The sequence below is a fragment of the Prosopis cineraria genome, unplaced genomic scaffold (assembly GCF_029017545.1).
Source record: "Prosopis cineraria cultivar Desert tree isolate PC_DT_omini unplaced genomic scaffold, ASM2901754v1 PC5, whole genome shotgun sequence".
NCBI lineage: Eukaryota > Viridiplantae > Streptophyta > Magnoliopsida > Fabales > Fabaceae > Prosopis > Prosopis cineraria.
In genome coordinates, this window is record NW_026555336.1 from 30,626,564 (window position 1) to 30,688,400 (window position 61,837).

Genomic DNA, 61,837 nt, shown 5'->3' on the forward strand with positions numbered 1-61,837 from the left:
ACACTTGAAATTAATATTTTTGTGAAACAATCTCTCGAGTCTTGAGTACACTCTTTCGTATAAGAATAAGATGACATTCATTTATATCTATTTTCTTATACAAATTTAGAAACGTATAGCCTTAAGTGTTTGATTTTTAGGGGGAAAATGAAAAGTACCATAAAATGCAGGTTGGATTATTTTACCAATGCAAATGGGTTGACCTCAACGTCTTTTTTTATTGGCCAAATAACATGTAAGCCCAACCCATGTTGTGTTTATGGATTGCTCCTGAATGTATTTTTGAGACCCAAACATACTTGAGATAGGAATGGGGGAGTGGGCTATAAATTATCATGTATTGCTTAATTATTTGTTGACAAACGAATTGTGATCTTGTGCATAACAGGATTTCATTTTACCAAAAAAAAAAAAGAAAAAAAAAGAAAGGATTTTTGTTTTGTGCACACTGTTATGTGTGTGTGTGTGTTGATAAATAAAGAAAGCTAAAAAAAAAAAAAACCAACAGAACAGAAAGAAAAGAGCCTTCTTTCTCTAAAGGTAGAAATTGGAGATCAACAAGCAACATAACAGCATGTTTTGCAATCCGATCAGCTTTAATACTACCTTCTCTTCTAACATATATGAGATCAACAGTTCACTTATGTTGAAGTAAGATTATGGCATTTTGGGATCAAAGCCCAGTAACATGAATTCATTATTTGCCTCCTTAATTAGATTTAGAGCCTCCATTGAATCACTTCTTAAACTCACTTTCCTATGCCCACTATCTCAAGCTTTATGAAGACTAAGATGACATGCCCAAAGCTCAATCGTAAGAGAATTTTTATAATGTTCGTCTTGATATTATTAGAACAACCATAAATAAAAATTAAATAAATACTTTTAAACCTTTTTTCTAAAGTTGTTGAGCTTAACATTTCAAAATTAGAGGATTGAAACATAGGGAAGCATTACAACTAAATTAAAAATTCAATCAAGGGAAAAAATAATTTATTTTTCTTAGCACATTTGTCGCGATCAACGTGTCATTCATCACAACAAATTAAATAAAAGACATATGCCACCATTACTGTCATGGTAGCATCCAAAGGCAAACTTTCGAAGTACACTGTTACTCTCTTTGACATCCAACTAAAGTGCTTAAATCACCTATAAAAAGTTATTAAGTTATCTAGCTAATGGTATTAGTTTCATTCCAAATAACATTTGATTTTAAAACCAAACACTCGTTTGCAAAATGGTCATTTTTTTAAAAGTAAAATGCAATCAAATGTCCCATAACCTAATCATTTTCCATTAGCCTCAAACAAGGTTTGACCAGGTCCAGTGGACCATCAAACATTTAATTAAGTAGTCATACATACAATGACACAATTCACAAGTTTTGGTCATTCAAAAACCCCAACTACTCAAAATGGGTCAAATGCCTAAGGCATTACATATTGTACAAATTGACCATTTCACCACATAACCAAAGCAATTATCTATCAACATGTACTTGCACTAGCATTTCAACCTACAACATAACAATAACTCATAATGCAATCCCAACCGAAATGCAATCTCATAATGCAAGTACATTTAAAACTGCATGCAAATATTAGTTGGAAACATATGTACACACACACTCTCTCTCTCTACACCTAATCAAGGCATTTGGTAATGCAATATGGGAGTATTCCTTTCCCAACTCTTGCCCCTAGCTTTATTAGTGCTATCACTTGTAAAATAGTAACCATGAGGTGAGACAAGGTCTCAGTAGCCAAATAATTTAAATTATCTATCCATAAATCAAATGTACTTAAGCATGCAAAGTGGGACAGCCATAAAGCATATGTTCACAGTAAACAAGAATTATCAATAATATATAATATGCATGATCACATATCCATCTAAACTTGCACAACTATGTCTGGTTGAATCCGTAGGCTAATAACACACTGGACCAAGTTTATGTGACTAGATTGATCCTAACTTACCTAATATAGATGGCAACTCAGCCAAAGGTGCCACTACCACTTTCAGATTATGGATTCCCCATTTTTGGAATATTTAAGGCGTTATATTGCTTCAGCCCATACCCTTATAGGTGATAATGGAGCTGCTAGAATAATAACTAAACATCGGGGCCACCTATGGTATCAGTGGTATCATCTAGATATCTATCTACTCCCTTTAGGATAAACTCCTACCCTTTCAATAATCATGTAGAATTATATAATAATGCATTCTTATATACAATCGGTTATTCAATTTAGATCAATTATATAACATAGTTTATAAGATTTCATAAATTAGATCTATATATATATATATAAATATTTGTATAATACTGTTTTCAAAATCCCTTTACCACTTCAGGTTTTCAAAACTATATTTATATACACGTAAATCAACCATTTCACAAACTTATAAATAATTCAATGTGCAAATAAATAGATTAGATTATTTAATTACCTCAACCCTTTTGTTACTGAAAAGGTTACTTGTGAAAATTAAGCCATGTCAATCATAAGATTAAGCACTATATGTTAGTTTGTCAATTTAACATAAGTACTTAATAGCATAATTCAGTTAAACTAAATTCCCAACTTCTATCGTTGGACAATTATAAGCCCTAATCAACCTCTATAACTTTCATACAACTCCCACTAGACCAATTAACACTGATATAGGATTCACAACTTCAAACCTTCCATTTGAAGTCAAGGCGTAACCAAAACTCCAAAGCTTGATCAATAAATATTAATCTTAGATGCAAAGACTCAATTTAACTTCCAAAAACCCTATACAAGTCATTGAGGCCAAATGAAAAATCTTCATCAACTCAGACTTTATTCCTTCACATTTCAAACAAACAAAAAATAGGGTAGATAGGGAGAGAAAGGACATACGAAGCTTACCTGTAAGATGATAAGTCAAAATCAACTTTCAAGTACTCAAAATCCTTTACCCTAATAGAGAGATCTCTTTTCTCACATTTTGTTGTTTCCTCCCCCTTTTCCCCTTTGTCTCACTTCTTTGATTCACAATCTATTTAATTAAATTTGGCACCATTCATTGTGGTGCATTGATCCATTCGACACAACGAATGTCTCAATTGAGCCACATGAAACCTTGAGCCACCAATTGGGCCTGGTTGATCCAATTACCATCCTTGCTTCATTTCAAAGCTATCTAAACATCCTAATAAGTTTATTAGCAAATTCAAAAACACCATGTAATTAAAATTATAGTCCACCAATTATCCTTCACCAGTTCATAATTTTTTGGATTAGAAATTTTGAATGTTACAATCATTCTTAGGTAATTTAAGCATGAAAGCTTCCAATAGTGAATAATGATTGTCCTTAATAATACCTCAATAGCTTGTAGTATAATTAAAATGTGAATAAGCTCCATCAACATAAACGCACTAACCTAACCTTCTTGTAAAAAAGAGAAGGTTTCCATATCCTTTACGGCATCTATATACTCACACCTTATAGGCTTAGATGTGCTTTATTATAGCTAGAAACAATAGTCTTGGCCTTATAAAAAACTTGTTGGGGGGGAAGTGATGGTATTTTGAAAAAATTCTATCATTCCTTCACTTTTAAAGGAGCTAACAAACAACAACATAACTCCTTCCAACGCCCTTCAACTTGCCACGGCTATGGTAACATTACCCCACTCCCACAGACTACAATTGAAATATCAAGGTAAAAGACTTGGTTTGTTGATGGAGTTCCCTAAATCTTTAATTACATCACAGTTATGAAAAATATGAATCGCATTTTCCACTTTATAATGACACTAGATATAAGAATATGCAATACTAATGTTTCTACTTTTTGTAGCTACATTTTCCCAAAAGCTTATTATGAAGCAATAGCAAATGAAAGACTTACATCTCAAGGAATATGCACTTTCCAGATTTTATTCCACATAGGATGAGAATAATCACCATCACCATTGAGCATATTATAAGATGATTTGAGAGAAGCTTCTATTAAAATACTTCATTTCCATGTTGCCCAACAACTTGTTTTTCACCTTGCATGACTTTTTTTCCAAAAACATCTCAATGATGATGCTTACTTCTGACAATTCTTGCCCATAAAGCATCCTTATTATTTATAAATCTCCATTCAACCTTTATCATAAAAGTCTTATTTGTAATCTTGCATGATGGATACCAAATGACCTCTCCTTTTCTCCTTGTAAACCTTATTCCAAGCCACAACATGAATCTTCTTTTTCTCATTAGTGGAAACCCAAGAAATCCACTAGCTTTCTTGTTAAGCTCATCAAAAGTAGCTAAAGGAAGCGCACAAGTTGCATGGGATATATATGAATTTCCCGCACAATAGAATTATAATAAGAATATGTCTCCTACAAGTGAAAGAGCATTAGCTTTCTAATTGCTCATATTCAACAGTATATAACTTGGTGGTTTCTCCATGTTTAGTATGATGGAACAATTTTTTGATTAATGTACAAATTTGCTTTTGAAATTTCTAGCAAGTACAATTGGTATCCTAAAATATTTTTCGACGTGATATTATCATTACATTTTTCTTTTCAAAATGGCATGATGTTGCACTAAACTAACAATTTGAACACATTGACCATTAGATCCTTTCTTTTGAGCAACATTTGCACAAATGACAAACTATTTGGACTGAGTTGGTTAAAAGCTTTTGTCTTATTTATCTCCTTGTGGCATTTGTCTCAATCACTACCTCTAAATTTTTCAACCTTCTCGTTCAAGTCTGCATCTTCCTCATGTGTCATTAGAGAAGAGTTGCTCAGGGCGAAGTGATATAGTAGGCTTATTTGGCAATTTGTTATGAAAATAGTTTTTGTTTTCCAGAATAAAAAATAAAAAAAATTTATTTGGTAATGTATTTTCAAAAAGAGTTTTAGAGAATAAAAAATAAAACATTGTTCTGAAAAATAGAAAAACAAAAATATTTTTTAAAGATTTTGAGATTATTATTCTGGAGAATAATGAAGAATAAAATATTTTTATTATTTTTTATTTTCAAAATATATTCTATAAAACATTAGTTTTCAAAACAATAAAAATAAAACAGTTTCAAAACAGCCCAATATGTCAAGTTAGTTTTATTTTTTTTATTTTTTTTTGAAATAGAAGATCTGTGTAAAGCAATAAAAAAGACAATCAATAAATTAAAGTGAATGACATGAATATTTTTATTTAAAATACCCAAGTAAAATACAAGGCTAATGTTTTTACGGACAAAATATTCAGCATATTTTATTGATTATAGCAAAAATAGCAGTATAGTTTTTGTTTTTTGTAATAAAAGGAATAAGATTGTCAAAATATAAAGAAAGTGCATTTAGCTTCAGTGCTCATCAATTAGCCTAATGAGATTTGGATATTTCAGATTTAAATATTTTTTTATATTTTATTTTACAATTATCAAAATAAAAATTTTTAATAAAATTTTTTATCATCAATTTGGAAAGTATAGATTTGACTTGAGTTGTCTAATTTAATATTAAAATTATAAAATAATTTTAATTTTATATTTATTAATATAAAAAATATGAAATTATAATTTTTTTAATAAATCTGTTTTATTACTCTTATCAACAGTCCAAATTTTATTTAGCTGGTCTAAATTTAATATTAATGGATTATATTTAAAAAAATTTACTTGAAATTTTTTAAAGAATATTTTAAAAAAATTTTCATTAGAAGATTCGATTTATTTTCATATTTATTTATGAAAATAAAATTTAAAAAGTTATAAAATATTTAATGTTAAATATTGCTGATATTCAATTTATAAAAAAAGTATAAACTTTTTTAATATCAAAGTCAATCATTGTGGTTCGATTTATAATGTTAAGAGTGATTATAAATAGATTTATTTAAAAAAATCTTATTTTGATAATTTTAAACTAAAATAAAAATAATAATTTAAACTAAAATAAAAATAAAATTTTAAAAGTTTGGACCATTCATATCTAATGATCAGGACAGTCCAAATCTCATCATGCTGTGAGGACCAAAGCTAGATCCTAACGCTATGGAAGATTTTTTAGGAAGAAATGGAATGGAGTGGCATGGCTAAAAAAACTTAAGTCATTGTTTGTGATTTTTTTTAAAAGGGAATGAAATGGCAAGGCCTGTGCCATCCATGGCTCACTTTTTTTGTTTCCTTAAATTAGGAGGTCAAGGATGGAGTAATATAATATAATCATTAATTTATAAAATTACCCTAGCCTCCTATCCTAATAAAAGAATCTTATCTATTATTTTCATTCTCCAGCTATCTCTTTCCCCTCCTGTTAGGGCCACACATGTACAAGAGCATCACCCCTAGTTGGTGCTCAGCCCGATGTTAAGTCAGGCATCAAGTTGGTCCAATTGACAACAAATTATTTTTGCAAGTATTTTTTTGAAAAATATAAAAAAGATTTCCTTAAAAAATATTATTATTATTTAAAATATATTCTCCATAAAACTAATATCAGAATCAAAAGTAATTTTTAAAAATTTAAATAAACAACATTTTTTAATTATTTTTATATAATTATAAGTTAAAATTAAATTTTAAATTTTAAAGACATTTAAAAATTGTAATGATAAAACATGTCTAAAAGATTATAAAAATAATATAATTTATGATAATTTTCAACAAAAAATAATTCTATAAGATAAATATTATTCACCAAAAAAACTTGTGCATGTTCAGATAGGGATGGGTTGACCCCTAACGATATTTGGTTCGATGTATTTGAATGCTTTGAGTAGGGTAGCTACGAGCATTCGAGCATAGTACACAGCCATACCTTCTGCCACATCCTTCTTGTTCCTACCATCTCTCTCTCTCCCCGCTTTCAATAATACAACTCTGTTGTGTTTTCCTCTTAGGCAATATGTATGTTTGTTTGAGCAGCTCTGTTATTTGCTTTTTTTATTTTTAATTCTTAGGCATCTTATTTGACCATTAATTTTAATTATTATTATCATTTTTGTTAGACTAATATTGGAAGAAAATTTTTTTAATCCGTTCCGCTCCATTCATTTTATGATAATTCCCAAATAATGGTAATGCAAAACCATTTCTTTCATCATAAAACTTTTAAATAATGAAAATTTTATTCTATTTCGCTTTGTTCCACTCCATTTTGCTCCATTCAACCTTTCATTTTCATTCAATCTCAAACTCTCAAGTGCATTCTAAAATAAATAATGTGTATCAAACATGAAAATTTAGATAAGGAATTTTTTCTCCACCCCCATCCATTGAAAATTTTTTAATTGAGACCAAACATGATGTAAACCTAATTAGGGAGTATCGTGTCTAAGACCCCCCCACAAAAAGGAAATTCGTCCAGCACGCCTAACACAACCTAATAATGCTTTACTAAACTAAATGGTGCAAGAACTGAACTAAAAATTAATTAGAGAAAAAAATTGAATAAGTCTATGAATTGTTACTGCTTTTATAAACTAAATTATTTTACACTTATTTCTAATTTATTTGAAAAATATTTCTTTCCATTCTTATGTGCATGCGGTTTGCAGTTTGCGCACAATGAAAAGAACCAACATATACTAAATATATATTCTTTTCGTACCCATCTCCTTATATGCCTTTCATGCCCACCATTTTTTTTTTTTTTGGTACCCTTCATGCCCACCATTTTATTCACATCTTCATTATCATATCCGTTTCATTAAAATTTCCCCCTTCAAAGGGTCCTGAGGAAATTTGACATTTTCATTTATATATTACTCCTCTACCCACTCTTACACTTATGATGCATAGCGTATCGTATATATATCTGATACATTGATATTTTAATTTTTGAAAATATAGGATACAATATGTTTATAATACATGTATATATGTATTTATAAAAAATATTAAAAATATACTTTTAATTTAGAAAATATTCAAATTAGCATGCATATATAGTCTTTTATAATGATACCAAGCAATATATAATAATTAATTGTGCTTTTATTTTATCTATATTAATTGCCCACCATTTAGTCCTTATTAATAGATATAGTATCAGTATCTCCTCCTCTTTGACCATCATACGGTTACATTTTCATGTTTTTATAATTAAGAAAAATGCAATCTTTAACTTTTATTAATTTAGAACTTATATTTTAAGAAAAATCTAATATTTGATTTAAAAAAAGTGAAAAATGATATTAGTAATAAAAATTTTAACATTGCAATTTTTAATAAATTTATTTTTTTAAATTTTTGATTTTAAACAATCAATTAGAAATTTAAAAATATAGGATGGGTATTAAAAATTAAAATTTTTTAAATAAAAAAATATTATTTCAATACTTTACGGATACATATTGAAGAAGTATCGATATAAGATAAAATACCATTATGAATACGTGAGGCAATTTGAAATATTAGTATTTCACAACAAAAAACGTATAATAATCACAGTGATATTATTAATTTTTTATTTATGTATGGTGCATATATTAGTTAATTATCTTTAAAATTACACACTCTTTTCATATCTATTTTATTTAATATAATGTTTTAATTAAAAAATATTATTAATTATATACCTAATTAAATTTATTTTTAAAATTTTTTATTAATTATAGTTAAGAAATTTAAAATGTCTTGTATTTTTAAATATAATATTTTAAATAATATTGAACGGAATCCGGATCCAAGCCCCATCTACACCATCCGAGGAGCCATTTATCCAAAGCCCAAGGGATTCGTGACTGATGGCTGTGATTTTGTGAATAGCCAATCAAGCGGCGATGGGATAAATTGCCACCTCAAAGAGAATCAGATAAACTTGCCCTCATGTCTCGTGTCAGACACAAAAATCTAGCTCACTATTTTCATTTCCTTCTTTGTACTGTCATCCTCTCTCCCTCTCTCTACTTCATTTCATTCCACGCGCTTTGTTATCCGTCCACGTCCGGATGTGCAAATGCTCCCCATCCACGAAGCGCGTCTTCTCCCGTTTCCATAAAACGCGTGAGCTTCACTCTCAACTACCTCACACATAAATAACTAGCATTCTTGGGGCACTTTCGCCATTTTCAAGTTTTGAAGACTTTCTGCGTCTTGCGCCTTTGGGAACTTCGTCTTCGCTGTTAGGGTATATAACTTTGTCGATCAGTGGAGCAAACCCCCTTCCGGCGAATTTCGAATTTTGATTCTGTTCGGTTGGGGATTGAGAAGTAGTATCAGAAGATGAAGATATTCGTGAAGACTCTCAAAGGCACCAGCTTCGAAATCGAAGTCAAGCCTGAAGACAAGGTTTGCTCATTTCTTTGTCTGCCCGCTTTTGTTCGGACTTTTAGTTTTTATTGGCTTTTCGAATTGCGTTTCATACATTGGTTGTCTTTGGTCGGTTGGTTGAAGCCCTGAACTGAGGGATAATTAGGGTTCTTTGTTTCTCACTTCCTTTTCTTTCGGCGTTGATTCTGATTATGGGTCTTGGACGCGTTAATTGTTATGAATTTAATGGTTAATTCGAATTGGCCGTATAAGATGGTTAACTTTTAAAACGTAATTGACTGACTGGCTAATTGTTAGTTCTGTCGGCTGCAATTCTTGTCTTGGGGTATAACGTAACGCCACCAGTGGCTATGTTGTTGATGCCCATCTTTACGCTGCGTTGTATTGGGAATTCTCAGGTGGAAAGTTTCGGTGATATTAACTCGTGATAGCGCATAGGTGACTATTTTGGACTTTGCTTGACGGGAATTGAATTCGACCTCTGTCATTGAAATTTAAATTAAATTAAATTAGTAATGTAGGAGAATGAATGGGTGGAACGTTGCCTTTTTTGCTAAGCCGGACCGTAATAATTCTATCACCATTTATGTCGGCTAAATTGTTAGATGGATATTCATGTACGTCATCGAATCATACTTAGTTGTTGTAACATTAACACTTTGTTTTATAGTCACTCTGTATACTTTGTGGTTGAGGTGGTATGGTTATTGTAATTAACAATGCCAACTAGCGAGTTTGGACAATCAGTAATGCCGTTGAGTTTCAATGTTTTGGTTTTCCATAGTTGAGCAAACCTGGCTTGTATATACTACCTGCAACTGGCACGTGGATCGATGATTGTGTGGCTGATAAGCTGTCCATTTTTCTGACCATTTTGGTGGCAAATCTCTTATGGTTAAATATCTTGTACAGATTTTAATTTAAACCACCAAAGGAGTTTTACTTTTACTGCAGAGTTATTCTAATGCGATTATTCTTGCTCATTATCTCATGTCGATCATAATCCTCTGTGACAGTACTGCAGTTCTATCATGTTCTGTTCTGTTTTATGATTTGTGAATTGATTTGAGGTTATGAAATTCCAGCCTGACAGTCTACTAGTCTAGTTCCATAGATTGAAATGGAATAACCTGCAATCTTATGTATGAGTTGTTTTTCATTCAGGTTTCTGAAGTGAAGAAACATATAGAAACTGTTCAGGGTGCAGCTGTCTATCCTGCTGCGCAACAAATGCTTATTCATCAAGGGAAAGTTCTCAAAGATGGTACTACCCTGGAGGAAAATAAAGTGGTTGAAAACAGTTTTGTTGTGATTATGCTGTCGAAGGTATTTTGTCTTCTGAAAACTCCCTTGGATTTTGAATGCTACCATTACCATTTTCTCCAAATTAAGTTGTGCATGTAATTGTTTAATTTTTAAACATTTAAAACTACATATATGTCGATAACTGTTTGTAGTTATTGGGTGGGATTAAGTTTAGGGATTTTTGCAGTCGGATTATGACCATCTGAGGTGTTAGTTGAAAATAGAATGGAATTTCAAGTGATTAAGGATTATCATCAAGTTACAAGCTGTTCCACTTATCTATGGATCTGCGTTTCTGCCTCCTCATCTGGTAAAATTTCTTGACAATGTACCCCTGTATTCTAAAGGTGGTGCGTACTTGGCTGGGGCATACTGATGTAAAGGAGTTCTGGATGAGGCTGTAACCACATATTATCAAGGCCTCACCAGCATTTCAGTTGAATTTGGCATTGGACGGCTGGATTCTCTTGGCCTATTCCACTCTGAATTTTAACATATCCTGAGAACTCTATTCTTGAAGTAAAATTCGCAAGAACTCCTTTCATTAGAACAGTTTTTAAGAGAACCATTTATGTTGTTATTGGATGATGACCTGACGTTGCAGTTGCAGTGTTGCTCACAAAATAACTGTCGGAAGTAGGACTTTTATTGTAATCATTCTACTTGGTAATATTTTGACCTGAAGATATTTCAGATAGAATTAAGTGAAAGTTAAAGTTTTTCTCCTTTTTCTGTTTGACGTTGTACACAATGGACTGGTAAAACTAACATAAAGATAAGTGTTGTATTAGAATTTTTATATCTCGAGCATGTTATGGGTGAACCTTAAAAAGTTGCCACTGTAAGCTTATTAAAAAGGTTTGATCAACATTTATGAGTGACTAGCAGCTGGGGTTGTTGGTTACAATGGTGCAATGTAATCGTGCTGAGAATTTTTGTGGGGAGACTGAGCGTCAGTAACTTTTAGTTGTCGTGTATGGCCAAGTTGTTGCTCCTAGTGGTCCAGAATCTTTCCATGTTTATAAATTCCATTAAATTGTCATCTTGTAATTTGGAAGTCCTTGGCAGCAAACACATATCTACGTTAATAGCTACATCAAAACCTGTGCTCAAAGTGTTGTTTAAACTTCATCTTCCCAAACTTCATTATTTGATCTTCAATGTTATTTTTGGAATCTTTTTATGCTCTTGCAGTGTAGTTCACTATTTAAGTCTACTTTTTTTCTTTTCAAGTACAAAATCTGCTCTTACTTATTTTGAGAATTATTCATTTTTATCATGTCTTTATTACTGTAACATAGAAGTTTATATAGGAAAGTGGGGCAAGATATCCTCTTCAGAAGCCAAAGATAAACGTGAAATTTCAAAGGAAAGGAATTAAACCAACCCGGGCAAAACCTCTCCAGTCCACAGCAAACCAATCAATTAAACTGTTTTTAGTAGTCCCTCAGAAATTCATCCAATCATTGTTCATTTTATTGATATTACAGATATTTTGAATTTGAATGTTTGTCTCACCTCACATGCATAGTTGTTTCCACGTGGCAGTTATTGGCAATGAATAAGATTACAATAGATTCATTAGTCATTAGAATAGACCGGGAAGTCCCTCCATTCTCCTTGACTCTTAATTCTAGTTTGACTTAGAATGGAGTTTTTTCTAGTGAGTTTGACATGTTTTAAAGCTTTATGCCGACCCTTTTCTTTGTATATACATATACATATATTAACCTGTGGTATATTATTTCTTTCAATCCTAAATTCTGGTATGTGCTGGAAAATATGCTAGGGTAAGAGCTCATCTGGCGAGGGATCTGCTAGTGCACCTTCAGTTAAGGTGAGAGAAATTTTTTCTGTTAAAATGTTCCTATTAACGTTACTAATATCATCTTGGCCTTTATCCTTGGACTCTTCCACTTATCTGGTAATGGACAATTCATATAAATTTCCATATGCTATGTCCGAGTTTCATCCTGCCCACCCCCTGGGGGGGGGGGACTAGGTTGTAGGGATGATAGAGATACCCATACCTTGTGGGTGCCCGCAAAATTAACTCATTTGAATATGGATATGGGGATGAAAATTTGGCTCGGGTCTGAAGTTGGTGTTGGGATTATTGAGGTTGCCACAAAAGTGTGTGAATTTACCTATCAGGATTGGAATATGACAAACTTTGACTAAGATATACTGGTTGTAATATGTATGTATCATTTGGTATGTTTGAGACATTCAAGGATAATGTTGTTCATACCATAAAATTTCTGAGTCATTCATTGTATTTTTGGATAATAATATTAACAGCTGTGTGATTATTTTTTGGGGTGATTTTATGTGAATATATTTGCATAAAAGAGGCCCAATGTGAAAAAGTGGTACCCATTTTAAAAAATTTCCAGGTAAATAGGTCTGAATCTATACAAGGATGGGGATTATGTGGCCTGTGAGGATTTGAGTACAGGGACGAGAAAATAGTTCTATCTGACTTTGAGAATGGGGCTGATCATATTGATAAATAACATATATGATGAAGTAGAAAATACTGTTATGTATTTAATCATTTAATGACCAGCATTATTTTTTTCATTGCAGGCTCCTCAGACTAGTTCAGCTCCTACTCCTGCCCCTGTGTCAATGGCCCCTCAAGCTCCTGCTGCAGCTACTTTGTCGTGAGTCATTGACTTTTCTAGACATCTTGTCTTCAAGCATAAGGTCAATTTTTTGGTGTAACTATTTCAACGTGAATTGTATCTGTCATTTCAACTTGACAGACCACCACCTCCTGCGCCTGCTCCTGCACCTTCACCTTCACCTTCACCTTCACCAGCTCCAGCTCCAGCTCCAGCTCCTGCTGTGTAATTTTCTGTTTCCTGTGTTGTTTGTAACTTGAACTTTATGGTTTGCATTTGCAAGGGCAATATTCTTCCAATGTTTTTGGGTTTTTCCTTAAATTTGATTTTGATATGAACATTGTTGGAGCAGGTCAGGGTCTGCTGATATCTATGGACTGGCAGCATCTAATCTTGTTGCTGGGAACAACTTGGAGGGAACAATTCAGCAGATTCTTGATATGGGTGGTGGGAGCTGGGATAGGGATACTGTTGTCCGAGCCCTTCGCGCTGCTTACAACAACCCTGAGAGAGCTGTTGAATACTTGTATACAGTATGTGAATTCCTGAGCTTTGTATCTATTACTCCTTATAATCTTTATGTTAATTACTAAATTTCTGGTTCAGGCGTCCAGCTTGCAGCATATAGACATTTAACTATTATTAGAGAGCTTTGTCACATCCAGGATTTTTTAATTTGGTGATGACTGTCATTCTTTCTATATATTAGTGATGACTAAGCAGATCATTTGTATTTGGCAATTTAATCTTTTAATAATGAAAATATGAATTTATATGAGGGTAATTGGATCTATTAAACTTTATTGTTACAATTATTACTTCGGTTTCACTATTGTACTTTCAATTCATTGGTTAAAGTCTTTACATTATATATAAACCTTAGGGTATCCCAGAGCAAGCTGAAGCCCCCCCTGTGGCTCGTGTGCCTGCCAGTGCTGCACAAGCTGGAAATGCTCCATCTGCAGCTCCACAAGCAGCACAACCTGCACCTGTTCCTCCAAGTGGACCTAATGCTAATCCTTTAGATCTCTTTCCCCAGGTGGCTGTTGCTTCCTGCTTTTTACCCCTCTTTTCTGTCAAAGCAAGATACTAGAGATTTCTCTGGCAGCGCGCTAACATGAATGTAGCAGGGCCTTCCAAATGTTGGTGCTGGTGCAGCTGGTGCTGGCAATCTAGATTTTCTGCGCAACAGTCAACAGGTATCATATATTCCTCCTGTCTGCCCCAAATTTGTAAAACTTTGGTCCTGTCTACCCTCAGTAGTACATTTGTTTTTATTGTTCCAGTTCCAAGCATTGCGAGGCATGGTGCAGGCTAATCCGCAAATATTGCAGGTCTTACTGTGGCAGTATGATTTTCTTTTCCCTTTGTTTGGAGCTGTCTGACATTGTTCATTTTGCAGCCTATGCTTCAAGAGCTTGGGAAACAAAATCCTCATCTAATGAGATTGATTCAAGAGCATCAAGCTGACTTCCTTCGCCTGATAAATGAACCTGCGGAAGGTGGTGAGGGGTAAGAGATCATTTCATGCTGTTCACTGGTAGTTCTCTTTCATCATTGCCGCCTGCTGTTGGTGGCAGTGGATTATCATTTTGTCCCATGTCAAGTGGCTCATTTTGCTTTTGATTTACTTTAGGAATATATTAGGGCAGCTGGCTAATGCCATGCCGCAAACAGTAGCTGTCACCCCTGAGGAGCGCCAAGCTATTGAACGTGTAAGTTTAACCAGTATGCCATGCGCCGAAGAAAAATTTTCATTTGAAGTACCTGACTTTTTATTTCGCGAACTCTAAATAAAAGTGCCACTTACCTTTTGTTGGAATTCAAATTGAAATTTGCCAAAAATCTAAAGTATTGAAAGCTAGATTGATCATTAAATTCATCAAACACTGGTTCAAGAGTTATTTGCCTAACATATAGTTGAACTATGGTTAGACTGGTCATAAACATAGGATTCTGTTAAACCGGTCAGGATACTCGTTTAACAGTTTTTCAATTCAACTGGTTGGATTGACTTGATTTTAGTATTATGCAAAAATCATTAATATTTTTTGGGCCTGAGTTAAAAATTATGAGGCATTATGCACTGAATTTTATATTTGAGTGAAATTATAGATAGACGTTAAGAAAGTAATTTAACCTAATATATTTGTAATACTGATTGTTTGTTAAATTATGTGGTGATAATTTCCTCTGAAGTTTATAGTAGCCTTGTTCTTAAGCCTTCTGTTTTGTTTTCTTGCCCAGCTCGAAGCAATGGGATTTGATCGAGCACTTGTTTTGGAGGTGTACTTTGCTTGTAACAAAAATGAAGAATTGGCTGCTAATTACCTCTTAGATCATATGCATGAGTTTGAGGAATGATCTTTCAACTTTCCTGTCCTCAAAATTATTTCTTGTCTCTTTCGAACTTCTCGCCTGTTTTAATGTTCGATAAAAAGAAGTCGCAGGATGGACAAAAAGGGATGTTTTTAGCCTCCTTGGCCACAGAGCTCATGTATCTACCATTTTCTCTGTTTCTAGGATTCTTCTGAGTATTCATATAAATAGTTTCTTCGGAATATTCTTACATATACAGGATATGTGCATCCTTTCAGACATGTTTTTTAAATTTTATTCCAGTTCGATAATACCCAGAGATTGCAAATTTACCCAAATTGGCAAATACCCTTCAAAGAGGACACCTTTCTCTACCCATTAATACGCCATGCAAGGCCTGTTTGCTATTCCAAATTTAATTTCGGAATTTCCATGTAGGCCCGAGTTGTTGTTTTTGGCGCATTGCCTTGGATTAACTGAAAGCAAATGTTAACTGTTAGTTGATCGGTTTTGTTTAGGTGGTAAGCCACCTGGAATTCTCACTTTTTTTCCTTTGACCAAGGTTTTACCTCCTGTCCAACTTCCTCCTCATCACTCATGCCATAAGGAGACTGAGGGTTTGGACATGATGTGGAGTTGGGAGGGGAGAGGTGAGATTATGTGGCCTTATTGTGTGGGCTCATTTGATGTGGCATGCTATTTTAGCATTTTACAGTCAAACTATCGGTCAACATTAATAAAAGGGATATTGTGTTATTTTAAAAAATGTTAAGGTGATATTGCACTTAAAAAAAAAAAAGCGTTAGGATATGATGTGTGCTTGTGTGGAAATTTTGCATGTAGATTTGTACTTTAATCATTTAAATTATAAAAAAAAGTAATTTTTTAATCCTTCAATTTTTGACTCACTTATAACGTAATGTTTCAATTATGACTTGTTGTAATTCAGTCTTTCAATTATAACATGACGCAATTTAATCCCTCAACTTTTGATTCACTTATAATTTGATCTTTATTTTTTTTAAATTTCCTCATCAAATAAGGGAGATAAAAGAAATGCTCATATATTATTTTAAAATACCCTCTTCTTACTCTTTGATGTGAGATATAAGCTAATATGAAAAAGCAGAATTAACAAAAGTTGAGGAATTAAATTATAAGTTATTCAAAAGTCGAGGGATTGAGTTATAGGCTAGTCATAGTTAAGGGATTAAGTCATAGCGAGTCATAGTTGAGGGATTGAGTTACAAGTAAATTAAAAGTTGAAGGATTAAAAGATTAATTTTTTTTAAGTTATAATATCTTTATTAGCTTTGAGGAATGCTAGAAATGAGATTCAGAACCTAGCCGGGAATTGATCATGTTCACTAAATTGTGATCTCGATTAAAATAGTATGCTTTAAATAATCCTATTTGCCAAACTAACATGAACATTCAACTAGTATGTCCAATCTAAATGCCATTTATTATCTATTACAAATTATCAGAACCATTGTGTTAGATTAATTGTCCAACTAAGCTAGTGCAGGCTTTTATAAGTTAATAGAGTCAGTGATAAATTATCAAATATATATAATACTAGCGAAAAATCAACCAGAAAGAAAATAAAAATATAAAATAATATAGTTTTGGGTTATATAATTTTACAAAAGAAAAACGAAAATTGGTTCTGACCGATTTCCCATTGATTTTACTGGATTGACCAATTTTTATGAATCTAGACTGGACGTATAGGCGGTTTCGGTTCAACCGATCAAATCAATCGGTCCAGTTGGTGATAAAATAACATTGTGATGTATCATCTAAGTTGTAACTCATGATTTTCAGGTGCAGTCGCAATATTTTCATGATTTTCTTGGTGCAAAATGAGTGTTTGAGATTTCAATCCCTTTTAATTTAGGTGCTTCTATGTGTAAACAGAAGAAAAGAAAAAAAAGAAAAAAAAACTTAGAAAAAAATTACAGTGAAGTCTCCCATGACCAATCAAAATATTCAAAAGTTTTATGAAATTTTTAAATAGTTGTAAGAGATTTATGCCTCATTTGATATGGTGAAAAAGATTTTAAAGAAAGCAAAAATGGAGTTAAAAATAGAATTGAAAGTGAAGTTGAAAATGAAACTAGATTTAAAAATATGTTTGATATGCAGGTGGAGATGTGATTTAATTTTTAATTAATAAATTCATTTTTAATGTGAAAGGACTAAAATACTCTTGCCTGACAAAGATTTTAAAGAAAGCAAAAATGGAGTTAAAAATAGAATTGAAAGTGAAGTTGAAAATGAAACTAGATTTAAAAGTATGTTTGATATGCAGGTGGAGATGTGATTTAATTTTTAATTAATAAATTCATTTTTAATGTGAAAGGACTAAAATACTCTTGCCTGACAAGCCTCATCCACCACCCCTCTATAGTAACAGCTACCGGCCACCGTACCAAATCAAAGAAAACCCCATCAGCCATTGGCCATAGTAACACCCTGGCCACCAGAAAACTCTACTTTGCCTGAAGACAGAAATCGAAACCATTGGTGTCCATTAGTCATCATCGAAAACATAAATCGACCCACATAAACAATGTCGGACTAAATCCAGAAGCTTCCATTTCTTCGATGATGAAAACAATGTTCTGATGCTCTTCTCACATCTACTAAGCAAAGCCTTGGCTGATTTGGGAGTTCAAGCTTGATATGTCCCTGGTAGAATTGAGGAAGCTCAGCTGTCATTAATGGCGGCCATATATCAAAATTCAAGCAAGAAATCTTGCAAAATCCACTACCAAGCATATAAGAAACATAAGATCGAAGAAGAACTAACACTCAACACTTTCGTCCACCTCGCCCCATGAAGTCATGTTAATCTTCTCAGTCTCAATTGCAATAAATTTGGTGAAGAGGGGATGGACAGATGGTTGGGGTTAAAATCTAATAGGGGCAAAAATGGTCAATAAAATATTTATTTGAGAGCATAATAGTCATAAAATATTGACTTTTAGGAAACTGACTCACTTCCACGCTTACAGGTAAGGAACTAGAAACTGGGTTCCTTCACTTTAGGTGGAAGTAGGTTCCATATGGAACCATGTTTCAACATATCAAACATGTCAAAATTGAACTTTTACTCTCAATTCTACTTCCCTCCTCTCACTTTCATTGTACCAAATGTAGCATTAAGGGTAAATAAAATTGAAATAACAATAACCAAAATATCCATATTGTAAGATGCCTAGTTAACAACTTGAAAATGATCATTCATCATAGGATAAAGGCTTTTGACAAGTGAGAATGCACTTGCCATTGATAGATATTTCACTCGTTAATAATTTTTGCCTCATGATAAATAGTTGTTGTCAAGTTTTCAATAGAGCATCTTATAACATGAGTATTTTAGTTATTTCTATTTTAATTTTATTCACTCCTAAGAAGTAATGAATCCAAACTTACCTACATGGGGCAAAAACTAAAATTCACATTTTTTACAAATAAAATCTAAAAAATACAAAGGAGAAGTAAAATTATGGGGGGCAAGCACCCCTTTGTCGCCCTTGAACTCGCCATTGCTTCGAAGTCTCAGGGACATGATGAATATTTTTTTGATTTTGTGAAACCTTTGAATATTTTGAATCGTTGTGTGGGTTTTCATGATAATTTTTTATAAATTTAATATAAATTTATGACTATTAGTCTATAAAGAAACAAATAAATATCATAAGGTGATACTTTAATAACAATATCATAAGGTGATTTTTCTTTTTGCACACTTCTTTCTGACCTTATATTAAAAAAAAAAAAATCCTCAACCACAATTATTGGGTGTTGCGATGGGCAGCTCTTTTTTTTTTTTGTTGGTTAAGAGGGAGGGCCCGAATTACAGAAAATTAAACAATTGGGGAATCAAATCCCAAACTTTCTTCATGCACCAGGACCCTCAAGAAAGGAGAGGTCGTGTCATATAACCGTGAGATGTGCATGCCTTCCTTTGCAAGCTTACCAGCAGCCTTGTTCTTCTCACTTACAATCCAATGGCAATGTAAGTTCCGCTGAATGCGACGGGTAGCTCTTGCATAACGCTGCGATTGGCATCAACTTTCATTTTTATTTTGCATGGAACAAAATATATAATCAAAATAATTTTTAAAATTTTGTAAGATATATATATAAAGGTAATTTAACGGTAATTTTTTTTTAAAAAATCAATCACTCAATCTAGAAATATCAATATATGTTAGAATTTTTGAATTTGCATAATTTCCACCCATGATGAGTCATTAGTGGGATTTGCATGAATTCCAATCATAATGAGTTGATCAGAATTTAGTATTAATTTTTGATTAATAACATGAAAAGGAAACAATCCTCCATCATAATAATAATTATTTCAATTAACATATTTCTTCCATAATAAGGCCTTTTATACGGAGACCTCATTTAGTTATAAGTGATAATAAGAGATTGGGGATGGAATTCTATCTTAAAGCAAATAGTTTTTTAATTCATTCTTCCTCTCCCTCTCTTTCTCTTTAGTGTATTTATTGTGCATTATAGTCTAAACTATAGTAGTCTAAATTATGTGGGTAGTCAAATATATTTTTCTATGTTCGAATTTACTAAGACTTTGACTTGACTTTTTTATTCAATATATTCCTTCAATATATATGAACTATTGGAAGTTCTATTGGATGCAGGGAGCCTTATTTTATGCAGTTTTTAGTCTGAGTTTCATGGGTAAAATATATTATTTTTAATTTATATTAGTGTTAATTATTAGGGATGGTGAAGCACTCTTCAAGAGACGAGTAAATAATACATCAATAAAATGTTGAAATTTAGAGTTCATTTTTTAGGGTTATAGTTTTAGAATATCTTATTTTATGAATACAAGGTTTAGGGGTTTAGAAATTTGAAGTTTTGAACGTTGAAGATGTTGAGTTTGTGAGACTTGCCTTGCGAGTTCTATAGATTAGGAGTATAGAGTTCATGATATAAAGTGTCTGTAAAGGTAGTTATAAATTATTTATCGACATGATCTCACATCATCAATAATGATTTTTAAACTTGTAATTGTATGATAGAAGTTGTATATTTACATGGGAAGTTAAACTTGGTAAAAATGACCATGAGGCAAAGATATTTCTTGAAAAAAAGGACTAAGGTCTTTGAAGTGAATTAGGCTTATAACCTTAATTCACTTGAAGGACCTTGGGCCATTCCCCCAAATAAATTTACCTCCTAGACCTTCTGAGCCACTTCCCTTGCGTACATTCATTAACCAGATTGATGTTTGTCAGCTCTTAAGGATGACTTCTTTTGACCTTTTAATTTTTACCTCTACCCCAAACTTTTCCCCAAAAAATAAGAGAAAGAAAGAAAGTGACATTCACACATGCATACACAAATATGTCAATGTTAAATTTGAACTCAGGATCTTTTTAAGTGAAAAAGGTAACGCTGTCATTAAAATAATTAACTATTGATTTGATTGGGGATAACTTTATAATATGAATAAAACAAGCATTGGTGATGATTAGTTGAGAAAATTGATCATTGAATAATTATTGAAAAGAAATATTCAATGAACATTTTATAGGAGTGTTCAATTCTTGAAAGATGCTCTCAATCTCTCTCCCTCTTTTTTTTTTTTTTTGATTGAAAGCTCTCAATCTTTGTCTGAATGCAATGCTATACCATGCAAGTTAATAACATACAGTAGAATGTCATTCTTGATGTTCCATCATTCAGTGGCGTATCATCATTTTAGTTATGATCTATTAATTTTCACTTTAGTTTGAGCAAAAAAGGCGAAGACAACCTCTCAATTTTTATCATACAGCTGGACAGAATTTTTTTTAAAAAGATGAAAATACAAAAATAATGTTTATTTGATGAAAATTGAGAGAAATACTTATTATATTTTTGATTTCCTTCAAATTAAGAGAATAGTATTTGTAGGCCTTCATCTTTTGTAAGCAAAAGTTATGGAGGTTGGACAACCGGACACATCTTTGAGTGGTGAAAATGACATATCTATTTTGATTTAAATGGTCTAAATCAGATCCATATCTATATGATTTATATTTTATTTTTTTTATATTAAAACATTGGAACCATTAAAACTAAATTTGTGGTAATGGATCCACATTCGTGTAGTAGATCAATCCATACGTTGTTGTTGATTGATTTTATATCTATCGTCAAATGTGGAGAGGACCACTAAAGACATCAACACTAGCACGACTCTCTCTCTCTCTCTCCCTCCCTCCGTCCCTCCCCCCCTCTCTCTCTCACACACGCAAACAAACAAAATTAGGTATAGTTGATTAGATAAAATCAAATTAGTAAAACAAATTTAGAGCACTTGGATCAATTGATAAAGGGTGGTTATAGCTTAATCAGTTATATTCAGTTTAAATTTTAGAAATGCAGCAATAGTTCTAAAGCTCTTTTTAGAGCTTGCCACACGAAAGAATACTTGATCCAGATTAATTTGTAGGGGCACATTAAATCCCCTTAGCTCGATAGGAGGCAATCCCAGGATACCAGGTGTACAAGTAATAAAAAAAATTAACAACATATATAAATTCAAGTATATATATAAATATAACTTGATCGCACAAGGACATTATTTGATTAGTAAAAAGTTATAGAGAAATCGCACTAAAAGCCTTACAAACATATAATATTGTACTTTGAGCCTAAAAAATTTTAATATTACATTGTAGATCCAAAGGGCTTTGTTGCAATTTTTCTTAAGAAGAAAAATACAATTTTGCCCTTATGTAATTTGAAAATATAGAACCTATGAGAAACCTTCACGAAGCAATGGCCTCTTCTTTGTCTCTTCTTTTTTGTTTCTTCTATCATTGCTCTTTGGTGCCATTGGATGAGCTTGCCTCATTCATTCCCTCTTTTCCCGTATAGCTTTTATGGTCTCTTCATTAGAAATCAACGACCCAGATGAGTTATTGCTAATTGTAAGCCATATTGAAGCCAATTTGTTTTGGGCATCATCTCTAACATTGTGAAAGAAGTTAACCCTTTTCTCATTAAGCTCGTATTGTTCGTCCTCATATTGGACATATTGTAGGTAATCTCTCTCTCCTTCACTCGTCTCATATGTGCTCTTGGCTTTGGGTTGTGACTAATTTGTTTGGCTTATTTGATGATAGATGGTTATTTTTGTTGGAATTGTTTAATATCCAACCAAAATCTATGTATTCCTCATATTAGAAAAGAATTGGCCAAAAATGTGTTATTAAAACTAGATTTACCAACCAATCTTTGCCGTTAGAGTTGGTAAACAATTCCTCTCTAAACCTAACTATAAGTGACATTACCAGTCTAAAAATCGAGCATTGACCCTTCTTTTTGCTCATCTATCCATGTTATTCAGTTCAAAGTTTTTCTCCATTTGTTGGGAACTAGCACACTTATTTGAATTTGGGAGTTGAAACCTTATTTCTAATCCCATTGTTAGGTACTCAAAGCTCCTTTGTACACACCATACTAGGAATTATGTGTTGAAGTCTTTGGTGCTCAAATTTTAAAATTTGTTTAGATTTTGGTATTGTGCATTAAACTAGTTTGATAAGATGTCTTATATTTTTATTTTATCATAAGATAGTGTTTCATACCTTTACTTAAGCTGTACTTTGACATCATGGCATGATGCTTCGTAGCTAATTTACAAAAGACTTGAAAAAAGTTTTTTTTTTTTGGACTTTTTGGCACAGACACGTGGCCTTGGGTTTCATGGACCTCTTGTTGCATATGATATTTCAAGAAAATGGAAAATTTTGGTCTAAGAATAGACAATGCTTCATATGAAACCAACTTGCCAATCATATAAAGTATTCCTTAGTATCGTTATAAGCAAAGTGATAGTTATGTAGCAATATTTTATGACATGAATTTCTCTTCCACTACACTAAAATTGAGTATATGTGCTTTTGTCTTTTCAAAATTTGACTTTACTTTAAAATTCAAATTTCACTAAAGTTACAATTTCACTTATCAATCTTTAAGGTGTTTAAAAAGATAGTTAAGATAACCAAAACTAATTATGGGACGTCGTATTGTGATATCATCTTGTATTGTTGGAGCATTTGTATACCAATCTTTAAGGTGTTCAAAAAGACAATTGAGATAGCCAAATTTAATTCTGGGACATGGTATTGCAATATCATCTTGTATTGTCAGAGCATTCTATAACTAAGCTAAAAGTTGAGATTAGTGTGAATTAATACTTTGGTGTCTATTCAAATATGATATTTATGTTGCAAGAACTAGATAGTTGAATCTTGCACATGACCTTAATTGTGAAATGGCTAATTCATCATTTTTTTTTTTGATAGTATGATCAATGAAAACTATCTGAGCTGGAGTTCAAAAATGACATACTGTATCCACGTGTATTCAAGCAAGATAACAAGTAAGTTATATTGGTATAACATATTAATATTTTTAAAAATATAAATGTCGATTCATTTCTCACTCCATTACATGATCTGTGCAATGATGATTGTAGAGTTCTTCTCATTACATGGCTTAAATTCTGGAACAATATCGTATTGATCATCCTTTGCTTGGCATGCCTAAATACATAATCCAAGAACTATTAGGCATGAGGTGTGATATTTTGTGTTGGCTAGTAGAGAATCCCAATAATGTCATGGGTGAACGCCCACTTGCACTTATAGGAACAAGCAAATGAAAAGAAAAATCATAGGATTGTGAAATTAGGTTTTTCTAGTTGGATGATGCATATATTTTATGATGCTTTTTTATAATTTGGAATTGGTTTTTTGTTTATAATTGGAATTATATATATATATATATATATTTCAGTGAAAATGAAATGAAATGTACAAGTTAGGCAAAAATATACAATACAATATCTACTATGCATAACACAAGGTTCATATATTTTCAATTGAAAGTCCATGCGATTTTAGTTTATCAATAGGTTATGCTTAACAAAATGCACAAGTTAGCAAACATATATAACACAATATTCACTATGGACAATACAATGTTTATATATTTTCAACTGAAAGTCTATGCTTGTCTATTATATCGATATGCTAAGCTTAAGAAAATGTGCAAGTTAGGCAAAAATGTACACCACAATATTTACTATGCCCGACACAAGGTTCATATATTCTCAATTGAAAGCCCATGCGTGCCCAGTATATTAGTAGGCTAGCCTTAACAAAATGCACAATTAAACAAATAATATACAATACAATATCTATTATGTACAACACAATGTTCATATATTCTCAATTAAAAGTTCATGTTATTCTAATTTATCAGTAAGCTAGACTAAATAAAATGCATGAGTTAGACAAAAATGTACAGCACAATATCCACTATACACAACACAAGGTTCATATATTCTAAATTAAAAGTTCATATGTGTCCAATTTATTAGTAGGCTAGGCTCAATGCGCAAGTTAGGCAAACAATGTATAATACAATATTCACTATGCACAATGACAAAGCCAAAACCCCAAGTTAGGGGGTGCGAAATAATTTAATAAAAAATTAATTTTTTTAAAATAATAATTATGCTAGGACTAAAATTATAATAGTATAAATATTTTTATCATCATTTTTTATTTTAAAAAAAATTATATTGAATAGATTGATATGATCTTTTATTGTAAATATGCTCTTCATATCTTATCATGATCATTAAAATATTATATATTTAATACGTTTTTGAGCTTAAATATTTTACATTTAATTTAGGGGGTGCAAAAATATTAAGAGTGGGGGTCCAAAGTTATAAATTTTATATGCCTTACTTGTAATTTTTCCCAAAGTGAGGGGGCACAAACCAATATGGCTCCACCATGACTATGCATAACATAATGTTTATATATTTTTAATTGAAAGTTCATGCAATTTTAATTTATCAGTAGGTTAGATTTAACAAAATGCGTAAGTTAGGCAAAAATATACAACAATATTCACTATGTACAACACACGATTTTGATATATATATATATATATATATTCTCAATTGAAAGTTTATGTGATTTTAGCTTATCAATAGTTTAGGCTTAACAAAATGCGCAAGTTAGGCAAAAAATGTATAATAAAATATTCATTATGCATAACATAATGTTTATATATTCTCAACTGAAAGTCCATATGTGTCTAGTTTATCAATAGGTTAGGCTTAACAAAATGCACAAGTTAGGCAGACCATAATAAGCAACAAACTTTCATTGTAATAAGAAGGATAATTGCATCAAATATAGATAATTTCATGTTGGTATCGGCCTAGCTACTAAAACAAGTACCCACATAAAATTTGACATGATATTTTCAATATGATATATACAAAAAGTTGGCAACTATATCCAAAACATCTAAGAGTTGCTTGTCTATATAGAAAAATCTGTCATTTCCAATAACCCAAAAAATATTGTTTGCAAATGCTTTCATATACCTAATTATAGTTTCCTATGTACATCAAAAAAGTAGAATGTGAGTACTTCTTATGTTGTGTTAGGATTCTTATGTCTTGCGACTATGTTTGACCTCCCCACATCTTGAATGATGATAAATATTTAAAAATTGAAACTCTATTCTCCTTATTTGTGGCCTCCTGAGTGGACACTATCAACACTCCTCACAAATTCACCACCATAATGGAAGAAATAAAATAATTTTTTCTAGAACTACTTGCCATTTCTTATATTAACCTGCAATTAACAAATCAATCTAAGCAAATTTTCACATATAAAAACTCCAATTTTATTTTACATAACTCAAAGTTCAACACCAATAACTCAAAGTTCAATTTTGCACAACAAATACTCTAACGTCTTTGACAGCAGATTTTCTTCTCATTGGGAGTCATATTTTATTTAATTTACATGTCAAAGTTCAATATTAACAAGTTAACCATTGTTATTGTATAACAACTAATTCACTTTAAAACTTTTACAACTAAGTTCAACAATCTTTAGCTTATATCAGTAATAAAATTATAAATAAAATTTCAATTTCAACAACATCATAATACATTTTGTACAACAAAAATATATCTCATATGCACTCTACTATCTCATATAAAACCTCCATTAAACGCTCCCATTAAATGAAACTACTACATATTAAAAGAGTCAAGACCGCCTCTATCGCCACTTCACTAGCAACTAACATGCAAAAATGATGCCATTTAAATCATTTATCCAAACTCTCAGGTCACCAAAAGTTAATAACTACATTTATCTTGTGCACGTCAGAAGGTTGCGTAGCTCACTAAGTCTTGTCATCCAACTCTAAACTCTTTTCTATTTTAACATAGAAATGATGGACATTATCCTTAATCAAAGCTCAACAAAAAAATCTTTAACCAAAGCCTATTTAGGATGGAGGGATTTTAAAATCTATAGACATCACTCTTAATCAAAGCTCAACAAAAAATTTTTAACCGAAGCACTACTTAGGATGAAAGGATTTTAAAATCTACACACTCTAAAAGTTACTCCTCTCCACTAAAGCTGAGAAACCTTCAACTCTTTTAGTTGAAAAGCCTTCTAGCATTTGTCATTAGTTCCACCACTTTTTGTTCGTTTATTTCTATTTTTTTGTTAAGGGCAAAATTATATTTTTGGTTTTAAGAAAAATTGCAACAAAAGCCCTTGAGCCTATAATGCAATATTTGAATTTTTCAAGTCCAAAGTGTAATAATATGTATTTTCAGAGCCCTTAGTACAATTCCTCTAAAGTTATATTTATAACTATTGTAAGACGAATATGTTAAATTGTGATTGCCTAATATGTTAAAATATTAATAATAAACGTGATTTTTGTATGTTCATAAAATTATATTTTAATGATTCGAATTCATCACTTCTTATTGTACATTTGGCACTCTTTTATTCGACCTTCTCTCACAAAAAAAAAGGGGTTTATAATTGTGCATTTGATTGCATCACGTGTAGTTTATACATGAAACATGGAAGCAACAAAATTTTTGTAGTGATTAATAAAGTTAACCCTGTGCATTGATTGGCAAGACAACGATAGTAAAATAAACATCATAAAACTAGAAATTTCATGTTGTTGAACTAACACGTTTAAATAAATTCATAATAAAAATATAAATTTAAATTATAGATTCAAATTTTAAACTCATAAGAGTTTATTTCTATTAATAAATAGCTTTTAAAAACACATAATTAAATAATTAAAATATAAAATATGACTATAATTTAATTTAAATATATTTAAAATATAAATAATTGAAATTAGATCTATCTACATTCATAGATTATTATACTCAACATAAAAATTTTAAATTAGAACAACTTATTTTGATATTTTTGTTTTCTTTTTTATTAATATTAGTTTTTTTAGTTTTATTTTTCATTAAATTTGATTTTACCACTTCTATGAATCAAATTTTATATAGTAGATACATATCTTTCTCAATGAATTTATAAGCAGATTGGCATGATTTTATAAATTAAAAATGTAAAACTGATAAACTCAAAGAGTCAACAAGTGAGTTTAATTGAGTTTCTGGGTGAATTAATATGATTTTATAAGTTAAAAATATAAAAATAATAAATTAATAAAGTCAACTTAAAATTTTGATAATACTTGAATTTTTAAACAAATGTTCCCTAGGAGAAACATTTGTCAAAAAAGAAATAAACATGATTAACATTAATAATATCAGTGTCCAAGTTAAAATGAAATTTACTTTTTCTACCAAAAACAATTGATGAATTTTATTTGACTGCCAAAACCAAAGAAGAATAACAAAACTAAAAATCTCAAAAATCTCATAGAGAATAAAGTCTTTTTATTGACAAGGCAAAACAAATACAAACCAGGAGAGCCAAAGAAGTTAGAGCATTAGAGTGTGTATAAACAATGAGAGATAGTGAGGCAAATAAACAAAAAGCTTTTACTCCTTAAAGCTCATTTTTCTCTCCTGAAAGAATGAGAAAAATGAAAAAAAAAAAATCCTTTTTCATGATTTTTATAATTAACACGATAAAAATCAACAGATATTGACCTTAACCTGTAAGTAACAAATTTTTATTATAATTTATTTTTTTACCATAGCCCCTCTCTTCTTAAGGCCATCAAAGATGTTTAATTAACTTTTCTAGATAATATTTGAGTGGGGAAAGCATGAAAAAGGAAACTGTATAGCTAAATAAACACATATAATAGATTATCGAATTCTAATATAAGTGGAGAAAATCTAAAGTTACAAGTAAAATCTAACAGTCAAGTTTCAAAAGAGAAAAATATATAAAAAAATGATATAGCTGCAAAAATATTGTTATAACGTGATTTTTTTATAAAGTTATAATTTAATTTTTGTTTGGATCCTTTTTATTGTATAGAAGTCATTTGAATAAAAATGATTAATATTTAGGTTTAAAGGATAAATTTAATTCGCCCTAGAAATTTTTTGCCAAATGCAATTAATTTTTATTTGATGTAATATTATTCCGAAAAGTTTAAAAACTGGTATCATGTTGGTTTATAATAGTTTGACTAACATTGACTATTATTTTGATAGTTAAAGAGCAATTTTGCTTTAGAAGTTTGTTTGAAAGAGTAATTAGTATCCTAAACTTTTAATTGATACAATATGTTTAGATTATCAACTTTGAAATTAGAAGATAGATCCATCTTATAATTTAAAATCAAAAGTTTTTGGGTTGAATTATACTGAATGATTCTAAGTCAAAATACGAGGTAGTTGATGTTACCCATGAGGCAGGTTTGAATAAGTATGTATTTGCTCATAGTTAAGCACTTGATTGTAGACAAAAAGAAGAAAAAAGTCTGGATTTTGCTCAAGGGAAAGTTCATGGTGGAGCACTCTAGTGGAATTGGTTTTGCATCCAAGTAACCTCAAGCAAGACCTCTAATAAAAATCTAGAAATATGAATCAATTTTTAACATTTATAATGAGTTGTTAGATTTTTATTTTAATTTGAACATTGATAACCAAAAAATTGTACTAATAGAAAATTTATGATTCTAATTGGTTTGTCAAAAATAAAAATTCAAGATGAAATTTCTATTGAACTCTAGCCATTCTTTTTTTAACTAACTGTCAACACTGATCAAACATTACTATAAGGTAGCTATGTCCTGTTTTTCAAAATTTCAAGGTAAAGTTGCACTAATTAAAAGTTAAAAATATTAGTTAATAGTTATAACATCATGGAGAATTTAATCCCTAATTAATTGAGTAAATGAAGTTGATTAAGTAAATTAATTTAGTGTGTGGTTACATAGAGCTAATGGGTGTTATGGGTTGTGATTTTAGTCTTAGGATATAATTTGGAGTAAAGTCAGGCCACTTGGATGTCAGAAAGTGAGAAAAATAAAGGGAAATGACTTTATGTCATATGCCACAGCGCGTGCATGGCATGCTGTGATGCAAGAGAAGCAAAAGAGGAACTAAGGAATTCATGAAAATCTCTGCTAGGGCTTAGGATTTGAAGGCATTAAGAGTATTTTGAAGCTTTCAAATACTAAAGGTAAGAATTCTAAGCTCTTTTTCTCTCTTCCTCTTGCATTTTCTTGAATTTGAAAGTTAGGATTTAGTTGAGAAAGATGATTTTTAGTCTGTAGAGGCTATGAGTTAGAACCCATTGACTTATTAAGAATTAATGAAAGTTGTTTAAGCTATTTAAACCTAGTATTTATGGTATTGCAAGTTTTGATAGTTTTGGGGTAATAAATACCCAAAATTTCACCATAAATGAAGTAGTTGGTGTAATGTAAAGCCATTAATGGCTATTTGAGAGTTTAATGAGGTTAATATGAGTTAAAGAAAGCTAATAAATCCTATAGATATCTTTTTGTATGAGGAAATTGAATAAAGAGAGAGTTGAAGTATAGAGATAGATAAAAATTATTCAAAAAAGGATATTGATGAATTATATTGTGATTAAATGTAGAATGATCATATTTTGCACCATTCAAGCTTTGTGAAAGCTTTGAAAGTTAGTAATTGGGGGTGAATCTTTCTTGTACTTTTATATGTTAATTGATTTATTAATTTAAATGTTATAATCAAAGTGTGTGAAATTATTTGACATGCAAGTGTGGCATAAAAGCATATGAAAATCAAATATTATGTTTTTATAGAGTTCAATGACATGAGGTGTGTGAAAACTCTATGAATTAGTGTTAGTAGAGTTCTATGACATGGTTTTATGTGGAGTTTAACGATGTGATATGTTATGGAGTTCAATGAAATGTATATAAAAGAGGAGTTCAATGATTTTGCAAGTTGTGGAGTTCTACGAATATTGTAAGTAGAGTTCAATGATGTAACATGTTATGGAGTCCAATGATGTGTTGCCATGTATATGTGAGATGAACATATGTAGTGTTAGCACAATGAGAATATTGAGCATGCTTGTATGAGGATTCCTTGCATGATATGAGAAATTATATTTTTATACACTACATGATCATGAGAGGTAGGAGGTCACTAAGGAAGAGGAGTAGTGAGTTAAAATCTATGTGATAAAGCTACAATTGAAGCTTGAGATTGGCCTAGGTAAAATTTGTTGTATCGTCCTACTTGATTTATGAGAGACTCGAACCTAACTAATTTTTTTACTTGTTTAATGAGGAAGCTAGTTTAAGAAGAATGACACCTTACAGTGTCACCTTTAATGTGTATAATTATCAATGATATTGCCAACTAGGAGTTTACATGTGTGCTTATTTGCATTATATGTTAGTTAATGTTGAACTATGTATTTTGAGCTTAGGAAGGGTATTTTATAAATTGTGAAATCTAGAAAGGTCAAAATACTAGTGTAAGTAAAAAGTGAGTAAAAATGTAATTGATATTGAATCATTATGATGATTATGACATTGAGGCTCCTCCTCCTATTTTTGTGATTCAGTGGTTAAGTGTTGAAAATGTGTTTTATATAATGATTGTAAGATGTGGTGTATTGTATAGGTTTGATATGGTCTATTGAGTATGGTCTAGGTTGTAATTAGGCTCTTGGCACTTGAAATGTGAATTGGGCACCCACATTGTGTAATAGGATTGAAAAGGAGTGAGTTTTGTACCGAGTGTCGAACTTCTGATTAGAAAATGTTATGATTGTAAAATCAGTACAATTGTTAGAGTTAGGAGAAAGCTCTTTACAGATACTTAAATCACCTCAATCAAATCTTGGATGGAAAAATGAGTCTTGTTAGTAGTTTGCCCCCTATTGTTGTCAAATGACAATAGTTATGCTGTAAAAAAATATGATGCTCCGCATTGCACAACTCAGAGGCAAACGTGCTGTGAACGTCTGCTTTTCTACATTATTTTGTTGTTTTCAATTATTATGCAAATGCTTTAACCTATGAAAGATCCTATATTTTTGCATACATCTATAGCTTTGATTTTTAAATTGTAAAGGTATATTGAAGTGTTTTAACCTTGAAAATTTGGGATTTTGTTTTGTAAAACTTATACACTTGATAATCTTTTTGAGATATTTCCTTGATTATCTTGAATTTAAAATTAATTGGAGAATAGTAAGGGAAACTTTACATTAGCTGTACTTGTCAAAAAAACTTGCAGGACATATTTTCCATTTAACCTTTGTATTTAAATGATTTTAATCAAAAATAGTTTTTTACCAGTTCTATGAAAACAATATTTAAATCTTAAAATATTTTTTTTAAAAAAATACATGATCATGTTCAACCAATGGAGCCATATGTTTTACCAATTTGACACCATCCGACTGCTTTCTAAGAAAAACCATGTTTGTGGTTTTCAATGGGTTCCAAACATGCTAAATTAATGGGAGGATGAGAGTTAAATATCAAAACTTTGAATTAAAGATAATTAGGTTTATCTTATAAAAAAGATAATTAGGTTCATGACAAAAAATTTTAAAAATAAGTTGCAAATATCAATAAAAAAAAATTCACAAGTTTCCATGGTAGATAATACATTTAAGTTTTAATCATAACTATCATATTATGTTAAGATAAAATTTTATTTGTATGTTTGAATTAACTTATAATTTATTTTTTAAATTTTGTTAGGACCTAAATGTTTTAATTTATATGCTAATTGTCATTATTCCTAAATTACATGTACCTTTAAATTTTTGAAATTATTTATAAGCTAAGGATCATGATTCTTTGTGACAATTGAGATCATAAAATTGAATGTTAAGATTGATAGTGATGCTTGAAAATCTCTTTCAGTGACTATTCAATATAGAAGAGCATTTTGGTTTGCTCTTTGTATATACAAACAACATAAGCCTTATTATGCTAGGTGAGGTCAATTATATGGATTGTACTATGCTAGAATACTTTATCATTTACCAAACTTTTGAGAAATTTGGTTAACTAAGATGTTAAGATCAACACTTTTTATAAGTATTTTTTTTTTTGAACTTTCTCTATCCTTCTTTACAGGCTCAAAATGATCTATTTCATTCTCCTCACTAGAGCCTCTTGTGGTCTCTTTATATATATCCAAACCATTTTAAACTATTTTTACCTTGTAATAAATGTTATGTTCACTTTTTATGTATATGCTCATTTTAAATTTTATTTTTACGTGTATGCCCATACCTCCATCTCAATATTTTTATCTCTATTACTTTCAATTTTATGTTCCTACTGTCCCTTTAAAACTCAATATTTACTACCATATCAATATAGCTGATTTTATAATAGTTTGATAAAACTTTTCTTTAAGTTTTAGGTACTTTTTGATTACAAATAACTTATTTAGCCTTTTATCATTTTTTTTACCAGATAACCTTTCTTCAATTAAACCACTAACTTGTATTCTATGTGCAACATCCCCATCAATTTCTCATCATGTTGAATAATACTTTTCAAATATCTAAAATTTTCTACTTGCGATATAATCTAATTTTTCAATTTCAATTTCAAATTACTATTGATTAACCTTTCGTTAAAATTACAATGCAAATATTTTATCTTATTCATGTTTAGGTGAAAACCTTTTGACTCTAATGTCCTCCTTTATAACTCAAGTTTGTAGTTAATTTGTTTTTATTTAAACAATAATAACATATATCATTCACAGAATACGCATTTAGGAATTTTCTCTTGAATGTGCTCAATCAAAACATCTAAGATTAGGCCAAACAAATAAGGATTCAAATATGATCCTTAATATAGTCTAATCTTTATAAAAAAGTCTTTTGTTTCATTGTCAAACGTTTTTATACTAGTTATTCTCTCATACATATCTTGTATAGTTTTAATATAGACAACCTACACTCATTTCTTTTTTAGGGTTTTTCAAAGTACTTCCTTTGATACACAGTCAAATTTTTTTTTTCAAATCAATAAAAGCCATATGTAAATCTTTATTTTATATTGATATTTTTTTCATTAATCCTCTTAATAAATAATTACTTCTGTAATGCCATACTTGATATAAAGCTAAATTAATTATTAAAAAATATGAGCATTCAATCTCAACCTATACTTAATCGTTTTTTTAATATATATATATCTATATATTATTTATGCTCAGTCACTCTCCAATCTCAACTTATATATATTCAAAGCACTTTGGGTACGCGCACACACTCCTAGAAAAGGACTAACACCGTTAGCCCAGAAATTAGACGCATCCTTAATCCTTATCAATAATTAATGCCATTATTTACATCCTATTTGGTTATTAAAAAAAAAAGAAATAGATTGAAAAAAATTAAAAAAAATAATTATCACCCTTTCATTTATGTTAAGCATGATAAAATTTATTAATATATACTATAAATATAAAAATTATCATACCTTTTAAAAGTTTCATGAATCATAGTTTTTAATTCTGTAAATTAAATTATTCTTCTCTTTATGAATATGCTTACCTATTTTCTTTAATTATTTTATTTTTATTTTTATTTTTTATTCTATTTCATTTTATTCTAGCCTTTATTTGCAACAATCCTCCTCTTGGTACTTTTTTCCCCACTAGAACTTAAAAAAGTATACTTTGCGGTGTGAAAAATCTTTTATAGCTTTATCCCAACTTGTGACATCTAGCGCGCCACGCGACATTTTGTCTTCGGCATGATCTTATTAATGAATAGCCTACATTTTTTATGGCCAGAATTGCCCACATTTTGAAACAGTTTGAAAATAATTGAAACATTATGAACTAGTTTTCTTCGACATGGAGCCGAACTATAGCCAACTAACCTTTACTATTTAATAAGAGAAATGAAAAAAAAATCAATTTAATAAATTGATTATTTATGGGAATTAAAGTGATATGTGATTTTCTTCTTCTTTTATTTTTTTAGCCCCGTTGTAAGGAAATAGAGAAATGATTGAATTTCTAATTTTCCTTCTCTTTTTTTTTTATTCCATCACTTGGTGTCTTGGAAAATTTGAGAGTATTACTACCACCTATCCAAACTAATATGAACCCCACTTTATAAGATCATTATTATAAACAGCAACTTTACATGTATTTTAGGGATATTTTTAATATATTTATTTAACATGTATACTCCAAAACTCGAATTCAAAATATTAAGATAAGTTGATTTAACTTCCACAAAAAGTTGAATCACACGCCTCTCATTATTCGATAGACGTTTGAAATGAGCTTAAACATGGTTGAAAAATGAGGGCTTAGGTAGATTTAGACAATTGTGCTTTAATGATGTTTTATTCCCTTAACAACTAAAGTTTTTAAAATATTGTGGGCATTAATTGATTATGGCATTATGCTATCAATGGGGACAAAAGCGCAAATATTAGGTAATTATTAGAAAATTAAACACATATGAGATTCACATTGTTTATATGTTATGAATAACATGATTTTTTTTTATTTAAGGACTATTTTTTCCTCTAAACTTTTTTTGAGTGGGTACTTTATACTAAAGAGAGGGGAATTATCCCTTCTAAATAATTTTTCTAGGAATAGAATTGCTCTTCTGTCAAAAACTCATCATCTTTTTCATTATCTATTAAAGTAAAATAATTGTGAGCCCATACACAATGATAACAAAAACATTTTGACCCACTTTGCCTCGTTTTGACCCATTTTGCCTATGTTTTGTTGTTAAAATTAACTCAATTTTTGCCGCTACCACTATCATTGTCAACTCCTTTGGTCCACATCAAATAGTTAAAATAAATCAGAATGTCTTAGTGTATTATACATAACTCTGCAACTATTATACGTTAACAAATAATGATGAAGATGATAAAAAAAAGGGCAATTTTGCTCCTCAAAAAATTGTTTAGAGGGATTATTGCTTCACTTTTTAATACAGGATATCTAATGCTCCTTATAAAAAATTAGAGAAAAAAATGATCTTCAAACTTTTTTTTTTCCATTTTGAGTAGCATATGGCTCATGTAGTTATGCCAAAATCATTTTCTCTGTATTATCATTCATTTGTTCATTCATTTAGATATAGTCACATAAAATAATATGATCATATACAGAATTTAATAACATCATATACAGTTTATTTTCACAGATAAAATCAATAACGATGTAAAAGGGGCAAGAAGGAGCAGTAATTCAAATTCCCCCTAAAAATGTTTTTTAAAAACATTTTAAAATAAACTTTCGCGCCCTAAGTTTGTTAACATGAATATAGATGTGAACTTCTTTTTTAAAAAAATATAGAAGTGAACCTCTTTTGGTAATCAAGTCAATTTAAAATATTTAAGAAATTAAATAAATTTTTTTTTAAAAAAAATATATACTTATTAGTCTTATATATTTAAGGTATTCGTTTCCTATTAAATTAAAACATGCAAATTTTTTTATATTATTTATTTAGCAATACTTATATATTTAGCTTTATATACTTAACATAATTTCATCCAATTAAATCAAAATAATTGAATTTTTATTATGTTAATAATATTAATAAGAAGAGTTTGTTACAGAATAAATAATCTATAAAAGATCCGCATGATTTAATTAAAAATAATCACATTAAATATATAATGTTAAGTATATAAGTTTTTCCTTTATTTATTTTGCAAAAAAGTCTTATCATTAATATCATTATTTTTTAAAATTTAATTATAATTGTTTAATTAAATAAAAATATATTAAATATTTAATTCTAACCATCTAAATTTTGACCAAAACTGACTTTGTTTATGATTTGTAGAGTAGCAAAATTACACCCTCCGCCTTTATTGTACGGCACATTTTGGAAGGATTTCTTTGTCCTTATCACAAGGCACATAAATTGTTATTTATTATCAATTTTGATTTTATTTTTTTATAAATTTAATTTTACGGTTCATCATATATTTTATATTTCTCTTTTTTAATTTTTAATAAAGATAAAATTGAAAAATTATTTTATCTTAAAGACATATTTATTAAGTTAATTGCCGATTATAGTAAGATATTAAAAAAACATTAAAACAAATTAAAAAGGAGAGGCATGCGGTGGTTGTGGGGTATGGGAGGCGGAGAAATAATGGAAGACACAATCATTAAGTTTGTAGTTTGCAATTATTCACAAACCGCCCATCCTTATCACTTCCCCTATCAATCTCTCACATCCAATGCCCACTTCCCCAAGTCCCTCCCTTCCATCACCTTTTACTCATCATACATTTCGATCCAATCCTTCCAAAAATCCAATCCTTATATGTATTGATAATTATTTATTGCTTATATGTGTATCTTTTTATTAGAAGCGATTCTATTCCAAATATATTTGAATAATAAATTTAAGTACATCTTTCATTGAGAATTTAAATATTAGTTTATTAAATTGCTAGATTCAATTCTTAATGTTGGTAGGATTTGTTTTTATTTTTAATTCATTCTTTTAAGTAAGAGTAAAAGATTAATTTTTTTGGATCATTTTAATGATTTAATTAGCTTGCCTTAGTTTCAATAAAGTAATTAAATCCTTGTGTGTATTGATCCAACTTATTCCAACTAAAAAAGAAAAAAAATTCGGTAATCATATTGGTCACTTTATATTGAAAGATGGAGCGTTTTTTTTTTTAAGATTATCCTTATATTTAACTTTATAGGATTTATTTTTCCAATTCATGCTGTTAAATAAGAGTATATTTTTTTTCATTTTAGACCATTTTAATAATTTAATTAGCTTGCCTTAATTTTAATAAAGTGAACAGAACGGACTGTATTTAATATTGGAGGGAGTATATGCATTCAAATAACAACAAATGCCATAAATAATACATGCCTTTCCAGGTCTTCTGTGAATTTTGAAGAAAGAACATAAACCACGAGATAATATAAGAAAACTATGATTTACTATTGGTGATAATATATCAATACTCCATTTTATATGAAAACACTTTCTTTGTATTAAATCATGAGACATATTTAGAGGTTATTCAATCTCTCAAAATATATGACACTTTGGTAAAAATAAAATTTTATTAAATACAAAAAAATAGTGCTTCATTAATTATACTTATTCTAATATTACACTTCCCTCCTAATTATTATATATGTATGTTTCTTTCCAAATAATGTATAAAATATCTTATTTCTTTCTAAACATATTAATAAAAGGGTATTGACCAATCTTATAAATAATGTATTTGATTGATCAAAGATATACACATGTTAACAAAAGATATCTTAATAATTTATTTTATTTTTTTCGAAACATATTAGTAATTAATGTGTTGAATTTTTTCCTTTCAGTCGCATTACAGTCAAGTCAAAAGGAAATTAATAAGAGGATAGGTCTAAGTTTTTTTTTTTTTAAAAAAAGTAGGTGGCCATTAAATATTAATTTAAATAATTATAAATTAAGGAATTTTAATTGTAAATAAAAGTGAGAATCAATTTGGTTCAATCAGTTCAGTTCCAACTTTTTCGAAACCAATCCACCGAATTATATATTTTTTATTGAATCGGATAGGTCTAAATTTTTTTTTTAAAAAAAAAGTAGGTGGCCATTAAATATTAATTTAAATAATTATAAATTAAGGAATTTTAATTGTAAATAAAAGTGAGAATCAATTTGGTTCAATCACTTCAGTTTCAACTTTTTCGAAACCAATCCACCAAATTATATATTTTTTATTGAATCAAATCTTGATCAAATTAATTATAATGGTTTGATTCAATCAAACTATTCAATTAGTAAATTCTAATTTGAGTCAGTGGAGTCCGTTAATGTTGTTATATGGATAAAATTTTCTATCCATTTTCCCTCTACTATTAAATGTCTGACAAAAAATAGTTATTCTACTTCACAATTCACGAGAAAACTAATAAAACTTAGGATTGCTGCATTAAAAATCAAATTATAGAAGAAAGAACAAAACAACACACAAACAAAAAAGACTACTATTACAAGGGGAGAGCAGAAAACGAGAAATGGAAAAGCAAACATGCAAAAGATGGAAAGCTATTTCAGTATTTCTTACTTATTCAGATAAGAGGTTGAGTATATGGGGAGTGAAAATGGAGGAAAATCGAAGGGTGTTAAGGCTTCTCTTTTATGATCTTATTCACTTTTTCAAAAATATAAAAAGAAAAAAAATATGCATATAAATTATGTATAATTCATTTCGTTCGGTTTAATTGGTTCAATAATTCCTAGACTTGAATTGATTAATCAATATTTTTATTGAAAGAAAATTTAATTGAAATATATAACTGAATAGATCAAATTTAATTTGATTCAATTTGATTTTTGATTTCGTTTCAATCCCATCCACCTTCAATTTTAAATAAAAAATTTAATATTTTATGTGATTTTCAGTTTATAATTGAAATTTTTGTTTGCAATTACCTAAATTGATATTTGCAAATTATTTTTTTAATATTTTTGTTAAAGACCTAACTGTTATATTTTAATATTAAATTAAACTCTCTAAATTAAATCTAAACTAGATTAAAAATAAAAAGTTATTAAAATTATTTATAATTTTTATTTTAATAAATATAATATATAATAATACTTTAAATCTAAACAATTTAAATTAAAATCTGAATAGTTCAAATCTCATTCAGGAATAAGCACGTCAGACCCATATTTAGTAGATTAAAAAATCTGACAAATAGTAATGAAGCCAAATGTGATAATTGATTGTGAGAAACAGCCACAGCTTGCTTACTGAGTCTTAGAAGGACAATCAATCATGAGAAAAATGAGGCCTTTGGATGTTTTCTTTATCAAACCATGGTTTTGATAGGTAGAATTGATTATTTTTGAGTATCCAAACAGTCACTTAGCCATTTTATAATAATAATAATAATAATATAAAAATTAATGATGTTTAAGTCCTAAAATAGGAATTTAGTTACAATTTAGTCAATTTTTATTTAAAGATGAATTGTAAATATTATTTTACATAATTGCAAATATAAGATTTTTAGCACTAGAAGTAACTTATGAGATTTAAATGCCTAATTTACAATTGAAGTCATCATATTTACAACTATCTAAATTAATTTTTGTAACTTATCTTTAACTAAAATATTTTGGAATTTAACCATCGTTAATTTTTTTTTGAAATTTAATTATCATTCTCCTTATATAATTAATTTTCTCATATTCCCTAGGTAAAAAAAAATGAAACTTTAATTTCATCTGTACTCACCTCCAGCATTCACCACCTAAACTAAGTTTACACATTTTATATATGTCATCTTTTTTAAGTTAACATGACTCCTTGTGCTGTCTTCGTATTTTTTTATTTATTAAAAAACAGTTATACAACTTGATTTGTTGTCAATGCCATTCAAGCTATTGGTATATAGTGGCTTTTGAAGAGCTGCTTCCCTATACGAAGGAAGAATTTTATATTATAAAACTTTTGAAGATTTTATAAAACGAAAAAAAAAGAAAAGAAAAGAAAGAATAGATCATAAAAGAAAAGGAAATCTATGCATCCTTTTTTTAATATCACAAGTCATTCAATCTAACTAGATTTTAGAACCCATGATGATATACGGGAAATTTGATCCCTGATTTAAGGGGAATGAAAAATAAGGAAATAAAATCAAACTCATTGAACTCATTGAATAATTTTTTAAAAATAGACAATTAGGATTATAAAATTTTAATAAAGAGAAAACAGTAAACAATAATTTAAAAAAAAAGCTTTTAACCCAACTCCACTATTTTTGTCAAGTAATTAAATCAAAACTCATTAAAATCCTTCGCATCTCCTTCATTTCCCTTAAAACTAAACAGCCCATCAAAACCAATACTCTTTCTATTAAAAAATATAAGATATTTTAATTAAATCTCACCCCTTAATAAAGTAGTTACCTACTTTCAAACTAACTTTATCTTTTTATATTTACTCCTATTAAACACTCTACAATAAATATAAAGTCATTATCAATAGGGATACTTTAAAAAAAAAGACAATAATTACATCTCGAAAGACTAAAAATGTCTTATATTTTTTAACGTCCAACTCCTCAAAAAATGTCTTACATTTTTTAACGGAGGGAGTAAAAGTTAAACATTTAGTAAATATTAATTTAATGATTTTACAACAAATAATAATATTTAAAAGATGTTAAATATAATTGTATGAGTAATTACAGGTAACTAACTTTATCAATTTGATGAGGAAAAAAAAAACTTTATCAACAAAAAATAAATATTTTTGTATTCACCATGCATCCCTTTCACAACAATCCATAACCCTCTTTATCTTTTAACTTCACCATCTCCAAATCTCTCAATTTTTCCTTACTTGCTTCCGCTTCACCATCTCTGAAAACCTTCATCCTCGTCACCATCCCCAACCTCTGCCTCTTCTCCTTCTCTTTCAATTTAATCATCGTCGTCTCTTTTGACGATGAAACTTCATTGCATCTTCTCACCATGGCTGCATATTTATTCATCGAACTTTGTCGTCGCTTTAAATGTACTCTCTCCTAACCCACCCCCCCCCAAAAAAAAAAAAGAGAATGGAACAACTATAATGAAGTCAAGAATGAAGTTTCTCTATCCTGCATGTCTTTTTTTTTTAAAATTTTTTCGTATCTTCTGCTGCTGCTTTTCTTAATAAATATTGAATAGTTGTACATTTATAAGAATATGTTGTGCAATTATATTTTTCTGATTTTTTTTTTTGATATTCTATACTTCATGCGTTTTCCAATTTTGTTTCGCCAAAATACTGTGTTATTTTATTCTGTAATCATTGTTTAATGCGTTTTTTTATTTTAGTCCTTATTTGATTTTGATTTTGGTAGCTTCAATCGTTGTGATTGGATTTTGATTATGTTAGCTATTTTGTTTATTTTATTAATTAGGTCCAGTTCTTCTTGGTTGGTAATTGTTTGGAATTGTTTTTTTTTTTTTTTATTAGTTTTCTCCTATTTTTATTTTATTAATTAGGTCCAGTTCTCTTGATCGATAATTGATTGGATTTTCTCATATTTTTTAGCTATTTTTATTTAATTTTTTATGTTTTTTTTAATTATTAGCTTCTTCCTTGTGTATCAGTTTCATTTTATTTTATTTTTTCCCTATTTATTTGATTTTGGTTTTGTAACAAAATTCCAGAACATCATGGGGGACCCGCATGGATCAATAACACTAATCAAAAGTGAAACACTGTAGACGCAACTATTTATCAACAATAAACCAATGGATTTTACAATTAAAGTAGAAATAGAAATAGATGGATAGATGGATTTATATAATCAATTAATTTATATTTGAAATGAGAATGGCTCCTGAATATTAAAGAAGTTTTGAAAATGATAAAATTGGCACTATGTGTCAAGGGCTTAAGGCACCTGATGTAGATAATAGCCTTTTTATATCTATTTTGAAGGCAATCAATATATGTAGTTGTAAAATTCTCATTTTATATAGTGAATCCGTTTAGTTATTGAAAATGATAGAATAACAAAATCAATTTTTTTGTCATGAACTCAAATGAAGCACTCAACTTCATTAACGATCTTTTATGATCATATATATTTAGATAAGTCAATAAATATGTTGATAAACCTATTAAACATGCATATAGCTTTGGATGTGAATGCAAATTTCATGATTATGTTCTAGTCTATCTCAAATTTTAGAGATATGATCTGTTATAATATTGTGGGATAAAACTTCTTGTTCGATGCATATGTTAATATGTTATGACCTAAATTGTGGGCATCAATGTTGAATCTAGACAAACATATACATGGGGCGAAATTGAAAATTATGTAGGATATAGGGCTGGGCTAATTAAACTAATTTTCACATTTTTTTTACAAACAAAATTTAAATATTGTGTCCATGCTTGCTCTGTATTTGCAAGTCTAAAGAATCCAAGGAGACTAGTGAATAAGATTGATCATTCAATAGAGAAAAGCAAAAATAAATAAAAAATTGTCACATTCATTTATTTCCCGGATCCAATGAACCAAGGTTAAAATTGAGAATTCAGTAGATGACATGGAAACTAAAAGGATGGACTGTATATATCAACATGCTACAGCGTGCAAGTTGTGAGAGGACCCAAAAATAAAGATAAGATGTACTTGTCCATATAAGATACAATTTAATTATATAAGATAGATATGCTCACTTAAAAAATTTAAATGCATTTTTCTACTTGCATGTTATTTTATTGTTTCTTTATTTATTTTTATGGACATAATTCACTAATACTTTCTTTTAGATGGAGAGAAAAGTAGGGAAAAGAAAATTATTTGAGAAGATAGATATGTCCTTTTTTGGATAGTAAGAGGAAAAAAAAAAGGAAAATTATAGGACAAAAAAATCATCAGACTCAAATGTTTTCTTCTAGAAGTTTTTCTTTGTGGAAAGATTTTGAAGAGTAAACTAAACATGTTTTCTAAAATTACCTATATATTTTTTATGTAGGTATTAGTCGCTCTTCTTTTCTCTATATTTTTTCTTCCAAGTACAATGAGAGACATTAATATTTTCTCTTTAATTTTATCTTCCTTCCATTTTTCTTCCTTTCATTTTTTGTTCTTTGCTTTCATTTTTTTCCTCATCCAAATAAAGTATGCAATCCCACCAAATTTATAAACCCAGGCACTTCGACTTGGGGGGAAATTCCAATAATTTGCTTGTTGACCAATCAGAATCTTCATTTCATTGAATCCATATATGATATGCTTCTTTTTCATATTTAGGACAAAAAAAGAGGCCAATCGCTTCACGGGTACTTGGCATATGATGTTTTACACTTTGGTTTTATTTGCACATTTCTTTCCCCTAGATCTAAACTTAATTATATTATTGTATAAATTAAAAAAAAATTCTGTAGCAATGACTCTGCTACAGTGCTACCTATAGAAGTGAGTGACGTGTGAATGGTTCTTAAGCATTGGCAGCTCTAATATTTGGGAGTCCAGACCGGACAAAAATATACTTATTTAATAAGTGCTTCACGTGATATGAAAATAATCGCTTGATTTAACCACATAATTGAAAGAGACTTTGTTATATAATATTTAAAATATTAAATTTTAAATTTTTGGAGTTGATAGCATATGTGATTATTGTTTTGATGTTGTTTTGAATTTTTTTAAAAATATATTTTAATAATTTTTAAATATTGATAAAATTTAATAATTACAATTAAGACACTTGTTGAATTAATTGATTTAGGCACTCACCAGATTTCCATCCAAGTACTCCAGATCCCTCCTCTCCTCACATACTTCAAACTTGGCCTATAAATACTTGATTAGCTTGCTCCAATTTTTATGTACAAGCAGATCATATAACATATAGAATCTTTACAAGATGGAGCAGAAAGATCACAACCATGTTAGAAGAAGGAAAAAGGGAGGCCTTCTCACATTGCCCTTTATCTTTGGTAAGCCTCTCAACACTTCTCTCTTGGTTTTTCTGTCACGAGTATGTGTGTGTGTATGGATTTGAATTCTCAGAATGTTGTTGTTTTCCCCTTCACACAGAAGCACTGATGATTCTGTGTAAGCCTTTTCGTTAATGGGTTTTGATTTTTTTTTTTTTTCCTTTTGTGAATGAAGCTAATGATGTGTGTGAGAAGCTAGCAGTGGTGGGTTTCGGTACAAACATGATTAGCTACTTGACAACACAACTACACCTTCCATTAACCAAAGCAGCTAATACAGTCACCAACTTCAATGGAACTGCCAGCTTGACTCCTTTGCTAGGCGCCTTCCTCGCCGACTCTTACGCCGGAAAATTCTGGACTATCACCATAGCTTCCATTTTCTACCAAATTGTAAACACGCTTGTTTCTTACCATATCATGCTTTTCTATTTTTGGAAGACGGCTCCTCATTTTTAACAAGTGATATTATTGCAGGCAATGACAAGTCTGACATTATCAGCAGTGCTTCCAAAGCTGAGGCCACCTCCATGTGAAGTAGGTAAGGAGGTGTGCCAAGAGGCTGACTCAGGACAGCTGGCAGTACTGTACGGGTCACTGCTGCTGGCGGCACTCGGGGCAGGTGGGATCCGGCCTTGTGTGGTGGCATTCGGGGCGGACCAGTTTGATGAATCGGATCCAGAACAAACCACCAAGACGTGGACCTACTTCAACTGGTACTATTTTGTCATGGGAGCAGCAACACTAGTGGCTGTGACTGTGATTGTATACATTCAAGATAATGTGGGATGGGGATGGGGCCTAGGCGTCCCAACCATAGCCATGTTTCTGTCAATCATCACCTTTGTTGGTGGATATCCATTTTACCGGAACTTGGATCCGGATGGGAGCCCGTTTACCCGATTGGTCCAAGTGGGTGTGGCTGCATTCAGGAAGAGAAAGCTACGACATGTGTCAGACTCCGAATTATTGTACCAAAACGATGAACTGGATGCCTCCATTTCTTTGGAAGGGAAGCTCCTTCATTCTCAACAGTTCAAGTAAGTCTCGCTCTTTGTTTAATCCCCCCCCCTCCTCTTTATTTAATACAGTTCAATCAGGTTTCGAGTTAGAGACATGTAGTTAAGGGTTTTGTTAGAGCTGGGTCAAGTTTGGTAGACCTGCTCTGAATAAATTTTTGTTAAAACAAATAATTAGTGTATGGAGCTTAGGTGTTTAAATTTTTTTTTTCTTTACTTTAAACTTATTTCAGCCGCTTGAATAAGTTCAAACCCAAATGAAATTAGCTTAAATACTCGAATTATTTTTTATTAACTAACTGAAATTAACTTTTATTTCATCTGGGCACTTACAAACCGTTTCTTAGACTCTCCATTGATCCACTAATTATTTGTTTTCAATTTTTTTATAATATTAAAGAATAATAAATACAAGGGGTTACTTTTTATACATACACTTTGAATCAATGATTAAAAAATGGGATTAGACTGGACGGTTGGATAGGTCCAGATTTTTGCTTAGTCGATATGTACAAACAGTTTTGAGATTGAGTCGGGTTGGGTCATTTTAGACCGACGATCGAATCGAGAACCAGAATCAAGTTGGGAACTGGATTCAGTTTTTAAAAACCAGACTGTTTAAAAAAATTATCAAATTTTTTCTTAGAAAATTACCAATTTTTTCTTAGAAAATTACCAATTTTTTTAGTTATTTAATATTATGTTATATCATATGGCTTATTAAATCATGATAAACTTAAAATATTTAATTTTATTTTTAAGTTAAGTAGCAATTTTATATTTATTTTTATATTTAAATTATTATATGCATATATAATTTTTTAATTTAAGTATTATGTTATTGGTTTGACCATTGATTCAAATAATGGGTTAAACCATGCAAATCGTAAATTGTTAACTTTTTCAATTCAATATTTAGTTCGATTCTGAAAATATTACTTTAAATGCTTGGTTTCATTTTAGCAAGAGTAAAAGAAAAAAAAATAGTGGCTTCTAGTGTTATGTTATTTGAAAATTTTTAATTTTTAACACAAATATTGAAACCGACTAAAAAATGAAATAAAAAAACTCTAAAAATTCAATTATTCAGAGCAAATAAACCTGAGATATTAATTCTTTTAAGCTTAAAAAAATTTACAAAGCTAGTCATATAAATTCTTTTTATATAAGCTTAAAAAAATTTACAAAGCTAGTCATATAAATTCTTTTTATATATTTAAGTATTTTAAGTTTAACTTGAATAAATTTGGCCTATTAAATTTCTGGCTGTAGAATTGTTCATGAAGGTCCTAAATGTGTTCATGAAGTAATGGCAATATTATTAGGCGAGGAACGTAAAGGTGGTCAACATAAACCATTGCTAATTTTTTTTGGCCAATAAACCATTACTAATTTGAGTATTAGGTGAAAGCAGTCAGATTTTTAAGAATACGTGGGGCCCAGATTTTATTGCTTTTCCTCCCGTGTTTGTCCTTAAATACATGCCTATTCAATCATTATCCTCAATCATCCTCTCTCTTTCTTACTTTTCCTTCATTCATTCATTTTCTGCGACCACTGATTTTTTGTTTTTTCCCTGTTACAACATGTGGTCACTGGTCATGTGGTGTCGCGCCTCACAAATTGCCGTTGCGTGCACAATTTTTTCATACTATTTCTTTAGTTCTAAAAAAACAATATAAAAGTAGGCTGGTCACATGTTATGTTTACACAAACAATGTTCAATATGATATCCATGTCAATAATCAAATTATAACCAATAATATTATTCAACGAAGAGAATTCATTAATCATGACTTACATGACCTTTGCACAAATTTCAAAATTTTAAAATTCATTTTTTATTTATATATTCTATGACTTAAAATTCAAAGGATTTTGTATAATTTGGACAAGAACAAAATATCATTAACTAAACCCATTTTCATTCACGGGCCTTCATGATTTGGTGGCTTGAAATTGCAAATGCGACATGCCGAAATTATTGAAATGTCAAAACCCTCAAGCTACTACGGTTCATGTCTATCTATTTTGTGCATAGGACACAGGCACACAACTAGCACGCAACAAACACTAAGCCCCATTTAGTATGAGGAAAAGGTTGTTGATACAATTAGAATTAAAATTAGAATTGAAATTAAAATAAAATTAAATTTTAAAAGTATAGTTTGTATGAAGATGAAATCTCACTATTATTTTAATAAGTATATATATTTAAGTAAGAAAAGTTTAGGATATCCTTTGCAATTTTTTTTTCTTTAAAAACTATACCCTTCTGAATATTATAATTGTTGAGAGTACAGCCATTATTCTGAAACGAATTGAGAAGTCACATAAAAGGGCAGAGGTGTCTCATAGCTGCACTTCTATGGAATCAATTCCACCTTCATCCTAATGGAATTTGGTTCTAGCAATTCCGATGGAATTACAATTTCTGAAAATCACTCTAGATTACCAAACATGCCCAAAACTTGATTCTATTTTCATTTCCATTTCTAAATTTAAAATTCAAGGATACTAAGGAGAGCCTAAGCTCAAGATATAAGGAAGAAAATTATGAAAAAATTTGATATATATATAATTTTATTTATTCTCTTAAATGCAGATTTCTGGACAAGGCAGCCATAGTGGGTGAAGAGGATGAGAGAGACCTTAAAAAACCAAATTTATGGAATCTAAACACATTTCATAGAGTAGAGGAACTCAAGTCGTTGCTAAGAATGGGCCCAATATGGGCCTCAGGCATCTTACTCATCACAGCCTATGCCCAGCAAAACACCTTCTCTCTCCAACAAGCCAAGACCATGGACAGGCACATCACCGCCACCTTCCAAATCCCCGCCGGCTCCATGACCGTCTTCACCATCCTCACCATGCTCGCCACCACCGCCTTCTACGACCGCCTCTTCATCCCCGTCGCCCGCCGTGTCACCGGCCTCGACCGCGGCATCACCTTCCTCCACAGAATGGGCATAGGGTTTGTCATCTCCATTTTGGCCACCCTCGTCGCCGGGCTCGTCGAAGTGAAACGCAGGCAAGCTGCAATCTCCACCGCCGCCAAATCCATCTCCGTGTTCTGGCTTGTGCCGCAGTATAGCCTGCATGGAATGGCTGAAGCTTTCATGTCCATAGGGCACTTGGAGTTTTTCTATGACCAGGCTCCTGAAAGCATGAGGAGTACTTCCATTGCTTTGTTTTGGACTTCGATTTCGGCTGGGAATTACATGAGTACGCTTCTGGTTTCATTGGTGCATAAGTTCAGTCGTAAGCCTGATGGATCAAATTGGCTTCCTGATCATAATCTGAACAAAGGCAAGTTGGAGTACTTCTATTGGCTCCTCACGTTGCTCCAAATTGTTAACTTTGTTTACTACGTGGGTTGTGCTAAAGCCTACGTTTATAAGCCAATTCAGGTGCATGGTAAAGGGGATGAAGATAGTGGTACAAATGAGAACCAGATTGAGCTTGCGTCCAGCAAAGTCTGAGATTGTCGCTATGGTTGATTTAGTGATTTAGATTTTCTTATTTCTTAAATAAATATTTATAATAGATGCGTTTATCAGGCTGAGGTAGTCTCTCTTACTTTTATTCTGGTGATTACGTAAGCTTTGTAGATGTTGTAACTTGTAAGGTGAACGCTGTAAATAAATAATACTGCACTACTAATAGGAAACAGTAAAACGGTGCTCTTACAATAGCCAGTATCATTTGTTCATCAGTTCTGAATTTTCTTGTAGTTCGGCTATGGAGGCTAGGAAATCCAATACAGATCGTCAGTTTAAAATCAGATAGTATTGGTTGAAATTACATGGAATCGATAAGGTTGAAATTACAACACTGCCTGAGGTATTTATGTTTAAATTAAATTACAACACAACCATATGGAGTCTTGCATACGAAGAAAATATATTTTTATCTTTAAAATTTAGAAATGCATGGCATATATATGTACGTATCTAAATATCTGATGTAATTTTTGACCAGTCTCAAGTCACTATTTGTTGTTTGTTCCGGTAACAAAAATATAATAAAAACAAGAAACACATAATATCTGTAAATCAGAAGTTTCGAAAGACTCTATTTGCCTGAAGAAATATACATATTTTTGAAATTAAGAGATGATGATGAAAGGTGTTCATCAAAACCAATACAAATTGATTACAACAAACTAAATCGAATTAAATTGACATGAACTGCATGATCATGAATAAAGTTTGGTTTGTTTTTCTTTTAGCCGAACCCATCAATTCAGTTTAGTTCATATTTTTGCTACTTAAAATTTGAACCAACCTCATATTACATTTATTTTATACATTTTTATAAATTTTTCCAAGTTTTTTCCCCAAATTTAATTATTTGTAATTCACTAGGAAAAAAAATCTATTACAATTAATTAAGTATTGTCTATAATTGTTTATGATATATTTTTAATTTTATAATTAAGTGTTTTAAAAAACATATTGGTCCCACAATGGGGAACTTCCGATTAAGATAAATGAAAGGTGGTAATGTCCCAGGATTTTTCATGATACCAAACGATGAAATAAAAAATAAAACAACAAATTGAATTTTAATAGTTAAAAATATCAATCAATCATTGTAAAATATTCTTTTATCTTCAATAGACTTTTTTTCATTAAAAATAATAATTACTAATTAGGAATTTCCAGTAAATATACGTGTGCGTTTGTGTATATGCATATTTATATTTATTATGAAAAACATTTCAACCAAAAATTGAAGCTTGATTAACTGAATTAGATGGTTCAACAATCAAACCAAATTATTAGAGACAGAAAGATATACAAATTCCAATATTTTTTTTTAAAGGACAAATAGTTCCAAATACATCCAAAATCAAAAGAATAAATGAAAAAGATAATTAACTCAAAAATAGGATGAAGCTAAAAAAAGGAAACTAAAACACGAGAGACACATGTTCGCTTGCACTAGTTTCGAACACAAACTCCTAACGTAGACTGTATTGAAGTTGGTGAGAAGAGAGCAAATATCTTTTGCAATCATCAAATTAGAATCTTTGTCAAAGAAGAAGTTCGGCCAACAAAGAAGATGGAGATCTTGAGATCAGAAATTCCGAACAGTAAGAGTCATTATTAAGGCCTAGAGTAAGGTTGAATGAAGGCAGATAATTTCAAAATCACTCAGATTTGTAGATTTGCGCTTAAACTAAGTAAACAAGACAATTTGCAGTCTAACATGAAGAACTAAGATTTTAACCAAACTGAAAAGCCTTTGGTTTTCCTTCATACAGATGAAGCAGCATTTGTCTCCTTGGAAATTTGGAAGACTTCTTTTGACAACTTGGAAATTTGCCAGATTCCACAATAACCTTGATGAGCTATTAGAAGCACTAATTCTAGACACATGTAGATCAGTTTCATTCCATGTACATACATGTTTTATGAAAAAATACGAATGATGATATTCTTGAATAGCTTTGCAAAGATCTAGCTTGTGACCATCATGGATGATAAAGTTCTTATCTTCCAAATACTATAGATTAAAATAATAAATCTCTCCAAAAGATCAACTTTCCTATATCTAGAATAAGATGTTTAATGAAATCCTTCAAAGATTTCATGTAATTTGAGCAATCCAAGAAATTAGATCTCAAAGAAAAAACGCCGAACCAAAGAGCCCTTGAAAAGGGGCATCTGAAGAAAAGGTGAGGTATGGACTCCTAAACTTGGTATCCAAAAGGGCATTTGTTAGTAGAATATCAGTGGTGCTTATGAAGAATGTCATTGGTGGGAATTGCTTCATGAAGAAGCTTAAAAAAAAAAGCTACTTTAAAGGAAGCTTAGGCTTCCAAAAGTAAGACCAATGAAGTAATTATCAAGATGATTACTGGCCATATTGCTAGTGAGAGACTTGTAATCTAATCTTGAACTGTAAGAGTCAGAGCTGCACCCCTTCCATATCAACTTATCTTATTGTCCTAAGAAAGAGATAAGGATAGAAGAAATAGCTTGACTACTTGAAAAGGATAAATTTGTTATAAGGCATTGACATCCGTTGTAGTGGAAACCAAAGAGAGTTAGTAGAGGAGATATGATATTAGAGACTTTGAGATGGATAAAGTTAGAACTAGATGGAAGAGACCCCTCCTAAAATCAATTTGAGAGCTTAATATTCCTCCCAATACCAATGTTTCACTTTAGTTGTCTAATAATGATGTCAAAACAACTGAAAATAACTTCCATATCCATGATGTCTTATGGGGTTTCTTGATTAGAGCTGGTAAGTTGAAATCCACATACTTTCTTTTCATAGAGGAACCCATAAGAGAATCATCAGGGGCTTGGATCAACCTCTATATTTGCTTAGCTAAAAGACTTTTATTGACCATATGAATAGGTCTCCGCCCTATACCTCCCACAAGCATTTGGATAAGAAGAGGAAATCTTTGTTAGATGCATCTTTTTCTTTCCGTCTTGGATATCCCAGAAAAAATGCATACATTTGGCATTTATCGTGTTACAAATAGACATGGGTAATTTAACACAAGAAAGTTGATAAATGTTTAACAGCAAATAATATTGATTTGATAAGTGTTAACCTTGAAGCTTGCGAGAGGGTAGAGAGATCTTCCATGATGCCAATCTTTTATCAATAGCTTCCTTAATTTGAGAAAACAAAACAGATTTATCTCTACCTAAATCAACACATGTCCCAAGATATTTCCTAAGTTTTTTCAGCCAAAGGAAAACCAAGACAGCTCGCCCATTCTTCTTTAAGGAAATCACAAGTGTTAGGGTAGGGCTCACAATGAGAAAAGATTTAACATGGTTAATCTCCTGACCAAAAATGCGACAAAATTTCTTCAAAGTATTCTTAAGGGATTCCAAGTTGTTCCTTGTACATTCAAAAAATAATAAGGATTCATTCGTATACAAAAAATGAGAAATAGGCTTTGCATATTGACATATCTTGATACCTTTCCACACTCATATTTGTTCTTGATTCTAAATCAGACATGGTAAAATAACATTTGCTGTAATGATAAAAAGATAAGGAGATAATGGATTTCCTTATATGATTCCTCTGGTATGCTTGATCATCTCCGAAAGATTGCCATTGAAAAGAAGTTGGTATTCAACAGTAAAAATGCATTGATGGATTAGATTAATCCTTTTTTTTTTTTGGGAAAAGCACATCTACAGATTCCAATATTTGACACTAATTAATCTGGTTCATCCCCCACCCCAAAAAAAAAAAAAACTAAACCAAACCAAACTCATGAACGTCATTAAAAGTGTGTAATTTGAGCATGCTAAAGATTCTTTTTTGACCATAATAATTAGAGTTGCACAAAGAATAGGATGACACTGAATTTTAGCTTAACCCGAAGTCTGGTCTCTTTAATGAAAAGAACTAAATTAAGCAATCTGTAGTCCAATCTTGTCCAGTGATAATTCAAAAATTAACAGGAGCAAACTTGATTCATGGGACTGAGAGACTGGTTCTGTTAGTTCAGTACTCATTTAACTTTTTTTTTTCTCTATAAGAAGCAATAATCCGTTTCCCCCTAACAAACTAAATTAAGATAATAAAAACATTTATCATAATAATAATAATAATAATAATAATAAATCCATAATCATTTTCAACAATAAAAAATTTTTTTTTATTATAGTCTAAGTGATTTAAATTTATAACTTTAATAAAAACAGTACTCAACAAACTTTAATAACACTATATTACAACAACAATTTAAAAACAAACTCAACAAATCTTTATACAATTATCTCCTTAGCATCAATTACACTTAAAGTATTTGTTAAAATAAATTAATTATAATTATAATAAATAAATTATAGGACTGGATTAAATTAAGTGATCCGGATGTTAATTCTCTTATTCAGTCCAACATGAAGAAATAATTTGGTTTTTTTCAATCTTTTTGGTCTAATGTCTATTCGAACCAAATAAGACTAAAAGCATCTCAGGTTAAATTGAGTCAAACAGAATTTGAGAACTTTTGCACAACTATGGTAATAACGCATCCAAACAGTAAATGGAATAATGGAGTGAGGACTGTAGGCCTTCAATCACGAGCCCACAAACTCCACCAAGAAATATTGGGTTTCCATTGTCTTCTCACTGGGCCAATCGACGATCCAAAACTGTTCGGCTCCGTCCCCACTTTCCCGTGATGAAAGGGCGCGAACCGCCATTGATGAGCCAGAGGTGGACGTTTCTCAGCGTTCTCTCTCTATCTCTGCTTCATGGAAAATTGGCGGTTTTCATAGTTCGAACCTCAGGCTCAGCGCATCCTTAGGAAACCTTCTAACTGCCAAAATATCTCATCAATGATTCCCACTTTCGTCATTTCAACGAATTTTGATCTTCCTTTCTTCTTCTTTTCTTTATCGCTTTTAGGACATCTCCACAATGTTTGCTCTTTTTTTACGAACAAAGGAAGACAACTAATTGTGGCGCTGGATTTTGAAGATGTTCGATGGGAAAGTTATCAATGATCAAGTTACCCCACAGGATTCAGCAATGATGCCTCTAACCGCCATGGCTGACGCCTTCGACGAGCTCGCAAAGAGGCTCAAATGTCGGTTAAATGGGTCCATGGGACAAGAAATGCTTCGATTGGGCAACTTCTGCCAGGCTTGCTTTCTGGTATCTTTTCTCTTTAATTGCCTCGGCCTCGCTTTCAAGTTCGCTGAGCTGGAATATATCGCCAAGGTTCGTGGTCCTTTTCTGTCCTTGTGTTTATGTGCTTGTTGGGCATTTAAGGTTCTTTTCATAGATTGATGGATGAAAACCTGACGAGTTTGAAGTGAGAAATGTGTACTTGGCTGTACTGATTAAAAAAAAGGGGAAGAAACAAAAGAAATTCAACTTGTTTGGGATCGAGAGGTGATTATGAATATAAGTGTCGAATTTTTTCTGCGTATTTATGTTTCTTTCTTTTCCCTTTCTTCTTTCTTCCTGTGGATTTACATGATAATATTTGAAATGGTGATGAATGTGGGGTTTTTTTTCTTTTTCTTTTTTTTTGTGTCTTAACCTGGAATCAGAAAACATTACATTGAAAGTGATCTCTTGCACAAATTCTGTTGATTTTTTTTTTTGGGGGATCCAAACGGAAATTCAGGTGCATGGTGTGATGGCGGAGTATTGGTATATTTTGCATTGTGAAGTGTTTTGGCGCAACATTTGAAATTGTTGGACGTTATCTTTGCCACTTAATGAGGTGTTATGACTTGTAACTACTATATCTATTGCGATTGGCTGCCAACTAATATGATTATTTATATCGACAAGTTGCAAGAGGACTTTGTATAACTTGGTAGTTTAACAATCAAGCATGTGGTTGTTAGAAAAGGCAGATATGGAGCTAAGGTTATCTTTATCCATCAACATGCTGAATCAACAAGGCTCTTGTTTTGTCCATGCCCTCATTGCATTATGTTTACTTCCGCATGTTGCAATCTACAAACCTATAGGCTTTCTTTTTTGAATTTTTGATATTGGTTTTAATGATTTGATTGATATATTCAGCTACATGCACTTGTGGAAGCATCGAAAAGATTTGACACTCTAGATGATATTCTTGATCATGATATTGCACATGATACGGTCAAAACAGCAGGAAGCTTTTCACGTAATCTGCGTAGAGTTCGACAGGGACTTGATCTCATCAGAGCCATATTTGAAAATTTTTTGTCTACTGAGTATGCAAACACCTTTACAGATGTACTTTTTTAAAATTCAGAATATGCCTTTTGGCCTGCAAGATGCATATAATTTGTTTGATATGTCATGTACTCCTCTTTTTCCGACTTTTCAAATTGAAGAGTACTTCTGGAAAAATTTTCAAGATACAGATGGGCATTGCTATAGTCTTCCTGACAGCCCCTTCCATGAATCTGCAGTCATATCATTGATTTCTGTAAATCACAACTAACAAGAACTGTCTCAATGGAAAAGCTTGGAAATTCTTTAATCTAGTTTTTATATTATTTGCGGAAAGCTCTTACTCTGTAGAATACTGTTTAACGTCATAGAGGAATCTATCTTCTCAGTCACTTTATACTTCCATTGTTTTACGACAGCATTCGTGCTTGACAAAATATTTTCTGAAGCTGATACTTCAGCTTTAAATGTTTATGTCCCTGTCTTGTGAACTGTCTTAAAAATGATTTTGTAAATTAATCATATCTTCTCAGCACTGATGTTTCATTTAGTATAGATAATTGTGAAAGCTGTCTTCCATTGCATTATACCATTGTATGGTTCTCCCCGCTCCTTCTATATGGGCATGTCTGTCTTTTCTATTATAACTTTATAATTATTAGTCTCCAAGTTGTTTTGGACAATGTATAAAGTAATTATTAGTCATAAAAATTGAAGTTAATTCAGTGTCCTGTGATTGATGGTGACATCTGATTTATGATTTTCTCATTTTCAGTGATAACTCCTTGAGAGAGGTAGCTTCAACAGCTTATGCACAGGTTTGTGCACCATATCACACATGGGCTGTAAGAACTGCTGTAGCTGCTGGGATGTATACACTTCCAACAAGGGACCAACTGTTGGAAAGGCTCAATGAAACAGGTGAGCTTACATCAATGTTATTATCATGTATGGTGCATATCTTGTAGGAAGTTTATACACACAGACTGAATTATCTAATATTTGCAGCTACCTTTTGATGTTATTCATGGTTCAAACATAAAAACTTAAAAAGTGCTATTACAAGGCATGGCCAATTAAAAAGTCTTTGTTTGAATTCTTTGAATTATCCATATGGCTCCAAGATAAGCCATAACTTTTCCATTTTTATAGTAACCTTTGTTTGGATAGAGAAAAAAATAAGGGGGAGAGAATATTTGGAGAGTCCGTCCTAGCATTCTCCTCCCTATCCAAATGAAGCCTAAGGGTAAATTTAAATTTTTAAGAATGGTGAGAAGGAGAAGGAAGCATGAGTTTTCATCCGGATATTCTCTTTCCTTGGGTTGTTCCCTCTCTATTCAGAACAGAAGAATGACAGGTTTACACGTACTCTCCAAAATCCTGTTATTTTTGTAGTTTCCCTTGGTTTTGGCAGTGAACCAATCATTAATAATTACTTGTCATTTTAGAAATAGTAATATTGATAAATCGAATAAATATAATTAATTGTTTGAATTTAAAAAAAAAAAGCAAAACTTTTAAGCTTTTTTTGTTTCAAATACATATATAGGGATGCAAAATCCTCGTGTGACTGTGCATTTTGCTTCCCTCTCTTTTTTCAGTCCGTTGAATTGCGTTCTCTCTGTCTCTCAACCACTAGACCTACCCTCAAAGTAAAAGTTTTGACATGCCTATGGATGGAAATCTTTATGAAACTTTTCTCAGTTATATTTCCTTTTAGTGTGGGCATTGTAAGCAGTTTTCTGTGTGGCTTAGAATCCTGAAGCTATGGTGCTTCAAATCTTTCAGCACTTGTTTTTACTATGAGATAAAATAAATTAAGCCCGTTTTATGTAAGAGCTTCTTGATGCTAAGCTTAAAGTCCATTTTGACTCTGTACTGATAACATATTTACATCTCCTTTTTCCAATAACTGTGTAGGTAGCCACTTCTTTGTAAACACTACCAGCTAGGCTCCATGTCCATTTTGCTTTTTAACTTCAATTTTTTTCTCCATATCAAACACTGTTATTGATATTTCATTTTATTTTTAAACAGTTGTTTTCTGTCATTCTATTTTTTCCATATAATTTTATATTTCATGATATTGTGTGACATTTTTTCAAATTCTAACATCCTGCGCAATGGCCATCATATCTAGTTCTGTAATAGTTTTTCTGTGATGTTAAATGTTAAACAATATCGGACTTGCTTTCAGATTTTTATCAACAAAAGGATTTTTTTTTTTTACATTCTTTTTATGTGGTATTTATGTCATCAATGGTGCTTGAAAGATTAGCTAGTTTCATAGACTTGTCGGTGTATATGATATGCTAAATTTGCTTACCCTGAAAAATTTTATGGTAAAATACAGTTTACTTTTGTTTAATTCACATGCGTGGACAACAATTGCAAGCGCTAAGCTAGGAACTCAAAATTTTCTCCAATTTCTAATTTTCTTTCTCAAACTCCATTGTAGACCACCAAAATTAAGCCACTAATAGCATGTTTAAGTACTTGTGTGCTATGTTGTTGTTAGATTTTTATCGAGACATAATGCTATGATAAATGTTATTACAGATCAATCAGCTGAAAAGAAAATGAGAAGGTACATCAATGCCTCACTACCAGTTATAGAATACATCGATAAACTGTACCTTTCTCGAAATATTAGACTGGATTGGTGAATTTACCAGCTTTTCGGCATGCAATAGAGTTTCTCAGTTTGTATGGCCGAAACGCCGAGAGAGAGAGAGAGAGATTCAAAACAAAAACAAAAAAGAAGAAGAAAAAAAGAAAGAGATAGGAGACACTCTGGTTTTTTTTTTTTTTTTGGGGGGGGGGTCTTTTTGGGCGAGATACCCTGTGGTATGTTAGAAGACACACTGATTTGGCTTCAGTGAGTAGCAGCAATGTTAGTACACCCTTCAAATACTTGCTTCACCCTAAAGATGTAATCATGTTAGATTCTCATTTCTGCACATAACCAGAGTTACAGTTTTGTTTTTCTTTTTAACTTTCTCCTTTCTTTCCTTTTTTACAACATTATATATGTTATGGGGAACATCCTGATTCGGCCAATTCTTATAAATCAAAGCAAATCAAGATATGAAAGGTGGATTCCATTGTGTAGTTTTTTTTTAATTAAAGAAGAACAAATTAGGCTCACAAATTCAATTAACCATCTGGCCGTGCCAATTTTAGAGACAGTTATCTGAGTTTGTAGTAAAGGGTTCTGTTTGAAAAGGAGTAAATGTTAATTAATTTATATTTACTTTAAGGGTGGTAAATACTTAAAGGGTATTTAAAAAAAAAGAATAAAGAATAAAGATTTTACAATTTGAACACTTACCATGTAAAAGATTTCACAATTAGATTACTAACTTGATTGAATCAATGTTTAAAATTTAACTTTGGAAACAAGAAAGAGATGCTTGAGCGTTGGAGCAGGTTAATGCAAAGTGGCATGCAAAGCAGAGTTAGGAAGATATGCTTGTCCCTTTCGTCGATGTTGGCAATGAATTAACCTTTTAGACAAAGTCAGGCATAAAAAGACTTGTTATCACACAAACAACTTCCTCCGGAGTTAGTCCAATCCAATCCAAGCCGAATCAGATTCCAAAATGGAAACATGACAATGCAAATGTAGAAATATCCGTTGGCCTTCCCACATAATTTCCATTCTCATTCTCAAACCCCACAAAATACAAAGCCCTCTTCACAATGCCTTTTGGTCTATCCAGAAGAAGAAACCGTCATCGTGTGGTTGTGTCAAGCCCCGACAACTACGTACCTGAAAAGGCAAGCACACACGCTTTATCTAAGCTATAATATAGAATATCTTCTAAAAATTTTACCTGATAAATATAAGAGTATTGGATAATTTCTATCCAACTTGCCCCTATTTTATTTTTTTAATTGTTATTATCAATACATTTATATAAATATTTAATGAGAGTATAATTAAAAAAATATTTTTTTAAGAAATTAAAAGTTCAACTAATATTTTTTGAGAATTATAAGTTAATTACCGATGTTCTATATTGGGACCTAGAGGGGATTTTTATATCCAACAAACAGCACATTCTTTTCATATAAATTGGCCTCAACCGAGTTTCTTCTTACAAATTGCAGTATCGTTGCATGATCTTGAGACTCAACATTGACTGCAATGCTTGCTGCAGGAAGTTAAGTAGAATTGTTATGAGGATGAAAGGTTAAAGTTTCCAAACTTCTTTTTTTCTTCGGATCTTTTTTAAGTATCTCCAGCAAAAGTTTTCTTATTAAAATTCTTGGATTAGCCAAGGTGATTAGTCGGTGAATCATATTGTATTAGAGGTAAGGAGGTTGAATCCAACCTAAAGGGAGATGTTAACATATGTCCTCACTTTATGTCTTACATCTCAAAGTGTTTTGGGGGTTAGTTGTATAATCCGTCAAGTGAAGGATTTTCTCATTGTAATCTTCTATCATAATCATCCATGAATGTGTTTATTTTCTTTTCTTTATTCAAGTCTTACATGAGGTTAACAGGTTGATATTTCCTACTAGTTCTCTCTCCCCTTTGTAACAGCACAGTGCTGCTGGAAGACAGATAGAGATGCTCATAAACATTGTGATATTAGCTGGATTCTAACTTTCTGACATGCATGGAAACGTATCAAGGTTGAAATTGAATATGTAAGTCTAACATTTCTTGTTGGTTTGACATCGAAGGGATAGAGACTCACATGATAGAGAAACAAGAGAGGAAGCTGTTTGTGTGTGGTAGACTTGTTCCATCAGATGTTGCAATTCATATAAAGAAGAAGATGAATCGCAGAGTAGAGATCTTGGAAATTCAGGAGATGGGGAGCGAGACAAGCGAGGGAGAGCAATCAGATAATCCAGATCATAGACCAGGCAATAATAATAATGGTCAAGCTCGCATGGTGGCTTATCCTGGTCAAGCCCCTCCATTTGAGTCTGGCATGGCTCTGGCTTACTGCAAATCAGGTTATACCGCCACGGAAACTGTGGAAGAAGTCTGGGAGAACTGTGACTGTGCATGTATAATTTCAGAAGAAGAAGATGAACTTCCATTTGAGGACATATCGGGACTTGAACTTGAAGTACCATCGCGGGAAAATAATCTGGATCAGTATTAGATTAAGATTTCGAAGTACAGATCAATTATTAAAGTGTGTGTGTTGGGGGGGGGGGATATTTGCAACTCGTAAAAAGTCAGAAAACAGTAAAATAAGATGCTTCTTCAAGTCTGAACCTTGTTGAAAAGCCAATATATAACCAGAATTTGGTACAAGATTCTCACGCCAAACTATGAACTAATAATGCTAATGAGCTATTATTGGTGATGAGAATTTTCTTTTAATGACGGTCATTTGTAATATATTTGTATGAAATCTGTGAAAGAAAGTTTCATTGAAGCATTCCAAATAACTGATGGACTAGCAGTGTGTATGGGATGGGAGGAGATTGAGACATTCTTATCTCCTGTCCCGTCTTGAAAAAAAGATTAAGATTGAATATATGTCTCGTGTCCTATCTCGTCCCAAAAGTCATTTTATCTTGTTAGGAATCGAGATAAAATCGAGACATCCTACTATCCTAATAAATCGGACAATGTCAAGAAAAAATTTGGATAATAACATTTATTAAAATTTTAAATAATATAATTTATTAAGTTTAAAATCAAAACAACATAAGTTTATAAATCACAACAATTTAAAGTTAATTATTGAATTATATTAATCACAACTAGACATTATAATAGTAATTATAAGTGATCTTTAGGCTATAAAAGTAGTAACAACAGGCAAGCCAAATACAACATCAAATCATTGTTCTTCTACTTTAGTTGAGATATACTAAGCTAATTACTACTTCAAAAATAAAACAAGAAATACGATACAAATAAAATTATTAAATAAATAAATACAAGAATAAATTATATTAATATAATTAATATATTATAAAGAAAGATATCACCATATTTACTCTATGTCATTAAAATTATTAATATGAAAAACTTTAATTTCATATAAGAATTGTAAGTATTAAAATTATAATTGATATAATTAATATAAATATAAATTATATTAATATAATTAATATATTTAATGTACATCTTTAAAATAAAAATAATATATATAATATTTAGGACGGGACAAGACGGGACATCTTAATGGTAATCTCGTGTCTTGTCCTGAACCCCTTTCTTGTCTTGTCCCGCAAAGTCTCATCTCGATTATTTCAGGACCGGGATGAGATCTATTAGGACGAGACTAGACTAATAGAGACAGTTACAAGCTAAACATCCTTAGGTGGAATGGGCTAACTATGGACTCTTTTTTTGGGTGAATAGCTAACCATGGACTCTTACATTCAAATCAGAAAATTTATTAAACTCTCTCTCTCTCTATATATATATATATATATATTGTAACATCTCGAGTTTTAATTCCCTGATTAAGTAAACCTAATTAAGGTAATTAAGTAAGTTGAAGTAGTGTGTGGTTAGAGAGGTATAATAATCATATTTGGTAGTATTTCAACCCTAGTTATGGATCCAATATCAAGGCGGGCTACCCAGGCATCGAAAGGAGAAGAAAAGGAAGAGTAGAAGTTGTTGTGTCACATGCCACGGTATGTAGATCGTCTGCTGTGGCACACAGCTATTTCTAAGTGAGGGAGGACCTCTCTGTGCCATAAACCACGGTGCCTTGTGTGTCTGCTGCGGCATACGGCCATTTTTTGCAGTTTATCAAACATAAAATGAGACAGAAATAGAGAGAAGAGGAAAGAAAGAAGGGACGCGCCAATGCAC

The 61,837-nt window shown here is 30.9% G+C and overlaps 3 protein-coding genes across 5 annotated transcripts; all 3 read left to right on the top strand.

Annotated features, from left to right (window-relative positions):
- Positions 1 to 9,062: 9,062 nt before the first annotated feature.
- On the top strand, positions 9,063 to 15,772 carry LOC129310434 (ubiquitin receptor RAD23c-like). Of its 2 annotated transcripts, XM_054952271.1 has the most exons (12): positions 9,063 to 9,287; positions 10,434 to 10,595; positions 12,364 to 12,411; positions 13,164 to 13,240; positions 13,343 to 13,426; positions 13,554 to 13,734; positions 14,085 to 14,240; positions 14,332 to 14,400; positions 14,488 to 14,535; positions 14,604 to 14,713; positions 14,838 to 14,916; positions 15,449 to 15,772. In XM_054952271.1, the coding sequence occupies exons 1-12, from the start codon at positions 9,222 to 9,224 to the stop codon at positions 15,563 to 15,565; spliced, it is 1,197 nt and encodes a 398-aa protein (XP_054808246.1). In that variant the 5' UTR covers positions 9,063 to 9,221; the 3' UTR covers positions 15,566 to 15,772. The 2 variants fall into 2 exon arrangements, with proteins under 2 accessions (XP_054808246.1, XP_054808247.1); XM_054952272.1 differs by lacking the exon at positions 12,364 to 12,411.
- Positions 15,773 to 44,182: 28,410 nt separating this feature from the next.
- On the top strand, positions 44,183 to 49,061 carry LOC129311581 (protein NRT1/ PTR FAMILY 3.1-like). Its single transcript, XM_054953919.1, has 4 exons — positions 44,183 to 44,341; positions 44,517 to 44,734; positions 44,819 to 45,381; positions 47,966 to 49,061. Exons 1-4 carry the CDS (start codon positions 44,269 to 44,271, stop codon positions 48,843 to 48,845), a joined length of 1,734 nt encoding a protein of 577 aa, XP_054809894.1. The 5' UTR covers positions 44,183 to 44,268; the 3' UTR covers positions 48,846 to 49,061.
- A 4,439-nt stretch (positions 49,062 to 53,500) lies between these two features.
- Positions 53,501 to 60,450, top strand: LOC129310712 (ACD11 homolog protein-like). Of its 2 annotated transcripts, none has more exons than XM_054952628.1 (4): positions 53,501 to 54,078; positions 54,898 to 55,070; positions 55,808 to 55,953; positions 57,592 to 58,102. In XM_054952628.1, the coding sequence occupies exons 1-4, from the start codon at positions 53,836 to 53,838 to the stop codon at positions 57,696 to 57,698; spliced, it is 669 nt and encodes a 222-aa protein (XP_054808603.1). In that variant the 5' UTR covers positions 53,501 to 53,835; the 3' UTR covers positions 57,699 to 58,102. The 2 variants fall into 2 exon arrangements, with proteins under 2 accessions (XP_054808603.1, XP_054808601.1); XM_054952626.1 differs by lacking the exon at positions 57,592 to 58,102 and adding an exon at positions 59,728 to 60,450 and having other exon boundaries at positions 53,503 to 54,078.
- The last annotated feature ends 1,387 nt before the right edge of the window (positions 60,451 to 61,837 follow it).

Coding starts and splice junctions, on each gene's coding strand:
- LOC129310712 (XM_054952626.1), top strand. CDS start 53,836: ATGTTCGATGGGAAAGTTATCAATGATCAAGTTACCCCACAGGATTCA. Junction 54,079..54,897: donor AGCTGGAATATATCGCCAAG/GTTCGTGGTCCT, acceptor TGATATATTCAG/CTACATGCACTTGTGGAAGC. Junction 55,071..55,807: donor GAAAATTTTTTGTCTACTGA/GTATGCAAACAC, acceptor TCTCATTTTCAG/TGATAACTCCTTGAGAGAGG.
- LOC129310434 (XM_054952271.1), top strand. CDS start 9,222: ATGAAGATATTCGTGAAGACTCTCAAAGGCACCAGCTTCGAAATCGAA. Junction 12,412..13,163: donor CTAGTGCACCTTCAGTTAAG/GTGAGAGAAATT, acceptor TTTTCATTGCAG/GCTCCTCAGACTAGTTCAGC. Junction 14,536..14,603: donor CTAATCCGCAAATATTGCAG/GTCTTACTGTGG, acceptor TTCATTTTGCAG/CCTATGCTTCAAGAGCTTGG.
- LOC129311581 (XM_054953919.1), top strand. CDS start 44,269: ATGGAGCAGAAAGATCACAACCATGTTAGAAGAAGGAAAAAGGGAGGC. Junction 44,342..44,516: donor CACATTGCCCTTTATCTTTG/GTAAGCCTCTCA, acceptor TTGTGAATGAAG/CTAATGATGTGTGTGAGAAG. Junction 45,382..47,965: donor CTTCATTCTCAACAGTTCAA/GTAAGTCTCGCT, acceptor TCTTAAATGCAG/ATTTCTGGACAAGGCAGCCA.